Genomic DNA, 51,365 nt, shown 5'->3' on the forward strand with positions numbered 1-51,365 from the left:
ATATTGTATTATATATTTTATAGGTATCATTTTGTGGTTTTTTCATTACTGTTTGGGGTTTTGTTGTTTTACTCACTTGGTCTCAACGTCTCCTCACAACACCGCGCTGTGTAAAGAGTGCTATAACATATTTTAAAGGTTAGAAAGCGTGCTATGTATAGAGTGCTATAGCACACTTCGAGGGTTAAAAAGTAGAAATATTTCTGGACCCCATCATTTCATCATATTTCTGAATGGATACCACCAGCCTGTCCTGTCAAGGTGAAAGAATAAATCGTTGTCCGCCCTTTCGGTTGCGGTCGCCACCCCATAAATGATCATGTCTCTGAACGAATGGGCCCAGTGGCAAGCTTCTGAGACAGCCAGCAGGATTCAAACCCCCCACTACTACAAAAACTGTTTGTAGGTGTGTTCTTTTTTTTACTCTAGACTGGACTGACTTTTCACCTACTCCTACAACCTAAAGCTAGCAGTTACTGTAGCTTCCGGTCCATCCCTGAAAATGCATGGGGCGAGCTGCCCCTGTAAATGCTCTACAGAACTCCAGCTGAGCTCTTCTTCCTCCTCCCGACAACAAGGGTGGAGGGGAAGGTTCTAACTTTATTTCCTTGGCGTTAGTGGCTATAAAAGATAAGTTTATGCTAACCTTATGTCTATTTTGAAGCTTGTTGCTCAATTAGGGTTTGATTTAACCTTTAGGTAGATCTTAGATCCATGGTGTGGTTTAACACAAACGAGCTACCCGTGCCACAAGCAACCAGCCGGTACTGTGCATTGTGGTTATTACGTGTACGAATTCACCAGGATGCTCGGAAAGTTACACATTGTGGTTATTACGTGTACGAATTCACCAGGATGCTCGGAAAGTTACACAATGGATCCCGAACGCGTAAGCCGATCTCGAAAAACTGTTTGATAGGGATGTATGTGTGTGCATTGCTTTTGCATCTATCTAATACTTGCTTATTTTTTCCATGATTTCATTGCAGAATAGGGGCCCACTCCATAGCGGAGCACTCCATGAGAAACAACTTCTAAAGATTGTCAGTGGACTATGTCGTTTCATTATGCATGAAGTGGTCAGCATCAACAAGTTTTTTCACCCTAAAAATGAAAGGAATTAGTAAAGGGAGAAAAATACCTCCTTTTTGTGAGTGGGAGCTGCAGAGGTATAGACTCGTGTAGTTAGTGGGACATATATGTTTGGCTAATGTAATGTAGCTAATATGTACTCTCATGATGTATACGTTAATTTTTCTAGTAGTTTCTATCAAAATAATGTATGCCTAATTTATATTTATATTATATGTTCCATGCTGATAAATTTGATATTCAATTGCACACTAGCTTGATAGGTTAAAATTATTGGTGGGAACCAAAATTTTGAACAAATCTAGTGAGACATATTTTCTGAAAACTCAGAAAAAGTGGCCGAAAGAATAGGCCAGAAGGGTATTTCCAGGGGCGAGCCATGCTGTGACCCACATCTAGAAATTCATTTGCGGAGGTGGGTTATGACATTGGCCGTGCCTGCTAATGCCATTTCCAGGGGTGTGCTCCCTGAATGAGTACGGTGTAGGCTTTGGAGGGAAATCAATCACGAGATGACGTATAATCTAGGTGAGAAAAAAGCTGAGGCTTGCTGTCGCTGAAATTTTTTACTAAGGGCATGTTTGGTAAGGCTCCACCTGATTTTGATTCTCTATGGGAGCTGATTGCCCGAGGGAAGTGATTCTATGGGTTAAAGTTATTCTCTATGATTCTCTATGATAAACTTTATGGATAAAGAGTTTTTGTGCGAGAAGTGAATCAGAAGAATCTAGTTTTTCCAGCTCCCAGCACCTTGGTTCATGGATAAAGCTTTATGGATGTTTTGAAATTTATCAATACTAAAAGCTTTATGGATAAAAGCCCCTTGGTTCATGGATAAAGTTTTTCCAGCTCCCAACCCCAGTAAAACTTGATGGATGTTTTGAAATTTATCAATAATAAAAGCTTTTGACTTTTAAGAGCATTTCATCAATAAATCTATTGATAATTGATTTCAGTAAGTTCAACGCATAAACTTCCTCACCATAAGGGTATTATCACTAACCAACCGTACCGAGTTTAACTTATATGCTACACAGATAAGTTCAGGGGAGGGATGTTGAAGCCTAAAAAAATAGAAAGAACAAGCACTGACTCGTTTAGTCGTCATTTGGCATGACACTTTACCCGGGCTTGAACTAGGGTGTGTGCCCACTCCAGAAAACTTTTATGTAATGAACAACCCTCATGAAAATTTTTATTTTTTTGAAGGTGACAGAAAAACTCTCATGAAAATTTATTTTTGTTAAGGTATTCCATAGACCGCCGTGAAAATGATTGTTTTCGTTAAGGTGTTAAAAAAAACTCTCATGAAGATTTTGCATATTTCATGAATGTGTGCTCCAAACTCTCATGGAAATTGTGCAGATTTCATGAAGGTTCCCTAAACTCTCACGAAATAGGTGGATGCGCTTCAACCTTTTCCATTCTACGTGCTATTTTTCATTCTCCCAAGCTTATTTTTTTGCAAAAAAGCAAGCTTGCGGACTTATTTTTCGGTTTTAAGACACAGACACGCCAACTAAACTGACCCCATCAAGCTTTGTTCTTTCCCTCTAACCCTAACAGGAGCCTCCTCTGCCCCTTACTCCCTCACTCCCACCCTCCCATGCCACCGCAGTCCCTCCCTTGTGCCACCCCACCTCGCTCGCCTCTATCTCCCTCTCTCGCTGTCCCCGCTCGAGCTCCCTTCCTGGGTGCGCCTCATCTAGCAAGTTTGGAAACTTAAGGTCAGAACATATATGCCCAAACTATATTCACTGGCAGTCTAGATCTCCAAGGTAGTATTACGCTAGATTGAAATTCAGTCATGTCACCGGTGGAAATAAAAGATGTGTAACTGGTTCACCAATTTAGTGTCTGGCATTTTTTTGCGCAATTTAGAAAACCTTGGGAAAGATTGCAGAAATGAGAGAAGCTCATCCTATTCATATCAAATTAGATTGGTCTTATTTTTTTTTACATAGAGAGAATCAATAGAAATTAAATTGGTCTTTCCAACATGTATGTGTCTTCTTTTTGCAGGTTATCCGTTCACCACGCCTAAGCTCTTGCCACGAAGATGACATGCAGACCGACAGCGACAACGGCGACTACAATATCATGGACGAGGAGAGCTGCGATGAGATAGATGATGAGGAGAGCTGTGTGATGACATGGATGATGAGAAGGGTTTGTGACAGCATGGATGATGATGAGGGCTGCCATGACAATTAACACTATAGGAAAATTGAGCATTGGTCCTAGCACATAGTACCGGTTGGTTTTTGACCTGGTACTAATATGAGCATTAGTACTGGGTCTATCCAGGAGCCTTCCGTGACCCCCTTCAGTATCGGGTGAGAGCTCCACCCGGTACTAATGTGCTTGAGGGTCTTTAGTACCGGTTGGAAGCTCCAACCGTCTTATCCGTCCACTCCCCCGGCCCATACCCACTTCCCTCTCTCCTTATCCGCTCCCCCTTCCTCCTTCCTCCCTCTCTCACTCTTGGCCCGCCGGTCTCCCTCCTCTCCCCCTCCCTCTCTCACTCCCTCCCTCCCTCTCTCACTCTGGGCTGGCGAGCGAGCCCCGCACTCAGCGGCCCGAAGGCAAGGCACCTATCTGCGCGTGCGAGGAGGCGAGGCACCGGTGGCCGAAGGCGCCGTGGCTGGCCCCGACTGCGCGTCGATAGGATAGCGGTGGCGGGGGTTGGGCGGCGGTGGTGGGATGGCGGCGGCCGGGCGGGAGGTGCGGCAGGCTTCGGGAAGGCGGGTGGCGGGGCCGGCTCGGGCCGGCGGGGCTCGGGCTCGGGCAGGGTGATTTTTTTTATTTTTTAATACCCTTTTAGTACCGGTTATTTCACCCGGTATTAAAGGCCCCCCTTTAGTACGAAGTAGCAATACCGATTGCACAACCGGTATTAAAGGGAGGTTAGGAATCGGTACTGAAGGGGCTTTCCCCAGTAGTGTAATGTTGATTCAGAGAATGCTGGTGGTGAAGACCTTGACACCAATTGATTGGAGGGAGCAGAACCAACGCATGATGACCATACTTTTGAGATCTTTTGGTTCAACGTGAAATGATGCAACACTACTTTTGGTTGAAACATAGTTGTTGCTAACCTTTTGGGTGATATAATGGCTGTAGCATCTATGGACTTGTATGCAAGACTATAGCATCTATGGACTTGTAGAATCTGTATGCTCTGGTAGGATCTGTATGCTCTGGTGCATCTACCATCTATGGACTTGTAGAATATAATCGAATGGCGGTAGCATATATGGACTCTTGTAGGATCTAATGGCTATAGCATACTAGCATCTATGGACTTGCATTGATGTCAGCTGTATTAATAATTGGATCACATATATGCACACAATGTGCTGGAGTGATATATGGATAATATAGTATGATAGAATGGGGTCTGATGTTTGTGTATATTTTCCTAGAATAAACTCTCATGAAAATGATCATTTTCATAGAGGCATGAATGAACTCTCACGAATATAAAATCTCCCCTTTGGCCCGGCAGTTTTCTCATGTCGTCTTGCATATATTTCATGGCGGTTCCACATTGTCATGAAAAAGAATTTTCATGAGACTTGTAGGCCTACAGGGAAAACATTCATGGCGGTTTTTCCGTCACATTTGGATCTCACAAAAACAATTTTGGAGACCTCGTTGCTTAAATATATTTTGTAGAGGTCGCCACGAATTAACACCATGAGAAAAAAAATCCTGATAGTTGAGTCCCACGAATGGTACGTGGAGTCTGAGTTGAGAGGATTTTCGTGAGAGGCAAACATCATGGACTATTTTCGTGATGTTTTTTGCTATTTTTCGTGAGTGCTTTTGGCTTTTACGAATTTTTTGTTGTAGTGCATCAACAAAGCAAGTTCAATAAATTAAATAGCAAGCAATAATAGGTATTGTAATCTGAGTGACAGCTTATGATCAAGTGGGGTCTATACGGAGGTATCCTGCAAGCATCGTCAACGTTAAATTAGAAACAAACCTGAAAACGACTTGATGCACATTAATTCGGGAGTACAAACAAAAGAAGAAGACCAAATGTTATTATCAGGAATTGCAACATATACAATATCAGCTGGGATTGTAAAATCTATATAGCTTAGTGAGTAGGGGCACTGCCATCTTGCCTGTCCGTGTCCCACAAATAATCATCCTCCATAAAACAGAAAATGGCAGTGTCCTTCCAAAGAACACAAAGTGTAACGATGCTTGTACTGGACAAGTAACTGTCTGAAGGAGATAAATACATCGGATTATTTGATGCTATGTCTGAGATTAACACATCATGAGTGTGCAAAGAAAGATGACAAGGACGAAAGATTATGTGAAAATCATATAAGATCTAATGGAATTAATGCTCAAGACACAATTGGACCAAAATTTTGATGCCAATTTACATTGAAAAAAACAAGTAACTATAGTACATAAATACTCCTTCCGTCCTAAATTATTAGTCGTTTTAGATTTTCTAGATTCATACTTTTTTACTTATACATCTAGGTATAATATATAGTAATGACGGAGGGAGTACAAGTAATGCATAAGTGCAATCACCTTGATATAATTTGAGACAGAATTTCCCTGGGCTGGGAAGTCTCCGAATGCAAAACTACTTTTAGTTTGTTTCTTTTCTGAAGATTGTGGAGAGTATATTACCTTGTCAGGTAAATTTGTATATAGTTCCAATAAAAAAGTTTCCACGGATTTTTTTGAATAAAATACAGATTTATTTTTGGCGGGTCGATCAACATGAGCAAAGCAACTAGCTGCTACTGTCCACATGCAAGAATTTGTCTTGCATAACCCAGTTGCGCATTTTTCTGACACTCTCTCTGCATCACTGTAACGAGATTCTCGAGCATTGTCATCACGGAATTTGTCTGACAAAAGCCCCAGCTACCGGCAGCGCCCAGTGCGCCTGAATTCAAGCTTAGCTGCATGGCTGCATCCAGGTACCAAATTAAGGGGCACGAACACAATCATCACAAGAGATCAAAAACAAATACATTGAGCTTGACTGCTCGTCGAAAATGAGCTTGACTGCTTGAACCGGCCTGTAGTGAATCGATCGATCTTCTCCAAGTCTCCATCGTCTAAGGATTAGTGCAAGTACAAGTTCCAGTGCAATTTGCAGCAAAAGACATGGGGCATCTATCAACTTGCAAATATTCCTGATGGCTTTGCCTCAAGCAGTGGGAAGAAGGACGATGCATGCATGAGTATGTCGCATTGCTTCATGGATGCATGTTTCAAGTTGGGCAACTTGGTGTCCCCCAAGATCACATGAGGCTGGCCATTGCGACTACAAGCACCTCGGAGAAATCTTGGAAATTTTACCTAGCCAATATGGAGCATTTTGGCTGGGGTGACTGGGTCCAGTGTTCGTTCCTCTAGAGTCGAGCTGGAAATTGATTAGGAGAGGGGGAACCTCGAAATTCAGGGTTCAGGAGGGTTTTCTAAGACAGGAGAAGGGTGCTTCTTCTTAAATGAATAAAAACTGTGGAGCGGCTTACTCTGCCTTTTCTTTTTTCCCCCTCTGTTAGCCCATCGGATCCACTCGCTAGCCTGGTTCAAACGACCACTTGCAGGCCCATCGAAGCAAAACTCTGAGCCCATGAAGCCCAACTAGCATGTTCCACGCACTCACTTGTACAGTGCGATAAGCTACCTAAAAAGGAAAGGAGAGAAAAAAAAGAGAGAATGATTCGGCTCAGTCACTGAGCTCAGCCGAACAACCATGGCGACCATGCCGCCGCCGCCGTCCCGGTTCCCGCCCACTTCCCCGCGTGCCATCTTCTCCCCTCGCAGCACCGCCCTGCAGACCCCATCCACCCACGCGCAGCACCGCCACCTGCTCGACGGCGCGCTGCAGAGCCAGGGGCATGTATCGCCGCGCCACGCGCACGCGCGGCCCCCGCAGGAGCGGGAGCGGGACCTGGCCGCGCCCTACGCGCGGGAGATCGGCGCCTGCGTCCGCGCGCGGCGGTGGGGCGCGGCGTGCGAGGCGTTCGCGTCCATGCGCGCCGCGGGGGCCGCGCCGGACAGGTTCCTCCTCCCGCAGGTGCTCCGCGCCTGCGCCGGGCTGGGCGCCCCTCGCCTCGCGGCCGCCGCGCACGCGCTCGCCGCCAAGGGTGGGGCCGCGCTCGCGGGAGACCCCGTCGTCGGGAACGCGATCGTCGCCATGTACGCGGCGCTGGGGGACGTGGCCTCCGCGCGCGCCGCGTTCGCGTCGATGCCCGACCGCGACGTCGTGGCGTGGACCGCGCTCATCGGCGCGCACGCCGACGCTGGGGAGCTGGACGAGGCCTTCGACTTGTTTGAAGAGATGCAAGAGAGCGGCGTGCGGCCGGACGTGATTTCTTGGAACACGCTGGTGTCCGGATTTGCAAGAAATGGTGACCTCGGTGCTGCGCTGCATCTGTTTGACGAAATGCGGCTTAGAGGTGTCGAGCCGGGGGTCAATTCGTGGAACTGCATCATCTCGGGTTGTGTGCAGAATGCACTGTATGACGAAGCGCTGAGGATTTTTCAGGAGATGTGTGAGAGCAAGAGGCCTGATTCGGTGACTGTGGCTAGTATTCTCCCTGCTTGCGCTGGCTTGCAGGCACTAAGAATTGGAAAGCAACTGCATTCTTATGTTTTGCGGTATGGAATCAAGCTCAATGTTTACATTGGAGCATCCTTGATTAGCATGTACTCTGAATGCGGAGAATTTAATTATGCAAGAGTCGTCTTTTCCACCATTGAAGAAGAGAAGAATGCCACCGTATGGAATGAGTTAATTCAATTGTATATCAGAGAAGGGAGGATGGACAAGGCGTGGGAAGCTTTTAACTTGATGAAGGAGGATGGATTGGAGCCTGACATTGTCACATATAACAGTTTCATTGCTGAATATGCTAGAGCAGGTCAGAAAGAACAAGCTTATGAACTGTTCTCAGGCATGGTTGACATGGGCCTGAAGCCTAATGTGGTCTCAATGAATGCGTTAATATGTGGTTTGTACCAACATGGCCTTTACACTGATGCACTGGAAGCTTTCAGGTACATGCAGTGTTCCGATGATGAAAAAGCAAAGGCTTGGAGGTTTCTTGATAATAGCATCCCAATTCAACCAACTGGCACAACCATTACTGGTGTCCTCTCATTATTGACAGACCTCAAGTTAGATCGTCTTGGGAAGGAAGTACACTGCTATGCTTTAAAGAATGGTTTGACATCAAACATCTTTGTTTCAAGCAAACTTGTTGACCTTTACGGTAAGACCGGTGATATGACATCTGCTGCTAATGTCTTCCAGAAAATCGGGAACAAGAATGTTGTCACATGGAACAGCCTGTTGGCAGCTTACAAGCATAACAGGAAGCCAGAAGTTGCATTGAAGCTGTTTGGTGAAATGCTCGGGTCCAATTGTCATCCAAATTTGGTTACAGTACAGATAGCTCTTTTGTCATGTGGTATGACAATGGCATTGGGATATGGCAGAGAACTGCACAGCTACATCACGAAATGCTGGCCTGGTGGTTACCCAGTGATTCTTGCATGTGCTTTGATGGATATGTATGGGAAATGTGGTAATATTGGGGATGCTAGGTTGGTTTTCGAGTGCACTGTTCCAAAGGAGATAACAATGTGGAACACAATGATGAGTTGCTACTTGCTTCATATGATGCCTAGGGGTGTTATAGATTTGTTTGATTGTTTGGAACAATCTAACATTCAACCAGACCCCATTACTTTCATTTTACTTCTTTCAGCGTGTAAGCAAGAAGGCCTGTTGGAGGAAGCTCAGAACTATTTCTACAACATGGAAGATGTATACGGCATAAAACCAACTTTAAAACACTATACTTGCATGGTTGACATCATGGGATCAGCTGGGCTACTGGTGGAGTCACTAACACTTATTGAGAAGATGCCGTTTGAACCAGATGCATGCCTATGGTCTACTGTTCTTAAAGCTTGTAAGCTGCACTCAAATCTAGAGGTCGGAGAGAAGGCAGCAAAAGCTCTTTTTGAGCTTGAACCAAATAATACATCAAACTACATGGTGCTTTCGAATATATATGCAGACACAGGCTTGTGGGATTCCACTGAGGCTGTGAGGGATGCCATGACAGAACAAGGTTTAGATGTTGAGAGACAATGCAGCTGGTTATACCATGGTACAGCTGTGCACTCTTTCGAGGCTGGAGATCTGTCGCATCCTGCAATCGATGCAATTTTGAGTACATGGAAAGACTTAACTACAAGGATGGAGCAGTCTGGGTACTCCCCTCGAGATATTGAGCCCTACTGCAATATAGAAGCTGATCCATTCTCATGCCACCACACAGAGAAGATTGCGGTGTGTTATGGGTTAATTTCCACAAACGATAACGAACCAATACGCATCTCAAAGAATTTTAGAATGTGCCTGGAGTGTCATTCATCGATCAAATTTATCTCAAGGGACAAGAACCGGCAAATACTTGTTTCAGATGGTTGCGCCTACCACCATTTTAAGGATGGAACTTGCAGCTGCGGAGATGCATGGTAAAAGAAGAGGACTATCTAAAAGGGCAATCTTGTATGCCATGAAAATTGTGTTTATGGACAGTAATATCGGATGATGATGGCATTTGCAGAATTGCACTATTATCAGTAATGGCTGATATCAACGGTCCCATGCCACCATCTTGAAGCATACAACACACTTCTGTCTATATCCAGTTTGCGCTCCTTGGAGATAGGGCAGGAAATATGATCAGCTTCATCTGTGAAGCTGGAGCTCTTTGCTGCAAATGGAAGAGCTAGAAGGACTGGCTATGGTTCTGCAGATCCCCAGTTGATACCAACTCAGGAAGGAAGACTTTAAGTTTTACTCAGGCTTCCTATGAAGGCATGTGCATGCATCATACGAACTATGGATGGTTCATACTTGGTACTGTTAGATATCATCATAGTTGATACTTGAGGCAGTCTCACTCTTCAGTTGCTCATCTACAGGTAGCAAGAAGTCTGGATTTGCTTATAGGCTATAGCTGTTTTTATTCAGCTAGTCGGCCTTCTGTTACACAGTGCTTACATCATAAGCATTGACATTCCGATACACAGTGATACTTTGAACACCTGTCTTCGTTAACAAAAGATGCTCTAGGCGTCTTAGTGTCTTACCTGAGTTATGTGTTAAGAAAAACATGAACTAGTACAAAATAGACCACGCCTAAAGAGAAAATTACAATCAAATCAACAAAGTCTTCCTTCACCACCACATCCATCGCAACTATGGTCTGCCGTCAATGAAATAGAAAACAAACCGAGAACCAAACATCTAGACAAATTCCAGCCACATAGTGGATTTCCGCCGTAAACCTGTCCCACCAAAACGCCATGAACACCAATCCTATAACCAAAAGCGCCAACGTAGAAGAATTAACGAAAACGCCGTGGACATCAAGGCTATAGCCAAAAGCGCCTACGTGAAAGAAACGGTTCTACTCCATAGTACGCTACGGTACAAATGTCAGATTCTTGTGTCACTGTTGTTGTAGAAACCGAACAAACTTCCGTCAAAATCAATTTGCATGGACACACATCCTGAGTTTGCAAAAATTCATAATCAATGTACAACGATTCATGCGCTAACTTATTTCATGACTTTTATCATCCTCCTTTCATCACCTCCTCCCGTCACCTGTTACTAGCTTTATCCATGAACGTCACACATGGAAGATTGGAAGCAGACACTTCCGATTGAAATTTGTACACGAGTAGTTTCGATTTGGCGACCGGCAGCCTTGAGGCTCCTGGGCAAAGCTCATAACCCAAAATGTGTGTACAGTCGAAGTTCCTTACAGTAAACACCAAATCTGTTTGGGGGTACTGCAGCAGACTCCAATAGATGGTTGAAATACCTAAACGAAGCTCAAGATTTAAATTAAAAAGAATGTTTATTTCCTAATCAGACTAGAGAACAAACATCAATTGCAGTATATGTTGAGACAAAAATAGGCCTTTTTTTTTATCCAAGCCTGCTACATATTTGCCATATCCTGATAAACAATCTATCTTCACGTGGGAGGTAGGGCTAGAAATCAAGAACCGGTCCCTATCTCATCTCGGAGGGTGCAGCTGAGCCTCGCTTCTCGGCTTCTGAGCTGCAGATGCTGGGAGCGCAAAAGGGAGTCGAACAAAAGAATTACGTGCTGGAATCCTGTGGGCCTGCTTCTGGTAGCCACAACTTCTTCCGGATTATCAAGATCATTTCATTCTCTTCTGACTCCGGGCTGGGTTCAGCATCTACAACAGTTATTACTTCCCAGTGAAGTGCATGGAGGTACTTCTTGATGAACTCAATGACAGCACTCTTGTCCCTCACAATGATAAACCCAGTCGGTCTGAGGATACGGTCCATTTCAAGGAGCAGGTCTTCAGCACTGCAACCTCTTTTGTCGAGGTCAGAGAAGACTGTCCATGCATGGAGAAGATCATATGTTCGAGGATAGGTTGAAAAGGCTTCACACCTGCAGACACATCATTGTATTTGAGTAAATTATAACAGTGGGAACACAATCTTCCTACTTGTAGGAAAGCTTGCCAGTAATGATCTTGACTGAAAACAACAAGATCCAACAAATCTTGATGTAACCAATGATGGCCTGATGATTAACATTGGCAATGGCAATGCTACAAAAGCTTCACGCAAACCAGAAAATAGTGAATATAACTCAATTATCCTCAGTTGCCCATAACTCTGGAGCTATTTCTGGAGTGCTTAAAGAGAGGCTCCAAGCTTGAGTTCATGGTCATATAGCTAAACTTAGTAAGTTCATGTGCCACAACAAATAGTAGAACAAATACGGGGCACTCAACATTTGAGAAGCTAAAAAATAGACAGACAACAGAACTCTGCTCTTAGATGGACTTATCAATAGACAAAACATATTAGCATTATTAGCCAAATATCATTGCAGCAATCAAAACAGATTCCTTTAACACAAACCACCCAATAGTTTCAGACAGATCAGGGCTAGAATGGTGGCAGAATGGTTCTAATGAGCTCCATCCTAAAGGAAATTCTGATATCACACAATACCAAGAATAAATTCTAACAAGGAAACACTATTTACAAAGTACTGAAGGAATTCATCTCTTAAGTTCTAGTTCCACAGGTCAGTACAGTCAATGACAAAAAATAAAGCATAACAGGTTCAACAGTGTTTCACCATAAAACTTAATCCGTGCTCTTGAAAGTTGCAATCTAAAATCTGATAAGACTATAGCCGCAAGAGGGTGCACATGCCATGGATATTTTACAAAGGTTGTAATTTCTAGTTTTCCACAATTATTATCAAAACATATTGCACAGCAAAGTGGCACCATGCTGATATCTGTTAGCTGTACAGAATTCAATTATAAGAAAGCCAACACTTATTGGTGATTGACACATACCAGTCATGATTGCTGCCTATCAGCCCTCTATCGTAGATTATCTTCAGGGTGCTTGGTCCATCATGTGGCACAACATTCATCACCCATACATCTTTATCCTTGAGTGCAGCAGCAAATGACCCAAAGTTTGCTTTCATGTCCATAATGTTTCTAATAGTGTCTGGTTTTACCTTTGGGCCCAACAAATTCCAATAATTTTCTACTCTTTGCTGCCACATTTCCTGCACAGCAAGAATTATATAAGCAACCTCTATGCAGTTCTTAAGACTCAAATAAGAAAATTCTGAATGTAAGTGGTATGTCATATGCATAAAGAAATAGTTAGGTCAACTAACCGTATCCTTTTCAAATGTGTCAGCAGTAACATACAAATCAGCAAGACGGGGAGGCGGGGTTGTTAATCGAGCAGGCCAAGGAGCCAGCCCAGTTCCCCCATCTCTGTGCATTTCTGAAAACATAAAATCGATTACTCACTTTTTTCTTCATGCATCCCAAGATTAGTTGGAAAGTAGAGTGACAAAATAATAGAAACAGAGGTACTATCTACCCTATGGCTAACTATTACCGACAAACATAACAATTATAATAGAAAAACAGAAGGATAAAATTATTTCAGCATTGAATATCTATAGAAAAGGAATCATTATTACTCAATGTATGCAAAAACACCATAGGACCATGAACTAACACAGAAACTACTTTATTGCTAAATTTACCTCCTGAATTCCAAAATTGTCATGCATGAGAAATGAGAGAAGCAAAAATGTCACAAATATGAAGTTTTTTTCAAGTAAAAAGGAGGGTACACCCTTAGCATCAAATGATTACAGTGGTAACAGGATAAGCACTCACGTTCTGGATAAGGAGTAATGCAAGCTTCCATTGGCACTCCCCACACTGAATCTGGATCATCACCACTTTTGCATAGAGGTGGCTTTGTACCATGAGCTCGTCTCCTGTAACAATCATTGTTCAGAGGCTTGACCCAAATAACAGTTTGGTTTCTTTTCTCCGCAATTTTCCAGCACATCCTTTCTACAAGGGCACTCATTTCTTTCCAGATCCGGAGATCTTCCTCATCCTGTGCATACGCTTCAGGAGAGGAGTAAGCAAAATAACCTCCAGGCCTGAGCAATCTGTCTAGTTCAAGCAGAAGAATCCCATCTCTTTGAAGCCAGTCGATCCTACAACGTGAACAATGGGCTAATTCAAACGATCTACTTGGGTATGGAAGCCTTTTTGTTCCCAAAACACCAAGATATGCAGGGATCCCTCTTTCAAGTGCAAATTGAATCTGATTCTGATGCACATCATTTGGTGCCAAAGACATTGCTATCACATTAGAAGAAAGAAGGTATCCTCCAAAACTAGCAACTCCACAACCAACATCAAGCACTGTGCGAAGCATTCCCTCATTGTTTATATTGTTATCTTTGAAATTTAGCATCTGTCAAATAGTAGAGATGGATCAGATAATAAAGTTTTGAAATACACAATGCTTACAATGCAAAGATGTTTTGTTCGAGAAAAATGCACATATGTTTAGTTCCAGGGCAACTTTTTCTCGAACACGCAGGAGAGCTGTTCCAGGGCAACTTTACAGAGGAGTTAAGACAACAGCTTACATTTGCAATATTTGATATATATTTGTCAGCTCCATGATGAAAATGGGTTCCACCACCTGGAAACTTGATCTTTTCACCTGCTTCAACCATCCAGTTCTGGTCTGACTTCTCTTTAGCAAGGTGAGTGTGTGGAATATTTGCTTTCCACACTACATCGCGGCTTTTCGGCCATTTTATAGGAACCTGAAAACACAAGTTTTGAGGGTGTCATACAGCTCAGGATCTATTCTCAGAGAAGTTGATTGAAAAGGTCAGTGCACATGTTATTAAGGGAAAACATCTAACCGCTTCCTGCGACCAAATCATCTTAGTCTACATGCAACCAAATCATCTAAGTCTACATGCAAAAGAGCTTATATTCTTGATTACATGAAGCACGTATTATCCTATATACAAGATACAGTTTCTGCAGTCACATTAAAAGGTTTGGTTGAAAACTTAGAATGGTCAGTCTATAAACTCAAGTCAAGTAAGCTATAACTCAGGCACGATCTAGAAAACTTTGATAGAAGAGTTAGGTAAGTAGTGACCTTATATCCGTGTGGTGGAGGAATCAAGCAATTAAAGCGTCTTTCAGGAGGAGGGCAATGCCTCTCATAGTGCTCCATCAGGTTTAAATCCAGCTTCAGCCTCATTTGATATATCAAGTTCCTATCCAAGCAGGGGATCAGCTCTGAGTGCCGGTCATCACACACCTTAACACCGAAGAAAACATACAATTAAAATCATGAACCAACAATCCACAAAAGAAAAAAAAGACTGATCACTCGCTGGAAACTTACAGGAAAGCTCTTGGGCTTAACATCATCTGCATCCCCAGTCCCAAAAATGGATTCTTCAGAGCCATCCTCACCATCATCACTGCCCCATCCAAGTGTCCGCGAGAATTTGGTTCCATACTCGAAAGCGGCGCTCTTAGCCTGCCCGTTGGAGCCCGAGAAATACAGGAAGAGAAGGCATAGGCACACGATCATCATGCAGCACAGCACAATGGGCCTCTTGCTCTGCCCTGCGTCGTTTCTGCCCCTCATCTCGGATTCCAACTTGCCTTGCCCCCCCTCTAGCAAGCAGAGCCTTCGGAATTCATAAAGCACCAAATAAATTCCTGACCTCTGTCACACGGATCTGCAAAGACAAACACCAGTCAATAGACACAACACACTGAAGCCATCACCAAGCAGGAAGCTAAAAATAAAAGACAATTCAAGAAGCCCAACCAAAATCACACAGCCTGCAGAACTGAAACCAAGATGGAAGCCTCCCAAGAACGGAAATCGTTGGGGGGAATTAAATGCTCCAACCAAACGCCCCCAAAGACTTGTACAGTATGCAATTAAATGGGGAATTACCCGTCCAGCCAAAGGTGAAAAAGAAATAGCAGGAGCAGTGAAGTGAAGTGGGGGACAGATCACAAAGAGGAAAGACCGTCCCCCACTTTAAATAAAGCACCCTTTTCCGGGCTATTTTACTCGCGGATTCCGATCTGGGGGACCTCCCGTTCAACGAGGCGCCCTGGAATTCGGTTCCCTGGCACGGAAGCTAACAAAATTGGATTAGGCGCCCAAGCATACACGCAAGAAACGAAAAGAAGATTTGGAACAATTTTAGATTAGGCAGCCAAACGCACGCGCAGAAAAAAAAAAAGCTTTGAATTTGACGCGGTTCAAATGCAGGACAGCGACGGGCACCAGTGCGGCAGAGTGCGGTAGCGCGACGCGAGATGGGAGCGGGGAGTGCGTCCGGCGCGAGAGCAGAAGCAGATTAAAAATCGCAAACCAACAAACTAAACGGGCGGCCTAATCCCAAAACTGACGAAACCAACCGAATCCTAACAGACCAGGAAAACAGAACCAAAGCAATCGCGGCACGGGATAGTCATCCGCCGCGGGAGCACGCGCGCGCGCCAAGGAGGGGCGAACCCCGTCGGCGGCGAGGGCGCGCAGGGTCGAGCGAACGGCGGCGGCAGATCGAGCAGGAGCGCCCCCCGCCGCCGCCGCCGCCGAGGCCGAGGCCGCATTGCGGTCCGGGACGAGAGGAGGGGGGAGCGGGACGGGGAGGGAGGGAGCAACGCACCGTCGCAGCCGCAGATCCGTGGCGCGGGTCGCAGTGCCGCCGCGGGGCGCGGTCGCCTCCGGTCGCAGGGCGCGGGGGCGGAGCGGGGAGGCAGCCGGCCAGGGAGCGCGAGCGAGAGCTAGCGGAAGGCCTCGACTTGCGGGGGTAAAGCGAGCGAGCCAACGCGCAAAGAGAGGCCGGGTGTTGTTGGCCTATTGGGTGAAAGCCTGGGCTCCTCCCTCCGGTGAGAAGAAGCTGGCAGGATGATGAGTTGATGACGACGCGGTGGATTATTATAATTACCGAGCCCAGTAGATTTTACTGCTGATTAAACTAAAGTAGGGCTGGGCGGGCCGTGATTAGGGATGCGATGCCGCCCGCCACTGTGAGTGCAGCGCGTGCTCCCGACCGTGCCGTGCGCGAGGGGAGGAAGGGAACGAATCCTAGATTAGCATCAGATTTAGCGGCGTTGGTTGTGGAATTAGAGGGGGATCTCTGTCGGCGTCCGTCCAGTGGGGGTGGCCCTTAGAATAGTGTCGCTACTGTTCGCCGGGTGTCATCCCGTGTCGCTGCCGTGGCTTTGTCACGTGACTCTCCGATTCCATCCTGTTCCCAAGTATAGAAGGAGATTTGTTTTACCATTTCGACAAGCTGGTATCAAATCGCAGGAAGTAGTGGGGAGCGGACGCCCAAGCAAATTCGAATGATTGTGGAGAAATGGACCTACGAGAGGAAACTGCCGACCGGGCCATACGCAGGCATGCGAATGGGCAGGGGCGGCCAACCAATCGGATTCAAAGCGGTGTCGGTTCACATGAAGGGATTGGCCCCCGTGCCTGCTTGCACACCGAATGTTCGATCCCAGATCTGGCTACAGCTCGTGCACGCGGGCACCGACGCACGAGCCGCGCAGTTGGGAGCGGCGGACTGGAGTGCCGCTGAAGCCTAGAGATTCTCACACTAGGGGCGCAGGGCCACAGACGCCAGTGCCCCCACGGCCCCAGCGAGACACATGGTGCCCGCCCAGTTTTGGCATGACTGGACCTGCAAGCAGTGCCATCATAAGTGCAGGCCAAATTTGGTACGAAACGGTGAAGACCTCTCGCCATCATACTGTTCATCATAGGCTGGAAGTGTGCAGGCAAAGCCTCCTTTGCGGATCCTAAGATTCCTCGGCCACGGGAAAGAGTAATCAACCCATCAGGTTACAGCAACCCGTGACGCTCTAACCTTTTGAAAATACAAGGCATGTTTTAAGTCGAGCAGTATTACAGGCACAATTTACACCGACCGGCCATCTCGTGGCCACCAGCTAAAACCAATTCTACCCTCTCCTACCTGTGGGAAACTGCCGGATCGAGCCAATATAATTGTCGCAACAAAACTCCCACCGCTTCTAACAAAACCATTTACACGACGACCGCATGGATGGGGACGTCTGTATCTTTTCCAGCAAACGCAGCTACGAATGAATGCCGACCCTAAGACTAGCACATCTCCCTATCCTTTCTGGTGACACTACCCCTTCAAGATCTACTGGCCAAACCACCAAAGCCGGCCTCATGGTAGTGTCCTCGCTCATCACTCCGCCAGCGCGATGCCCACATGCACTCCCCTGTCACAATGGTGACAGACCTCCGAGTTTAACTGACTGACGAAACATCACTGGGTCCATGACATCATACCATCTACTTGATCTGCATGAAACTTGAGATGTCCACCAAGAAGTTGAGGAGGTTTTTCCTGAATCTCTGCCTGTTTGGCCGGTCAAGCGCGCTTGAGAGATTGTTTGAGCTTGTGAGATTATGGAACGCAGTTGCCAGCCTTGATTTCATGGTCGGATTCTGCTGTTTCTCAAGCACCTCATGGACCAGTCCCTGCAGATGGAAGCGAGGTGAGAATATGGCAAAATAACAAAATCATTACCATTTTAATGCTTGATTTGATAACAATTAATCTACTTAATACCAATAGGCATTGGATAGTTCAATATATACATTATTAATTTATCCTTGAAAGGTATTTTATCCTGTAAGATCAGAAACGCACAATAAATTTCAAAAGGAAAATATGTTTGTCATGAGATTATAAATAACTCCATGATACGATACTTATCTCTACGGAAGAGACAGACCTGATATAGCTCCTGTTCGCAGAACAATAAAGGAAGCAAAGCATCTGCAGCATGACCTGCTAATTCCAATCTGCAACAGTAGCGTGAGGGCTGAGAAGTATACCTTACATACAAATGGAGCTACTAAAGAAAAGATTGACAAATTTTGCCAAATAAAGTTTTGCCTCACTTAAGATTCTGAAGCTACTCAAAATCAAATTGTTGCTACCAAACAGATCACCTGAAATCTTCAAAAAGAAGTATTTGCAGGAGAAGCCTCAAGAAGTGACTTGATATGCTTTCCTGAACTTTGCCATTTGATCCTTCAGATTCCATAAGCTGTGAGTTCAGTCCTCCTCTGCCTCCCAACCTTTCTTTGAAATGGTATGAAGCAAGAGCATTTACTGCTGCCAGGCACCTCTCAACAACATCGCTATCCTGCAACAGACCAAAAAAAAAAGAGCTATATCACCTTGAAGAATACAAATTCGCACTTCAGTGTAAATGGTGTAAGACTGCAAATAATTCACATACAACAGAGATACAGGGAATTCAATTTGTAAGGGACACCAGAAGTGAATGGGGTGAGTTTCATTTGACGCGGAGAATTCAATTTGTAAAGGACATCATTTGACTGATGACGTGGAAAGCACAGAATCATGACTTCGCACTAATTCCATAATTTTCCTGAAGGTGGACTTGGACCTACCTGTGAAGTGTGACAATATACTATAGCTGTCATTGGAACATGGTTCCCATCAAGAACCTATTGAATCACCGAATATAAACCAGGGTTTTTGCCTATTGGTCCAAAAATGACTTGGGTGTGACATTATTAGTGGAAGTCCTTTCTATCAGATTTCCACGTTCTCCATGATAGACTGTCACCGTGATGTATCAACAAGAGCAACATCAAGCATCTGTTCTGCACAGATCCCTATAAATAATACCCAAAGTTATCATGTGACTCGGTCATTAGACTCCAATCTAAGCTTGCAGATACACTTCGTTCCACAGCCCACAAATTAATTGTCTGGCCTTTGCTATGCCCAAAAGTTAGGTTCTGAAGCAAAACAAAGGATCCAGCGCTACCAACTTTCCAGTAGCTCCAATCAACTTGCAGAAACTATACAATGATTACTGTAAACTATGCCCCTTCAATTCGGAACTTTTTAGCAAATATATGGACTAATTTTTGTTTTGTTCAGCAATTCCCAAACTTAACCCAAAATCAACTTGTGACACAAAAACAGAATAGAATAAATGCAGCTCTATAGAGTGCGCTTGCCTGATTACGGAGCCCAAAGTCAAGACTTCCAATAATCCTTGCAAAAGCATCCCTATTTAAGTGAGCAACCTTTTCCGGGTACACTTCCAACAAGTGCGACATGAGCACAAAATACTGCAAAAGAAACCAGACTTGCTATTAGCATTTAACTGCCACTGTCCTCTATTACAAACAAAAGGAGAACTCAAAAGGACTTACATCACGACTGAGTTTAGGGTATTTCAGAAGGTCCAAAGATATCAAGGGAGTCACAATATCAAGACCAACATAGATAACCTGTGAAAGTAACATCTCAGTTACTGAGTCTCAAACTAATTGCAATTAGCTCTTCATCTGAAGAAATATCAGTGCACTTGGTTAAATAAATAAATAAATTATTTGACCTCATTAAGCTTCTTCCCTGGCTGGAAAATACAACCAGCTAGCAGAATGCAGCAACTTAGGATTTTAAAACAAGGAGAAGCTCCAAAGTCCAAAGCCAAGGCTAACAGACATATATACATACTGAACAAACTTTGTGTGTTGACATATATGGTAATATAAGAGTTTGACCCTTGCATTGATTGATAGATCTATATCCTCATGGTTTTGTGATTTTTAAAAAAGTACAGAAGAGTTGGCTAAAGATGACACGAACATTCAAAGCTCCGGAGTTTGCAGTTGTTAATTCCAAGTCCTAACAATATGAAACTCAACAGGAAAGATACAGAGGTCCAGCTACTACATTCGATCCCCTCTCCCTCTCCCTTTTCTTTTATTCTTTTTTTTTGCAAGAAACAATATTGCAGAAACATCAGCTGTGTACCTCTGCAATATCTGGTGAACCATCACCATCGCAATCAGACAGAAAGCCAACCTGCACTTGTCAATAATGTCTATTAGTTATGTGGGAACTTTATTCAGACAACACACGACAGGGTGTAAGAGAACAAAAGTTACCAAATCCTTTGAGCATATATTTGTAAGAAGACGAAGCAAAGCACGCAGATCCTTATATTTTTCTGCTTGCGACTCACTACGCAGACTCGAAGAAAGTGAGAGCATTACCTACAAAATAGAGATAGGGTCAGGCCGCAAAAAAAATTACCTGTGAATTCCCCAAAAATGGGAACTTTATTGTTGGGAGATCAGTCCTGCAAACTGCAGGTAACATTTAAACTTTTTTACAATATTGCACCACTCATGTTAATTTCTTTAACTGCCCATTTAAGTTATCAACATTTAACGATTATCTAAACCTGCACTAGTGTCACTTGAACATCTCCTATTAGATCCTTTCTATGAACAGAGTCTTTAATGTGAAGCTGTCAATAGTGAAGTAGGGGTAAAACCAGAAAAGGGAAGCGAAAAATAATTACTATCATTAAGTTATATAATCGCTGTTGGACAGCTGACAAGCTCGCTAGACATGGTCTCCCCCATCCTAAACATTGCCCCTTCTGTGATCAAGAGGATGAGACAATTCAGCACATCATGTGTGCTTGTGTTTTCTCCCGGCAATTCTGGCTTCAGCTGCTGCGCCATTTCAGACTCCCTGATCTTGCTCCTCAATCAATCTCGGCTGGATTTTTTGAATGGTGGCAGCATCCAGGTGATAGATTAAACATGGAAGTTCGGTGAGGATTTAACTCGCTGGTCGTTTTAGGGGCTTGGACTCTTTGGAAGATGAGGAATGATATAGTGTTTAATGGTGCCTCGCCCAGGTTAGATCGAACGCTTCTCCTGGCACAGGATGAGGCTGATCACTGGATGATGGCAGGCGCCAACGGACTTAGTGGTCTGGTTGCTGCTCGACCTGGGGGTTAGCAGTGTGTGTTGTTTAGGTGGTGGTCGCTTCATTCTAAGGACGGGTGATAGAATGATAAGTAGGATGTAATTTAAGACCCTAAGTGTGGGTGGTGTGTGGTTGTATGGCTATCTGAGCCTTTTCTTCTATCTTAATGCAATGATACGCAGCTCTCCTGTGTATTCGAGAAAAACTATCATGAAGTTACTACTATTGGCTTTAGTAAAATGACTGACAATGTTTCTTTGAGAATCATTCTAGCTCCCAGTTCATCAAAAATCATAAGATGCCTAAAGCTCACTAGTAACCAAATTCAGTAATTTAATTCATCCACAATCAGAGCCTGGAACTTGCAGCAGTACATGATACCCTTTAACAATGGAGCTCCTGAACTGCCTTTCTTAAGCAAAAGTCCACTGCACCATCAGTTGATATTGGAGAAAATTTAGATATGGAACAAAAAATAGTAGGAACTCATATTCTTACCTTCCCAATGTTATGAGAGGAGTATATCTGGAGCAGTCGCAGGCAAAAGCTCACCAAAGCTGATGTTTCTTTAGCATCCAGGAATACAGCTTGACCATCAACAAAGTCAACCACAAACTTGAGTATCATGTATATGACTGTAGACTAAAGAACAGGAAACACAATTAATTGCATGATCTTCAAGGTTTGCTTGCATAGTGATAGCAGGATGCTTGAAAAATAACTGTACCTGGTTTTTGTAGACCTCCAGAAGAGTCAAGAGTGGGTTCATCACAGTACGACCCATCTCAAATAGAACTTTTTGAGTGCGAGGTTGAGCAGCTCTTGCAGCTCCTCTTAGTCGTTCCAATAGACAACAGACCTACAGTCATTGACTTATTTCCTTTATTCTTGTCTAAAGGAGCACAAAGCAAAGATCATGAGACTTACCATGTAGACAACATCTGCTTGATGTGCCACAGATTTCAGATCACTCCTACTAGCATTTTCCACAAGGCACCCTGCAACTGGTCCCATGAGATCCCTCAGGTACCTTTAAAGGAATCAATACAGGCACTGTTAAACCTCTCCTATTTGTTTCTTAGAATAAGAGCCAGAAGTAAACAATAATCTTACTGTGCAGATGCTTCAGGATCTTTGATGCAGGAAGCTGCACAGGCAAGTGTTTCCGCTAGAGATCTCTGAGAAAGAATGGCAATAAAAGGATAAGATCTTCACAAATATGAAGCCATAGGGTAGAACAGAATGATGTGTACACGCTACATCACTTACTTGTAAACGTCCACTCAATGAAAGCAAAGAGCGTCCACTTGCAAAAGCTCTTGTAAGATCACGCCATGAATCCTAAAAGGGTAGAGTACCGCAAACATTAGGAAAACACAAAGTTTTAATATGTCAACACAGTACATTTGATTGGACAAGAATTTTTGGTCAAGTGGAAAAGAGAAGTAGGCACCAAGATATCCAAGATATTCTAGATAGCACTTCTAATGCAGGGCATGTGAAAACTAAAAGTCACAGCTTCATGAAACCAGCATAACTTTTTTTACAATTATCTTCTTGGTCATTAATGTTTCAATCTTTCAATTAGCAATTAGGATAAGAATCAATAATACGAACCAGTGTGTGGTTGCTGAAACAACACATGATATGAATGCTAGAAAAAATTTTAGCATGCACAAACTAATGTGCATGGTAATATACGAAAAATGCAAATATCAGTAAGATGTCATTGGTTATAGCAGCAGATTTGGGCTTACCAATTGAACAAGATAAGCACATGTGTGTTTCCGGCGAACAACCGTAGCAAGTAGCTTCTGGCATGTCAGTGTCTGACAACAGGAACCAAAGCAATAGATAAGGGATAACTAGTAAACAGAAACAGAACGAATCTTGTTGAATGCCAACAAAAATACTCTCTTGAAGATGTGGGGAATGCAAACGCACACTTTTGATATTGTCAAGTTATACAATATTTGGTATTTTGGATAAACCACATAGTGTGATAGAATGATAAGGCTAAAGTTGCATCCCAGAGATCATGAAGTCAAAAGATAAAAATGTTGTACTAGATGGACTAGCAGTTTTTTGCACACTGGGCACTGCAAAATGAGCATAGGCAAGGTCTAGGCACATACTCTGCATAATTACAGATTAGTAAGTAAAAGCAAAGCTTACCTGCAACTCATTTTCTCCCTGATATGTAGTAAGTGCTAACATTGAAATGAGAACAACAAAATCAAGAACGAGCTCTCCTTGGTTATTCTCCCAAGCAAAACTGTTTAGCAGCTTTCTAGAATGCTGGGATCCATTTGTACCAATACTATCAATTTCTCCTCTGCTTACTTGCCCTCTACTCACATCAAGTGGTACTAAATAGGTTGCAACCCATCTGGCCAGGAACCAAATTACAGCCTGGCAACACCAATAAAGAATTTAGGACAATATTTAAAGAAGAAATTAAGTATAAAACAAAGAACTGTGCACAGCGGAAAAACAATTGGTGAAAAAAAAACAAAGAACTGTGCACATGTTCTTATATGTAAAGAAAATGAAGAAGACAAATAACAGTACAGAAAAGTACCTCCATTAGTCGTGGACTGAAGTATTTTGCCCTAATCCCTGGATCTAGACACTGCCTGGAAAAATTTATTATTGACCTGCAATATAAAGAGAACTATTCAACTTATATTGCCATAAAGTATTTATTAACACTGTCCATCGGTCAAATGGGTCTTCACAGCTGGAACCGGCCCAAAAACTGTAGGTCAACGGGTTCTGTTTATTCGCTCAAAAAACAGCTCCTAACACAGCTGGTTTCCTGGTTTTCAAGGAAATGGAGGGGGTGCGATCAGAATGAGGAAAGATTTCTCACCAGGAGAGTGTAACAACAGGATGCTGTGCTGCTTCAATCACATTGGAGAATCCAGCCTGTAATGCGTCAGGTATCTGTTCAAAATTAATCAAAAGCAGCAGCAACTTTGAGCATTAAGACATGTAATTTAGCTTATAGAAGTTATAAATATGACACAAAGCATACAAGAATACAGTGTCTATATTCTTTGCAAAATTAAACGGTGGTGCACCAATCCATGTGAAATAATTCAAACTGAGCCGCAGAAATATGAAGAGATGATATGGAGCATGATGAGGACATTCATGATATGCTAGAGAAGAAAGAAATACATGACAATACCATGGCAAGGCTTTATAAATCCTAGTAAGGAAAGAGCAGCTTTAGAGTACTTACAAGCAGTGTTTCTCCTTCACCTGAATCAGTTAGGACATGACTGGTAACCAACAGCAGCCAATAGAGCTCTTCCAGTGTTTGAGTAGGATCACTTTCACCATTTCTCTGCTAGCAAAAATCTATTAAACATTAGTTACAAAAGTACCACAACTTTACAACAGTAGAATCCATAAGGCTATAGTAGCACAGAAGCATAATAGCTAACAAGAAGACCTGATTTAGCCGTGCGAATCGTTCTGAAAACAATTGTGCAAGAAATGGAATAGTAGTGTCTGGAGCAGCACGTGCAATCAGAGCATACAAGGCCAACTGCTCATCACGCTCTGGAACAAGCAGTAACTCATTAGTATGCTGAACACAAAAGAGGTGGGGATACTGGAACAGAAGAACTCTCTGTGAAATTTAAGCATACTTGAAACAGAAACATGAAAGTATTCAGTGTCATCGGTATCCTCGAATGCAGAATCAGCAGCAGCTATGTCAAAGAAAATAAGGGTAATCAGTATGCTGCACGAGAACAAAAAAAAAATTATACACATGAATGACATCAAGTACAACATTCCTTCAAGTCTGAGGGTGCGTATAAATGAGAACACAATGAGATTTGTACCCTTCAAATGTGACTCAACAATGATCTTAAACAAACTTGAAGCTGCAAGTGCTCCATCAACTGCGATAGGACTTTTATCGGCATCGACATCCTGAAAAAAAAGAACAGGAAATATCAGGCTTTAGTTAATGGCTATGTAATAAACAAAAGAATTGAATGAGCTTTACAAACCAATTTAAGTAGCCTAAGATGGCTTTCCCAATGGACAAAGTGCAATATAAACTACTTCCTCCGTTTCAAAATGAGGTCGTTTTAGTTTTGTCCTAAACATAACTTCTCTAACTTTGACAATGTTAATAGAACAATGCACCATCATCTATAACATCAGATTAGTTTCATTAAATCCACCATGAAATATGTCTTGAGAGTGCATTTATTTGGTATTATAGTTGTTAGTATATTATTCTATAAACTAGGTCAATGTTAAAGAAGTTTGGCTAAAATATTAAATGACCTACATTTTGGTATGGAGGGAGTACTTGACAGTGAATTGCGCTTTTCCATGTATAAATATTAAATAAAATATTTCCTTTATCCACAAGCAAACTGAATAAAACATTTTCAGACTCATACGGGTCAAGAAGTCAGTAATTAGACAAACTTTCTCCTTTTTTGTGCAGCATTGATGAAATGGATGTTTTATCTTGTATGTTCTCAGGCACATTTTCTACAAACTACTACAAAGTGAGGCAAATGTTCAAACATATAGTCGTTATGAACAGGCGTTATATTGAATAACAGCCCCATGGGAACTAAGGACTCTACTCCTAATAATAGTTATTGAAATATTTTGAAGGTGTTGGTGCCATAGTTGTAATTGTAATGGAATAAAGGATGCACATATAACCATGTAAATGATGTAGTTAGCATGAGAGAATGCATATGCAAAGAGAAATTAATCCATGTAAGCTCAATATTGTTACAATGGTTTTATATTAAAATTAGCCGTAGAGGTAAATCCTCCTTAAATGACACTTGAGCAACTGTTTACATTAAAATTAAGCACATATAATTTTCTTCTAAATACTTTTGAGGGAAAAAAAACTTTCTTCAACTTAATGAGACAAAGGGAAAAATAGTGTTAGGACAGTCAAAATATCTAGTGCAATCCAAGAAAAGAGCACAAAAATGTAGCCTAAAGTTATCATGTATTAATTACTACCAAGTCTAAGAGGACAAAGCAAAGGCAACAACCATATCACACTTAAATTTTGAACTATTCATTGTAAATAAGCATTTGAGTAAGCTACGTAAAAAGGAAAGCGCACAAACATATATTGAAATTTGCACAAAAGATCAAGGGTAGTACCCCCAGAATAACATTCCATGTCTCTAACAAAATATCAAGAGAATCTATGCCCCAGGTTTCCTCTTCACTCTGGTTAACCAGAACAGACTTGACAGCTTCTGAAGTCAAAGCTGAAAGCAGATTAATTGTGCCATAATGCCTGCAAGCATGTGTGTTAAACACTTAAACAAAAGAGCAAATTGTTGCAAGAACAAATGGCACGAATTGTACAACATATTCTGAATGTACTCACAACAATGGCCTTTTCCCAATTTGTCATTATATATTTTTTTTTACTATTACAAACAAAAGGACCAGATACGTTAAGGAAAACAGAGGAATAGCTACAGGGTCTTGGCAATGATAACATCTTACAAATTGGACACACTAGTATTGTATTGAGGCCCAATTGACTAATATGCAAGAGTACAAGGAACTAGTTACCTAAGTTGCAATGTGGAACTAGACACTATACCACAGTCTACAAAACTGACCTTATTGACTTTAGGAGGTTGTCAAAAAGTGAGCCAGTAGTCAAAGAAGCCATTGAAAGCAGGGCATGGCAACCATCTATAAACTCACTGCAAAACAGGTGAATCTCAGTCATCAGCATTTCTCAACTTTTTCCTTAGATCAAATAAAGATTGCAAACATGGATCCTGAGAGGACCTTTCACTTCCTCCATTTCGGATTGATGCTGCAATTACATCAGGAGGTTCAATCCACAGAACAACAGCAGATAATATCGTAATAAGGTGTTTAATCTGTGCATCTCCATTATCTGATAACAGAAAGAAAAGTGAAAAGGTTAGATAAAAGAGACCACATATGAAATCATTAATATGTTCTCCAGGTATACATCGAACTTGTAACTTATTGAATGGAAAGATTCAGCTTTCAACCTTGAACACTAGCCTCAATTCTTCAAACCCGAACCCAAAAACCGTCCAGTTTGCAACCTCGAACTATAAGAACAGTTCACTCCCTTCCAAGGTGTTTTTGTCTGACGTAGAACCAAAATGGGATGTTTTAGTTCTACGTCAGACAAAATATTACTATAAGAACAGTTCACTCCCTTCCTTATACAATGGGAAAATACAAATAAAAACATGCTAAATATGCAAGTGTGGTTCCTTATTTAGCATGTTTTTATTTGTATTTTCCCATTGTATAAGGAACCACACTTGCATATTTCTATATATACTCCCCAAGAACGTCACAATGTATACAGGTGCTACCCATAACAGTGGTCTAACTTGATGCCATCTGTCATCAAACATCACCAAGATTTATGATTGGGATTGTGTCTCATAGTAGTTTGAGGTTATCAACAGTTTCATTGTATAGCATCAGGTCAGAAATCAAACTAATGCCAGAGTTCAAGGTTGAAAAGGACACCTTTTCCAAATTTTGAAAAAAAAATGACTGTTTGAAATAAGCATATACCATTTGGAAACACAGAGCCTGCCAAGGAGCATAACTGCACTATAAGCTGTCTGCAAGAGACAGCAATGGGAGAATCACCCCATAGAGTATCATACGAGTACTTTTGGCGCAAGGTGGTATAGAAGTTCAGAACCCAGGTAGTGTGTCCGCTTGATATTAGAACATCTCTCCACATAGACCCTGGCTACAATAGAAAATGCAACCATTTATAAGCTGAAACGGAGCAAAAACAAAAGTAGCTCTTAGTGTATACCTTCACCAAAGAACGTTCAAACTTCTTCAGATTTATGGTATCAATCCTCAAGCCAGAATTTATCTTCGCATCTGAACTCTCAGGCTCAACAGTATGCTTGAAATTCCAGCTTAATATCTGAAACATCAGGCGCAATCCCGCAGAACATGCTCTCTCCTCAGGTATAGTTTCATTTGAATTCAAGATTTTGTCCGCAGTATTGAATACAGCAGATTGTGCCCAGCAATAGAAATCCTTGTGAAAGGCAACAGTAGCATGTCAAGATGACAATAAAATACAAGGTTTAAGTGATTGGCATAGCTGTAGTTTTTTTGTATAAGAATGACTGCCAAAATTCTATATATTTGGGAAGGAGGTCAACCACCTTCAAAAAGTGCAGTTCAAGTGAACATTCACATTGCTCATGGAATTCCTTAGGCAGGCCCATAGCAGAAGCAGTTGAAGGCGAAAATTCTGAAACCTAGGTCAGACGTGAAATAATCGAGATCAGTTGGAAAAGGATAGAAAAATAGAAGAATCAATCGCATTGGCCTCAAGAGAATTTGCATACCAAGTTTTCCAAGAAATTGATAGCAGCAAACTGTCGATTAGGGCCATGGATACCCCGGATGGATTGCTCAACCTGAAAAGTGTGTCAAGCATACACATACAAAAGTGTTTTACAAGAATTTCATGTGCAACTTGATTGATTGAAATTCAGATCTCAAAGACTCAACAAAAAAAATAAACCCAGTTATGAGGTTGAAGGTTTCTATGTTTGCTCAAAGGGTGCAAGGGTCCCAGAAATTTACAAAAAAAAAAAGGGAAAAAATCATCATATCCATCTAGTTGATCCACTTGAAATTAGCTTCGGTGTCTCCATGCTAAATATTTTTTGTTGTTCAGTGTTGCCAATAAGAAAAAAGATGGAGTACAGCATAGTTGTGCAAAGATCCACAACCACAAAAATCTTAGGCTAATCCTGATTTGTAAGGCTGTAGCTGTCAACTTCCAGAGAAGTAGGTACCTCAAAGAAGATAGCTGCTTTCTCTTGGTTTGAAAATTCAACCCTGCAGACATATTCCGTGTCAAAACAAATATATCTGAATATCAAAAAATCCTTGACAGTCAAAGTACAAGACCAAACAATCGCCTTCCAGTGCACTGAATGAAACACAAATAGTTCATTTAAAAGACTACAACCAAAATATTGGTGAGTCTGGGTTCAGAAGAAGATGTTTCCTATTGCATATAATCATCTTGGACAACCATGTGCCTTCGTCCAGCCTGAAGTGAGCAGGATAAGCTAAGATAACAAACCAGCCCATTACTGTGTGAAGTTATCTTAAGGAAGGATATGCATGAATTTTAAGACACCCCTTGAATGAAATCACATCAACCTCAGCAACCCAATCAATGAAAAAATATGCAAATATGAATATGAATGAAGCACACCCAACATTCTTATACCTAATTGATAAAAAAATTAACAGGGAGCAAAAAGGAAATAAAAATTATCTGAGTACGAAGCTAACAAACATTTCATGACACGACACAGTGCCAGACACAAGAGATCCATTTGACATTACCCTGCTAAAGTGGATAGAAACATCTAAACTAACCAGCCTCTTTTCAGCAATCTAGCTGCCACGGCAGAAACTTTGGATTGCACATAGCCATCAGGGGAACTTGCATGCTCCATAACGTAGTTCAAGCAATATCTACAATGATATGAAAATTATAGTAGTCACTAAAAACGTGATAATCTCACATTAATTGAAAGCTTTCAAGCCAAAAAAGGAAAACTCACAGTATTAGGCTTCTTTTGTTGTCATCTGTAAGGATTCCCCACTCCCTTACTGCAGCATCACCAATTGCACCAGCAGCTTGGAATCTTGCATTAGGCATTTGGGATGTCTCTGGGAGAATACAATGTTTTTCAGCTCTTTCAAGTATCTTGGCTTTAGAGAAGAGCAAGGCTTAGCTATTTTTATGAGAAATGAACATAAAAGTTATTTTGCTTAAAATGGCACAAAATCCCCCAAAATACAAATAACAAAAAACATAAATAATTATTATTTGCAGTCTGCAGAACAACAACGCAGACAAACAAATAAAAAAATGTATTTCTCTTTGAAAGGGAAGAAACTGTCATCAGAGAGAATAAACTGTACAGCAGAGTACAAAGGTTATACAGAAAGAACATAGCTAATACATATTGGCACCTGTTTCTGGTAGTAAGTGATAAATCTTACTCAGAAGTCAGAGCAGAAATGGAGATATCTCCTCTATTTACTAATAATTCCAGTTCATCATAGGGGCATAGCTATAAAACAGCATACCAAGAATGAATCTGCATGCTTGATAAGGCATCAGAGACGAATGTAGTGAACTTATCACTTTTTCCGCTTCAGATGGATTCATGTGCAGCTGCAAAATTACCAAGTGTCAAAAGGATAGCTGGTAAATCAGCAATGATGCAATAGATGGCATTCTACCATTAAAATTGCAAGTTCATTAATACCACGACAGTTCCATATTAAGCTGAACAAGGATACCAGGGAGACACTATTGTAACAAAATTTCACAAAATTTGGACAACTTGGTTGATGCTAGGGAATAAACACGCACACGAGAAGCAACAGTTTAGAAAGGCTAATGATCAGATTAATGCAGTTCAGCGAATGCTATTCTGACAGTGTCTTTCTCTACACAGCACAGTTCTAATACGCGCTCCTAACAGCTACCTCAATTGCTACATGCAGATTCTATCAAATCTGAAATGCGGAGCTTCAGGTCATCCAATGAACAACTGTGTCACAAAAATCACGAAAGCCACCGCATAGTACCAGAATTCCCTAGCAAAGAGATCACATGCTTGAGAAAACACAATGTCAGATTAACTTTTTTTAAACTAATGACCAGTCTAGTGTGGGATTCATAACCAATTCAGATGTGTTAAAAATTCATTGAAGTACCAACATAAAATGTGTTGCAACGCATTAAGGTACTAGCATCTCACTCTAAAGCAACAAATCGAGGCCCCCAAAACAACCTAAATTAAGCAAGCAATTCAAAGTTTCAAATGCCCAACAAAACAACCAATCCGTCGCTAAACCTCATCTGACCCACACATGGGGATCCCATCATCAAACGCGCACATAAGCACCGATCAACAGCGCACGCGACGCACAACCAATCCGTTCCCCAACCGATGGGTCGAAACAACGAAGTGCGGTAAGATCGACACAATCCAAGCACCCCATCGACGGCGTCAGAGCACAATCGAACCGAGCAGAAGTCCACGCGAGGGCTCTGAATCTAATACCGCGCCACCGAAGAGCACAGCGCTAAAGCACGGAGCTCGCGGAATTTAAGCTCGTCGACGAAGGTGTGGGCTGCGGAACTTGACCTGGATGAGAGAGCAGGCCTGCTCGATGGCGAGCATAGTGGCCTGGAGCTGCTGCGGATCGGGGGTGCCGCCGGGGAAGCCCTGCATGGCGGCGGCAGCCGATCGCGGCCGAAGCGTGGTTGGTTCTCCGCGATCGCCTAGGGTTTGGCCGCCGGCGAGCGGCCGCTCAGCCGCTCGTGGAGCAGTTGCCGAGGCGAGGCGGCGGAGGTGGAACAGCAGGAGAGAGAGAGGGGTGGATGGGTGGCTTGGCTGGATGGTCTTGCGGTTTCGGCCTTTGGGCCTGGGTGCGGAGGTGGAAGTGGAACAGAGGCGACGCAGCCGGCGTGCTTTGCTGGCGCTGTGAGCTCTGTGTAATCATCGACTGAAGAGCTAGCGATTTTCCTTAGTTATTTATTTTGCCATCTTCGGGGTTTGTGAAATTGTGTTTTTTCTTCTTACTGATTGCTTTTACTCTAACCTCCGCGTAACTTAAATATATGTAAATCTAAACTTATACCTATACGCATAAACTTACTATTTATACATTTCACAGTTCTAAAAGTAAAAACTCCATGTGTGTGTGACATGAATCGAACACGAAAAAGGAAAAACTAAGAGGAACACCAAAGAACAGCTCGAGAATAAGAGGAACCAAGAGAAATTCAGCCAAAGAGCAGCTGTAATTAACCAAATCGGAATTGATGCAAAGGATTCACCGATAGCAAGTTATATATGGGTCAGGCTCATTGATATTGTGCGGATCAAACTTGGTGGCAACGCTAGTAAGTAGGAGGCAATTTCTACGAGCCAGTAAAAGAGTTCTCAATTCCATGTGTACTGTAAAAAAAATTCAAGCATCCCTGACACCATCAAGTCAATTTTCATTGGATCTCAGTGCCACTTCCATCAGGTTTTAGAGTTAAAGTCTCCGTTACATGCTCGTTCTTTTCACAAATGACTATAATACCCTTCCTCTCCAATTCATTTTACTGCTGCTCCATTGTTGCCGCTGCCGGCCTTTACCAACCATTGCCCCACACCCTCCTAACCCTGCGCTAACGCCATGATGGTCGCGGCCGCCCAACGCTCGAGGATCTGGTGGCTGCGCCTGGGCGTGGGCTCGCTCGCGGAGGCGGAGGTGGCGAACATGGAGGAGGGCTCACTCACGGAGGCGGAGGCGACGGGCATGGAGGAGGGCAAGAACGTGGTGCGGACAACATCCGGGGAGGAGGAGGAGGAGGATAAGGAGGATGCGAGCTGCGGCAGGGGGATAAGGATGTTGAAGAAGTCCCTGGATGGGATGGGCGGGAGGGGTCCCTCCAATGCGCAGTCTCGTGGAGCATGGCGGCCACCGATAAGGCCACAGCTGTGGCCTCGAAGGCCAAAAGGGAACGACCAGAGGAGAGGAGAGATGAGAAATGGAAGGAAGTAGAAGGGCAAAATGGTTATTTCATCTTGTTGTTAGCTTCCGTTTTACCAAAACTAGACGGTGGTGTCATTGAGGTACAATAAAAAATGATCCAATGGTACGAGAGGCACTAGAATTTTTTTAATGGTACATATGGAATTGAGAATGTTTTTAGTGGCTTGTAGGGAATTGCCTCCATGAGTAACCTTCTTCGATTTAGATGTAGCTTAGACACTGAATTTTTTTTTAATGGTACATATGGAAGTGAGAATTTTTTAGTGGCTTGTAAGGAATTGCCTCTTTAAGTAATCTTCTTGGATTTTGATGTAGCTTCTTTATGAATAGCAAAATAGTGCATAAAAGATAGATACTTCTAGCTGTTTTAATCTTTAAGAAAAAACCGTCCAATCAATCATCTGTGATCGACTCCGAGGCAATGCAAGTTTTTGCTTGAGTTAGGAACGAGTTGAACGCTCGATCCCATGAGTAGGAAAGGGCACTCCAAGAATTATGGTTTTATTATATTCCCTCTCCAAACCTGACAAATGGCAGTTCACATATCTTCTCCAAGAAAGAGTCGTCCCAAGAGCAAGCAAAGCTACCAGAAAAGAAAGCGGAAAAAGGTGAAGCCAAAACTTTCATGTTTCAAGGGGAAAAAAAGGCAAAGGACCAGCGCCCCAAAGCTGGAGCTGCAGGGTGCGGCTCAAAAGCCGGGAAAGACCAAGCGCGGTGGCAATCTGTCGGGCCATGGGTCCCATGCTCCCCGCACCCCCAAGTGGGCCCCCTTCACTCGCCCGGGCCGACGACCACAACAACACGACGAGCCGCGGCCCGCCCCTCTCTCCTCTCTCTCCTTTGTCCAACGCTCGCTCACGGGCCGAATACGTAACCACCCCGGCCCGAGCGCGCACATGCCATGGCCTGGCGCTCGCAGGCCGGCCCACCGCCTCCCGGCCTCCCCGATATTACACGCCGCTTCCACTTGGTGGGCGACGCACTGCGCCCCGGGCCCACCAGCCAGGCCGCCAACCGCCTCTCCGCCGCTACTCTGTCGCTCCCCGGCGTCCCCGCAGAGCCCGCAGTTCCCAGACAAAAGCCTCGCTTGTCGCTTCGTTCGCTTGCTTCCCGGCCGCAAGGGTCTACCTCGCCTCGCCGTCTTCCGCCGCCCGCGCCGCCATCTCTCCTACTCGGGAGTCCGTCTCGCCCGTAGAAGCGCGGATCTTCGGGGTGGCCTCCGCTCGCGGCTCCATTCCGGGCCTTGTGCGCCAGCGCCGCAGGTAATCCCGGTGCAATCCGCTACAGCTCGTAAGCATCTGCGGAGGCTGTCTTTTACCTTCTCTTCCCCACATTAGTTCGTGCAAACCCTAGTTAGTGGCCCTCTGTTAAGAAATCGCTAAGCAAGAGCTCTAACACGCTTGCCCGAGCGAAATTAGTTGGGTTTATTTTCTGCTCGATTGAGCTTAGTGCGTGTTTTCCTTGTTTTTGCGCTGATGTCGCCCTTTCTAATGTGCGCAGGGAGGAACTTGAGGGCGGTACTTGGGGAGTTCCTGTAGTTCCACGCAAGATATCTGAAGAGTGGAATGCGTTGTTTAAATTCCGTAGAACTAGATCTTGCCATGGTTGTTCCATAAGGAAATTGGTGATATAATCTACTGCGGATGCGGTATGTGGTCATATGTTTCTTCTCCAGTAATCATAAACGCGTCTACACGGTCTTTGCGGATTAGGGGGCATGCCGTCTCTTTGGATTATCCCACTAGGACTGAGCAGAAGAATGAAGCTAATCTAGTGGTGGTACGACCAGACCGAAGATGCAGGATGATTTTGTCGATGCAGGTGCAGACCATGGAAATGGCAGAACAACTGCAGAGTTCAAGAAGGCTGTACCATCTCTGGAAGCTAATCTGAGAAAGCAGAAAGAGCAACAAAAACCAAGAAGGCCCTTGAATCATAACTCGGACAAGGTGGCAAATGGGGTATATTTTTCAAAGTATAAAGCTGAGTGCTATGCCGACAGCCTCCGCAGGTACTGCAACAATGGAAAGCTCATTCAAGCTTGCCGTGTGATCGATGAGATGGTGTTACATGGCCTAGTTCCAGATTCAAAGTGCTGTATTAGACTAATCCGTGGGCTTGTGAGAACTGGTAAGGCAAACAAAGCTAGGCATGTTCTTGAGGTCATGGTGCTTTCAGGTGGTGTTCCCGACACGATCACCTGCAACATGTTGATTGCGCGACTTTGCTGCGAAGGGCAGCTGAGTTCTGCGATGAAAGTATTGGAGGATATGAGGTTTACCGGTTGCTCTCCAAGTGGCATCACTTTTAACACTTTGATTAGGTGCATGTGCAGCCAGCATATGTATGACAGGGCAGTCTCCTTTTGGAAAGAACAGCTAAGAATAGGTTGGCCACCATATGAGATGACGAGCACCTTGCTTGTTGATCTTGTTTGCAAACAATGCGGTCCCATGCGGGCTCTTAAAGTATTAGATGAACTTGGTTTGGAGGGATGCCAACCAGATGTTGTCACCTACAATGCTCTCATCAACGCATCATGCAAAGCAGGCTGTTTGAAGGATGCAAAGATGATCTTAACTCGTCTTGCAGCTGAAGGCATCGAGCCAAATAGTGCAACCTATTGCATCTTGCTTCATTCCCTTTGTGACAAGAAATTGTGGTCTGAAGTAGGTGATTTGCTTTCACACATGAAGCAGGCAAATCATGAGCCTGATGTTACTGCCTACAATATATTTATCAACTACTTCTGTAAGTATGGACATCTGGATCAGGCAATTGATGTTTTAGAGATGATGGTGAGTGAGAAATGCTTTCCTGATATAGTGACATACAACACACTTCTGAATGCCATCTCTAAAAGGGGGATGGTTGAAGAAGCTCTCGGGATTTTTCATTCTATCAGAGAAAATGGATGCCAGGTGGTTCGTATCACATACAACACCCTCATAGATGCTTTAGCGAAGAAGGGTGAGGTTATTAATGCTATGACTCTGTTTGATGAAATGATTGGTGATGGGATCAGTCCTGATGATGTCACTTATGGTTCACTTGTTATGGGATTCTGTAAGAAGAACATGGCCAAGGAAGCACTGGAGTTTTTGAATCAGATGCTTGCTCTTGGTTTTGAGGTTAAAGCAACTACATTTTCCATGATGATCCAAGCATTGTGCAGAGAGTGTAAAGCTGAAGCTGCTGCTGAAATACTAAGAGTAATGGTATCAAAAAATATTAACCACAGGAGTGCATTTTACTTATCTATAGTGACAAGAGTTGCCAAATCAGGTCGAGTTAAAGAGGCCCAAATGCTACACCAGGAGTTAGTAGAGTGCAAGGTCCTTAAAGAAGATTCTCAATTTGTTTTAAGTAGCTAGTTGCTGGATTGTAAGATCCTCAAGTCACTCAATAGTTATGAAAGTGGTAGAAAATTCAAGTCAGCTACAGCAGATAATTTCTGGATGTTTTGCAGTGTGCATGATGGCTTCGATGAGGTACCTATCTCCTGTTGTTTATTTTCGTCGTTGCTTATATTGCAGATTTAGTGGGTATGGATGGAATGGTACTTATAACTTGGTTCCTGCCTTTCCAGTCTCGTATAGATTTTTTAGTATTCCTTTATAAACATTTTCTAGAACCTCATGTGCAATCAATGGTTTGGCTCAGACACTCGTGTCAAATATATGCACACGCCAATCACTGTTCTGTGCCATAGCATGTCTTCCTTTCGTTGGCATCATTAGCACATGACTTATTTTGTATTCACTATTAGAACATGTGAGGTGGAGGTATCATTCTTTGCAACTATATTTATTTCTCAACCATATTGTGTATTTGTGTTCAGTGTTAGTAGCGTTCAGTTATTATATTTTATTAATCTAAGCTGTTGCCAATTTACCATACATTGTGTAAGTCTATTGCATTTTGGGTGCAGCACTGTATTCTTTCCATAGATGGCTCCATTTGTCGCTGTATTTTGAGTTACATGTGATTGTCTATGTGAAACATCAAATTCTTAGTCTCTCAGGTCTCAAAGTAGTAAGGATGCCAGTTTTTTTCTCTCTCTTAAAGTAGAATTAGCTAGGATCACGTTTCAGAAAGAACAAGCTGCATTTCTGAAATTTAGCGAAAAAGGGTACGCTTAAGCAACTCTCCTGGTAGCTTTCACATCTCCTCGCATAACAGTTCTGTTTCTAAATACATGGTTAATGATGTATAGGCTTCTGTTACCGTACTGTTTCTCTTTGAAGAAAAGTTGCAAGTGTAATATCCCTTAACTGTCTTTACCCAGCGTCACATTACCGTGCTGCTGTCTTCAGGTCACACTTGTTTGCGGAAGAGGACTGTTTGCCAGTACCACACCATGATGCTTGGCATAGAATGGACACAGTGGGGTCGTGCTATGCATTTCATCTTTAAGCCTCACATCACAAAGCAGCAGAGAGCAGCATTGTTCAGAGACCGTGGTTCTGTGCCATGCTTCGCGCACATTACCTCAATAAGCATGGTTATCGGCTGATGATTGATTATGTGTTCACGTGTTGTGCTCCTGGAGCAATTGTCTTTGTTCATGTAGCCGCCTCAACTGAACCTTAACTCCTTAAGATCAAAATGGATTACTCCAAATGGATTATGTGTTCACCATGAATTGTCTTAGCAGCTCATTCAACGGACCACTCCAAATGGACAGATCAAAAGCTGACGATGACACCGCCTGTTGTGCTACTAATGCATCTTCTCCAGACATGTGGGATGGGGATAAGAGAATTGTCCATGGAGACTTGGGATCCGGAATATCACTGCCACAAACGTCGTCTCTTCTAATTTCACTTCTTGACATAAAAATTATCAGTCATTTTAGTTTTGTTCTAAATCAAACTTTTACTTTTAACCAAATTTATAGAAAAATACATAAATGTTATACTAGATAGACTATGAAATATGTTTTCACAGTGTATTTATTTGATACATTTTTCTATAACCGTTAAAGATAGACACAAGTTTGACTTACAACGAATGAAAGGAGTAAATTGCTTCTTTTGGTATGCACTTATCTTCTAAAATTGGAGTTCCTTGAGTTTTTTACTATACATTATACTACTCAGTGGTATATAGTACCATCGTTAAATATAATTTAGTAATTATTATCTACCTATTAATTGACTCGATTATAGGGGTCATCATTAGTGTAAAAAATATATTATAGTGGTGTCATTTGTCTTCTTTCCCCGCAAAATACCCTTGAAAGTACCGTGACACTCCAAGAAGAGGCGAGTTAGGTGTTCTAAAAAAATAAGGCATATAAAATTCTATTTTAAAATCTTTCTAGATGTGCACTAAGATTTTCTATCCGTTGCAACCCTAGGTTTCAAGTCTTACCCATGTCAATTTTAGGAAAGATAAATTCGGAATGTTCAAAGTGCAATAAATAATAGGGAAGCTAAATAAGATAGAAAATGTAAACTCTCAGCACGATGACTTTTTACCGAGGTGTCGAAAAGCTCTCTTTTCCCTAATCCTCGTTGAAGCCCCTCACAAGGGAGTGCCCTATGCAAGGGTCAAGCTCCCAGTCAAGTAGCTCCGGGGATCGATGATGAGTCTTCCCTATTGGGTCTCCATCTTGACTCTCCTGAATGCTCTCCACCGTCTTCACCAAGTAGAGCTTCCACAAATTGTTAAGGACATCTCCTTCCTCTCACAACCACTAGTGGTCACTCCAGAAATGCGGTTAGAGGATCTCGCAAAACTTACAAGTCCCAGATTTACAATACTTGATGTGCGCAAGCACAGATAAGACAATAATAAAGAGGTGTGCAAAACTCACCTAACTCTAACCTAACCCCTAAAGCCACCATTAAGTAGTCTAAACTAACACTAATCAAGAGATACGTCTTCTACTAATCACCTTAATCTCCGAGCTCTAACACACCTCAAATAGCTAGGTTAAGAGGGTATTTATAGACCTCAAGTCCAAAAACTATCAATTGCTCCAATGGCCACAAACACTAAAAATACTAGATGGTCCGGTGCTACACCGATGTGAATCACCGGATGAATCGACGATCATTTCGTGCGCTGGACATTGAGCCACTGAATATTGGGCCCCATTGACACTGCCCATCCTTCGACATCACCGAATTGTCCAGTGACTTTCAGAGCCGTTCTTCCTCTCTGCCACTAAACATTCTTTGATCCGGCGAACGTCCATTGAACGTCCTCACTATTGACACCGAGTTGGTGTCGCACGCTTCGCTTCCATAGACACTGAGCTTCATCGCCACGGGCACGCGACTGATCCAATGCATCACAAATGCATATCACCGGATGGTTTGGTGTGTACGTATAGTTGCACTTGCCTTGGTCCTATTGCTGATCTTCATGCACCGATTGACCTGGTGCAATGGATTGGTGATTCACCGACTCAGCCGTTGATCCTTTTCAGTAGGATTTCCTTCGCGTCTTCACGTGTCCCTGATAGAGTCATTATCAATTCGGCCTTGTGTCTTCACGTGTCTTGTTTGGAGCAAGGCTTGATTCTAAGGTAGTTTGGTTATCTAATTTCATGGTGCTACAAAGAGATACTACTCCTATTGTCCTTGTGATGGAAAGTGGGGGTGAGAGTACTAGGGTTTGCTGTTCTTTCTAGGTTGAGAATGATGATGAGTAAATTGTGAGCGACAGTGGCTCATCAAGTAAGATCAAGCACAATATAAGCAAGGGCACAAGTTGGTGTAGCGGGGTATCCTTGTGCATACTCCATCCATGGTGCCTGATGAAGATGAAGATGTGAAGATAATATTGATGGAGCTCCTTGGTTCTGATCATGATTCCTTGAGCTAGCAGATGAGGGAACGTGGAGAAACTCTAAGGTTCATGTTGCATGACTTGTTCTTTGGCTTGGAGAGGAAGAAATAAAAGAATGTTTCACCCGGTGAAGTCGAGTTTATGACTTCGGCTCACACGTGGGCCCAAGAGGTGTGAAGATGTCAAGCCTCCTATACATGTGGTCGAACCAACCTCATCAAACCACCATTTAGCCCAACAGTTCGACTACCAGGGTAGAAGGCTCGGGTTTAAACTCTATTTAAGGCTTTGGAAGTGAGATTTTTAGGTACCTCACCATCAGGAGAGCCGAGCTCAAGCGGCATCATCATAGACAAGGCAAGCAACCGATCTTGCGGATCTGCACGGGCAAAGGAGCTACCGCGCTCAGTGCTCCAATCTAGGGGCAGCAAGGCAATGGAGGGTTGAGGGCTGACGACGTTTTAGGATGAGACTGGAAGAAGCAGCCCATTTATTTAGGGACGAACTGTTTTGGTAGCAGCACCGTACATGCTATAAGTCTGTAGTACTGTAATAGGGTATAGACAGACGAGCTGCTGGATATGCTCTTAATCATGACAATGACAAAAAATGGCCGACAAAAAGATAAGGAAATATTGCAAGAAAACATCTTTTCTATAAAAGAAAGTGACAGCAAATAGTACACATGCACATTGGTATAAAGTTCCAACACAGCAAGGTAGCTCGAAATGCAAACGGCAAATAATTGCCAAGAAAACGAACCAACCTGACAGACAGTACTGCAATCTCGAACATTCTCCAAATTTACACCTTAAAAAATTGGATTGCCAATGTTATCTACCTTTTCGTTAAAAAAATACTATGCACCCAAATCCACGGCTTCTCGGTAATGTTACAAATGACAACAGTATCCAAGCCCTGAGGTCTCTGAGCTTTCTCCCAAAATGTTCGAACGGCAATAAACCAAGAACTACAAAACAACATGCTGATGAGAAAGCAGAACCTGAAAGCTACATACCACGATCGAAGTCACTGATGGAATTGCTAGCTCGCGCTTCCAAAGATTAATAAAGAAAATGGCAGCCAAACATTAACAGTTCAGCTCCAAAATTTGCGCACAGCAATTGAATTAACATACACCCCCCCTTAAGGACCAATCAGAACACAAATGGAACTAGTCGACCAGGAAGGGTCCTTCCTTTTAGTATCATTTGCGACTGTTGAGGTTGTTGCCTTGACACTGCAGGACGCGCCTATCAACCTCCCTCCCCACTTTTCCAGCCAAGCAAAAATGTTTGCACAACAGGACAACTGACAAATATTGAATCAGACCTGCACAGTAAAACCTGTAAGTAGTTTTTGGTGTTACTGAATCTGCTGTGAGCCTCCAATGGCATCCACAGGGTAGCCACCAACTTTACAATTCTTCTGCTGTTCAACCAAATTCACCCATGTTCAACCAAATTCCAGCAGCAAGACCTGTTAATCGGAAAATTGAAATTATAAAAGCTAGTACGACCATGACCGCAAGTATCAGCAGAGAGGTTCAACTTTGCTATCATAGTTTGAAAAAAACGAAACACCAGAAACCAAGGTGTCAGCCAGTCATTGGGTGTCAGTTCTGGTTTTAAACTGCCAAATTTCTTTTGTCAGTCGTGATCTTAAAGTTGATAGTATGTGATGTCTAAAGCGTACTTTCATGCCACGTGGAGGAAATGAACAGGTCAAGCAAGGTTTAATCGTAGAGAAAAATAAGATAACATTCCCTCCATTCAGCGTGTTCGTTTCAGCTACTGCTGCGGCTGTTGCTGCCACTTTTAGTTCAATGCTACAGTACTTTTGTATAGGTAGGATGCAGCTGCAGCCGCAGCAATAGCTCAAGCGAGCAGAGCCTAGAAATCTTGCCCACATCTTGTATGCATGAGACAAGGGTGTATCCTACTTTTTTTAAAAATTCATGGTCTCTTCCACAATTCATATAGCTATCTTATCAAACTATCATGTTGTGTTACTGAATTGATCAAACAATATCAAGTAGAAACACTTACGCAATTCAGAATGGAGCTTCAAGTGATTCATCCCACACATCCCCACTTCCATTTGAAGCATCTTCACCATCTTCTTCCATGGACAACCTAATATACTCTCTATGGGCGAACCGATCCCACTCGGTTAGAGTTGGGTTTTCACGTTCCTGCAATTAATCAGTATCCAATTATTTAAGTTGATATTTGAGCAGTGAATCTAAAACTTTATGAAGGGTTATAATCACCTGGCGAATGAGGAACGGATCACGAGTTTCAAATGCCATGAACTTGTTCAGATTGAAAAGAATATTGAATATATTTCCTGAGAGTTTACACCGTTTTAAGTCCCGTAGTGTAAAATAGCTCTCATTCTGTACAAAGGGAAAGCTTTATCAAATCCCGTTAAAATGCTTTATGATTATGTGTGAGAATCTACCTCTGGTCCAATCATGTCAATCATCTGGCATAATATGTCCTCAAAAAGCACAGGCTCCTGTGCCATGCACTCCATACGGTGCAATTGCTCCTCATAGAAAAATTGCATTTCATTGGAAGTTAAAATACCATTACCATCAAGATCAATGCACTTAAACCTGTAAAAATTGTTTCACATATTTCAATAAACATACAACTAAAATCTGAGTAATACACTACACTACAGCAAAGATACAAAGGTTGCAACTTAAAAGTCTATGCGGTATGAACATATAATGCCCTCGTCCAGAAGTTAAAAGATACAATAACTTCCATTGTTGCCTTTACTACATTTGTCAAGATTATGAAAAAAAGCAGGGGTCCATCAGATCAACATCAATTATGAAGTTTTAATAGGCCCTTGACATGAAAATATGAAATATGTTTGGTGTCCTGGCTTTGGTAAACAGGGTGCACGCACCTCCACCACACATTAAGACTTAAGTTGAAATGACCTTATATCACAACTAAGGCAATAGGAACAATTCCCAAAATGCACATACAAGTCTATTCAGAACACAGTTACCAGTATTCAAGGCTAGGCTCAGATGATTTGTCTTCCTCTGATAATATAAAGTAAACAAAGTCTTCATAACCCATCTTTCCTTCTGTCATGCTTGTGAATTTCCTTGGGATCTAAGTAGCAGTAAAATAGCCAAATATAAGTACACAAAGCATAACACTTTGGTAAACAATGGCTAAATTCTGAATGCAACAACAGGATGGACTAACCTGTGTAAAAATTCTATCAACTATTCTATAGGTCAATGAATGATTTCCATATCTGATAAGGTTTTCCTTATCAATCAAGAAATCATGATCTGTATCCAGCTCCCAAAATTTGCAGTAGATCACATAGAAGTGCTCATATGAGAAGTATCTGCGTAAAAACATAACCCAACATTATCACCATTGGGAAACGTCATGCAAGAATATTATTGTACTATGTGAAGAGCATCAACAATTGTAATCCACACAATAACTAATAGAAGTACATGTAAGGTACAAAAATGCATGGAAGAAACTGGATCGTGAGTGCAACGAAAACCTCTGCTCTTCTCAGAACTCATGGGCGTACACATACAAATGGACACTAGCAATTTGTTAACGACTCATAGATTAATTACCTCAACACTTTGTTGATATCTTCTTCCTCATCTAATTGCTGAAGGGCGGCAATTAAATTTCCACGTTTGAGCTCTCTCAGAGTCAGATGGCCATTTCCAGATCTATTGATGGAGTAAAAGATTCTGTATATTACAGTCTCCGCTGAAGAAAACATCAAGAAATGGTTATAAATGAACATGATACAGCAAACATTAGCAACAGTTCAAAATATTCAGAAAATCTTATGTTATCATAATGGGTATCAAGTTGTTTTTAGTAACGATTGGTAATACTCCAGACTTCAAGCAACCAACACTTTTTTTCCTACCAGCATTTTCCAATCGTTAAGGGAAAGAATTTAAATCAGGAGTGCTATCATTGCCCATAATCTCTATGGCAAGAAGGTTATCAGGCTGAACTTATTGAATTAAAAAGGCATCATATTATTAGTGTTGACGAGAAGTGCCAATGCTGTTTATTCAAAAAAGGAGAAGAAGCGTCAATGTTTTCATGACATAACAAGCTTGTTGCAAAAACATATGCGCAGCCACAAAATCATATTTATTAAGCATAACAAAAGGCCGATCAGTTTTGAACACCTAACAATGCAACTATGCAAGGATGCCATTATACCATCAGGTACAGGGCTTGCCTGTTACTAATTTTCACATGTGCATTTATCAAGGAACAGAAAAAAAAAAGCAATGGAAAGCAGCACGTCTATGACCCTCCGTTTTCTTTTACCAGGACACGTTTTTTGTTTAGCTGTTCAGGAAAGCGAGTGCCAGCAGGCCCGCGTTGTAAAACTCTTTTCTTCTTAATACAAAGATACGTAGCTCTCCTGCGTGTTCTCGAAAAAAATGTTTAGCCGTACAGGAATAGAGGGTGCATGCTTTCCCTGGTGCAGAAATGTACAGGAATACCCTAGTTAAGTCCATGCATGTGTGACCCATTAACATGTTGCTATTCCCAGGCAGTCATGAGTAAGCAGGCATGCAGTTCTAACTCAAGCCACAATTGGTGCCCAGCCATGCACACTTCCATGCAAGCTGCATTAACTACGATAGAAACCAGGAGTCAACAAAGGCTATCAGGGCATGCCCACTTAACACTAGGCAAGGGCAAATACAGTAAATCATGACATGCTATTTGTCTGAGCAAAAAAAAAATGGCACCCTCTAATTCCAAATGGAAGGAGTATAAATTGGAGTAAATAATTAATTCTGCAGCTCCCTCGGATAGAAGGAATTACCATATCTCTCCTGAAACTCTGGGGTCCCTTGTAAGAACTCTAAGCCAGGGTGAGTTGCCAGGAGTTCTTTTAGGACAGGCTTGAAGTCATCCTGCACATATTAGAGAACATAATTTTTCCCATCAGTATAAAAGAAGTCATACAGAACTAAATCTCTTCAGCTAGAGTCATCTATTCCTGTGTTAACACTGAGAACAGTCGGAGGAAAACAATGCTGACCTGAGTGAGATAGTTGTAACCTGGCTTTCTTAATATTTCAAATATTTGGCTAGCCATATCCATTGTAATCTTATTATCATTGATCCAGTATTCAACAAATGCATCCCTGCGTTCAGAAATGGAGTCAGATTACCAAATTTAAATCTGAAATGCAATTACCAATGTTAAGCAGAATAACCAGTATGAGGGATAAAACAGGAAGCCATTTACATAGAATCACTAATAGAAACCATCGCGTGTAGACATGTAAGTTTGATGAAAATCAACTCAAACCCCACCCTTTCCTATTAAACTCTGCATCCTCCTAATAGCTATTTCTCCTTTTCCCCCCCTTTTTGCTTGAATCTATAGATCAAATGAACTCGTGGGTTAATTGAACCATTTGCATCCCTAATCACATGTTCTAGCATGGTAAAGAGAACATTACTAAACATGACATCACATTCCCTGCTAGTAATTAAAAAACTATGAAACAATGCAGAAGCTGAGTGATGTCAAATCTTACTATCAGAGCAATGGTGCATGTTACAAGATCTGACACACTAGTAGAGGAAAGGCAAGCTAGAAGCTACAACACTTCTTTTACAGCGTGAATGCTGAATCAAGAAGCCTCCAAGCCAAAAGCTTCCAAATCAGTGCCTAAGGTATGATCTACCACTACAGGTATGGACGAACTCAAGAAAAACTAGCATCAGTGGTTCCCAGCAAAATCAGGATAGCAAAACCACTTTAGCAGATTCTAATTTCTTAGTCCGCCTGATCTACTGTTCTCACTTTCTTTGCATTTCTCAATGTTTTGTGTTGGCAACTTTGCTAGACCTTGTAACCTAGCCTATATAATTCCTTTGCTGCCAAATATGCATATGGATGCATCCTTCAACCAAAAGGCAGCCAGGTTCCAAAGTCATTAATGTGACCTATCACAGAACCTTGAAGTCTCATGCTCAGCAGTCCAGGTACTAGCCAAACAGGATAGAAGACTTCAACTTAAAGCACTTGCATCTACAAAAGACTTAACTGACCAAAAAATGTTAAATGTTGGTTTCATCGCAAGATAGCAACATTGTTATCTTAAAAATGAAATGTCCAACTAAAATGCTGAAGAACAATGAAGAGTTATAGCATAAGCTAAGAATAATATATGTCCTGAAGTGACAGAAGAGGTAAAAGGCACCAACATACATGATTGTAATCAAGTAGAAGTCAGCATGTTTACAAGCTTCAAGGACAGGGAAAAGGAACCAAGACGCCAAAGAAGAAAGAACTGAAATAACATAAAGGGACACTGTCCTGACATCTGAAAGAAACTACAATTCCCCAACTGGATCTTTAGACGGGCATCACTAAAGACCTTGTGTTCAGATGTCGAACATCATACCTTGAGACGGTTCCAGTGCACGCAACATCAATTTTCTTGAAAAGAACACTGGAGAAGAATGAAGGGAGTTTGCATATGTCCTTTGTGACCGATCTGAATTCTGGTGTGGACAAATAAGGCATATGAGCTTCAGAATTCATTTCAATGCCAAAAACCAAGCTGTGATACCATATTCACCTTGAATCTGAAGCCCCTCCCCACCAAAAAACAGGTGATCTATTCTAGATAAGCACTGCTCCTTCAAGTCTTTCGGAGGAGGACGCCCGTGCTTGAAGTAAAACTACAAAACATATTGATCCAACAAAATTTGACGCTTTAAACAATGAATGTAGAAACAAAAACTTCAATTACTTCAAGGCAAGTGCAAAGTACCTGAGGTATAACTTCTCTCACTGGTTCACTAACTAATTTTAATGGAGAACCCAAGGACGATGGTCCAGCACCAGATCCTCGTCTCATAACACGGGGAGAACCAGAAGTGCTCCTAGGAGAAAGTGGAGGAGCACTACCAGCAGGAAACATTGATGGTAGAGAACTACTTGAAGCAGCATTTGTGCTAGCAGAGGTTCCAGCAACATTAAGCGTAGCACCAGCTTTTGCATCCTCAATCAAAGACTTTACCTAGTGGTACATGGAACGGATAAGAAACAATGGATCATTCACATAAAAATAAAGAAAAACTCAAAAATATACAATAATATAAGTTTACAGAAGATCAAGCGGTTGCTGGAGAAGATATCTTGACAATCACATAAGAAAATGCAATAGATGTGCAAGTACAGCACTAACATTGGCAGTGCTCACAATGAAAACAGAACATTATAGCATCATCGAACAAAGATGTAACACTATCCACATAAAGTCTAAAGCTGTAGACAACGCCATAAGGCTTTTCATTTTCACCCCTAGGTAGGGTACATTTATTAAATCCATTCAAGCTTAAACCCCCATCCACTTCAATCCGCAATTGGCCATCATTGGTTCCTCATGGAAAAGATCTTATGGGTAAACAGAATTATTGAAGGACAAAGAACATGCTAGGCCACAGAAATTGTTATAACTTGCAATATATCTATATTTACAGCTTCCATAACAGGAAATGCTATTGCATAAAGAAATTACTGTAGTGGTAGCACCAGTGCTTGATGTATGGTCTACCAGCACGGTGCCAATAGACACTACTATGAAATGAAACAATAATAAGGTACACAGGCATTCATAAACTAAGCTACTAAGGAGGACTTGAGGACAATCGAAGCGACAGTGTAAACTATCAACTAGAAAACCATTACACTCAGCATCAAATATAAATAAATGCAGTTATTCACTGAAAGGTACTGACACAGACCAGAAATGAGCTAAGAATCAAAACCAGCATCACTGTTGAAAAGTCAAAATACAGCACACCAAACTTGAAATTTTCTGTATGCCCCTACCATAATGCTATTGCAAAGAGAAACCCTCAAGTCCAAAACTCCAAGTCCATGAAAAATTCAAATCCATGCATCGGAGGACCCACCATAAGTCCCTTGCAAAACTGATGGACAGCACAACCTTACTCAAACTGAAGACAGGCATAGCTGCCATCCTGAGCTTGTAGCACCTCAGGTATGGCATCAAGAGCGTACACATTTGCATAACACATATAATTTGCTCATAAATCTTACACTCACCAGTATCAACCATAAACCGTCAACCAGACACTCGTTCAAACCCATCAACTAATACAGCAATGAAAATAACATAAGGAGACAGACTAGAACCAGCTTTGAGTGCACCATGCTAGTTCCAATATCAGTGTTGTGACATGAAACACAGCTTCAGCAACACTAAGGTCACTGTATATGCCACATATCTCCTACAAACATGGTACATGCTATCGGCATCAAGTTATGATCAAATTCAAAAAGTAACAGTAGTGTAGAAAAACAATAAAATAATTCACTAAGGCTAAAGATCACTACCAGAATCCTAGCCATGGGTTGCCCAAATAATTCAATGTGGCATTAAAAGCTCCTTATTAGGAAAAAAATGGATAAAACAGATATGCATCCAGCAAACTAAAGGTTTGAGACTTGGACTCCAATGGAATCATAGAACTATCGGGCATGTTATGCATATGAGGCAGGCTTCTACAGTTGTCATCAAACTGACAAAATAACTAATTCAGATAAAATATGATACTAAGAAAGGGCACCTCCCACGCTCACTATAATACAGATCCAACATCTGCAGAGTGCTAAGTTTACAACAACCAAAGCCAACCTGTTGGCACAGAGACTACCAGATGAAGACTCACGGATATGTACATTAGGCACAGACAAATGCTATATCCATGCTGCTCAGCTAGACTGCAATTCACCTTGGTGAGTTGAAGAACAAGACCATAGACGTACAGAATTATCTAGGAACAAAGACAAACCGAGCCAATAAACAGACCATACACTTTGATCTACCAAACTCCATCATCATACTTGAATCGAAGACACAAGCTCATAAATACGATTCGAAGTACTAATCTAACCAGTACGCGCCGCAGCACCAAGGATGCCAACCAAAGCATCACGAACGACATTTCTAATGAGTCTGAGCCCAAGATCACGTAGTCCACGCGAAATTTAAGCACAAACCAAGCCAATCAAGCATCAAACCCAAAACAGCGAGCGAGGAAGGCAATAGGGCGCGTAGAAGGGATACCAGCTTGGCCGTCTCGGGTAGCACGAGCCACTGCGAGTAGAGCGCATCAGCTATGATGGAATTCTCACGGAGCGCGCCCGGCGCAAGCTCCGGGAGCTGCAGCAGCTCCGGGTCCAGCGCCGCCGCGTCCCTCCTCGCAGGCTCCACCTCCATTACTCCCAAACCCTAGCGGCCTTCTCATGCACCAAGCGGACCACCAAAACCCAGATCTGCCCCCGCGCGTCCGGACGCTGTTCCGGCGGGGAGGGAGGGCGCGAATCGGAGCTCGGCGGGATCGGCGGTAAGCGACGGAGGAGGATCGGGTGCCAGCGGCGGTGGGATCTGAGGTGGCGGCCGGAGGCGAGGGCGGGAGCAGGCGAAACCCTAGGCAAGAAGCAGCCGAGCGAGAGGAGGTGAAGATGGGGGGAGACGGGAAGACGGTGGCGTGGTAATGGTGGGCGTCGATATAACAGCGGAGGGCAAAATAGAATTGTCTTTCGGATGGCACTTTAAGATAGCACTTTCGGTTTGGGCTAACCGGCTACTGCCTAATGGCTAATAGTCCCGTTTGTTTGGGCTTACCTGAGAATCGATTGTGTGAGAATCTAAATTTATTTGAGAATTTAAAATCTGCTGGTGAGATAAGCTATAAGTTTGGCAACCCTAATTATTTATAGATGATTATCTGTTCTGGGTGTAAAATGACCCGTATGCTCATGTGGGTGATGATAACTCATTTGATTCATGAGTATGAGCAGAAGATGATTTTGACAATATTTTTGAAATTTGTAAAATACAAATTTTGATAAAATATTAGTAATACATTCCAAGTCATTGAACTAGCCAAAACAATCAGTAGTAGTGTTTTACACCACTTCAAATACTACCCGTTAGTTCATCCTAAAATAGACTACAGCAATTAATCACCCATACAAAACAGAGGCAATTGCATCAAATAACCTCACAAGCAAATTGTATTTGCTGCATCTTCCTTCCCACGTAGCCGCTGCTGTCTCTGCTCTGCTGCTTGTTATGCTCTATTGCTCTGCTTTAATTTGCTCTAGTCGGCCGCCCACTTCCTTTGCTCTGTTGCTGCTCTGGCCGGCCGCCGGCCTCCTTTGCTCTGCACCACACCGCCCGCCCACCTGCAGTGGCACGCCTACTTCATGTAGGCCGTGCCGCGCCGCCGCCCCCCACTTGACCCGCCGTGCCGCGCCGCCGCCCACCACGAACGTTGCACGCCTGGATCTACGGTGGGGGAGCCGTTTGGCCTCGGAGAGGACGACGGCATGAGAGGGGTGGTGCGGAACCCTAGCGTGAGGAAGAGGTTGATGGAAGGAAGAGGAAGAGTAGCAGTGGAAACGCAGGGCTGATTTCTCGTACCGCAGGAGGAATAATGCGTTTTGATGCCAGACAAGCTGCGGTGGGAGAGAGTCTCTCGTGGGGCAACGCCGCAAAGTTGCCGCGACCCGTTTGGCGGGATTCTCCGCGTTCTCCCGTCGCACCACGCTGCGACCACGGTTCCAAACGGGGTCAATGGCATCCAAGGTGTTGCTTATTTCAATTTGCAAGCAAACCCCCGCCAAATGCCGGTGTCAAAATGAATCAAGAGATGGTTATAAGTATATTGAGAAACCGAGTCCCATGACACTTGATATATGTATTTATTTGAGGCTATTAAGTTGTGTTATTAAGTTTCGAGGATATGTATAATATTGCTTTGTGAATATGTATGATATTGGTGACGATCATTTTTACATCTTTGTATCACGACTAAATCAAAAGCGGCTAGTACATAGTTGTATTGGCTTTTTCATGTGTTGTTGTGTGTTGTTAGCATTTAAATGTTTTTGCTTGTTGTTCTATGTTGTCAAGGATAACTTTAATATGTTACTGAATAAGACTATTGTAACATATTTCTTAAGTTATTAAGAGGGAAAAGAATGTTACATAATACTTATTTATACCATTTTAGTGAAAGCAGGGTTAAGATAAAGATAAGTCAGAACAAGTTTGATATTACTTTATTCTACATTTTGTCAAATTTTGATTATTACTTCCTTAGTTACAATTTACAAATTAGTGGTAACTCTAGCTTTGTTTTAAGTCAAACTCATCTAATTTTGATCACATTTGTATAAGAATATGTTAATATCTACAATACCAATAAATATACTATCAAGATATATTTCATAGTGACCGATAATTTGGAACCAAAGGAGTGACTCTTTTTACACGCTATTGTGTTATGCGCGTAAGCATAAATATAAAATGATTAGTGGATTTAAAAGGGAGCAACATACAATATTAATGTCATTCTTCTAGTTTATCATTGAAATTCCATATAATATCTTATGGGGGTAGAGCCAGTACAATATAGATATAAATTCAAATAATTAAGATAGTAA

At 42.5% G+C, this 51,365-nt stretch overlaps 5 protein-coding genes across 9 annotated transcripts; 2 read left to right on the forward strand and 3 right to left on the reverse strand.

Moving 5' to 3' along the window:
* The first annotated feature begins 6,792 nt into the window (after positions 1 to 6,792).
* Positions 6,793 to 10,213, forward strand: LOC101760707 (pentatricopeptide repeat-containing protein At5g04780, mitochondrial). The gene has a single exon (XM_004986445.4). The coding sequence runs from the start codon at positions 6,839 to 6,841 to the stop codon at positions 9,638 to 9,640; it is 2,802 nt and encodes a 933-aa protein (XP_004986502.3). The 5' UTR covers positions 6,793 to 6,838; the 3' UTR covers positions 9,641 to 10,213.
* Positions 10,214 to 10,854: 641 nt separating this feature from the next.
* LOC101761869 (probable methyltransferase PMT3) lies at positions 10,855 to 16,445 on the reverse strand. 4 transcript variants are annotated; one of them, XM_004982812.4, is made up of 9 exons: positions 16,233 to 16,445; positions 15,509 to 15,686; positions 14,942 to 15,284; positions 14,690 to 14,854; positions 14,160 to 14,342; positions 13,387 to 13,981; positions 12,870 to 12,982; positions 12,535 to 12,755; positions 10,855 to 11,606 (listed from the first exon to the last, which is right to left on the reverse strand). In XM_004982812.4, exons 3-9 carry the CDS (start codon positions 15,188 to 15,190, stop codon positions 11,282 to 11,284), a joined length of 1,851 nt encoding a protein of 616 aa, XP_004982869.1. In that variant the 5' UTR covers positions 15,191 to 15,284; positions 15,509 to 15,686; positions 16,233 to 16,445; the 3' UTR covers positions 10,855 to 11,281. The 4 variants fall into 4 exon arrangements, with proteins under 4 accessions (XP_004982869.1, XP_004982868.1, XP_004982870.1 ...); XM_004982811.4 differs by having other exon boundaries at positions 15,377 to 15,686; XM_004982813.4 differs by lacking the exon at positions 15,509 to 15,686.
* Positions 16,446 to 17,345: 900 nt separating this feature from the next.
* Positions 17,346 to 31,952, reverse strand: LOC101763099 (exportin-4). Of its 2 annotated transcripts, XM_004982814.3 has the most exons (32): positions 31,622 to 31,952; positions 30,552 to 30,639; positions 30,020 to 30,128; positions 29,832 to 29,930; positions 29,237 to 29,279; positions 28,781 to 28,852; positions 28,595 to 28,690; positions 28,231 to 28,464; positions 27,978 to 28,161; positions 27,201 to 27,312; positions 27,026 to 27,112; positions 26,553 to 26,691; positions 25,244 to 25,334; positions 25,046 to 25,108; positions 24,847 to 24,956; positions 24,634 to 24,738; positions 24,259 to 24,332; positions 23,968 to 24,043; positions 23,562 to 23,798; positions 23,144 to 23,215; positions 22,656 to 22,727; positions 22,500 to 22,564; positions 22,314 to 22,416; positions 22,114 to 22,245; positions 21,885 to 22,028; positions 20,552 to 20,659; positions 20,418 to 20,468; positions 19,811 to 19,888; positions 19,613 to 19,726; positions 18,566 to 18,762; positions 18,346 to 18,415; positions 17,346 to 18,088 (listed from the first exon to the last, which is right to left on the reverse strand). In XM_004982814.3, exons 1-32 carry the CDS (start codon positions 31,706 to 31,708, stop codon positions 17,900 to 17,902), a joined length of 3,501 nt encoding a protein of 1,166 aa, XP_004982871.1. In that variant the 5' UTR covers positions 31,709 to 31,952; the 3' UTR covers positions 17,346 to 17,899. The 2 variants fall into 2 exon arrangements, with proteins under 2 accessions (XP_004982871.1, XP_014660039.1); XM_014804553.2 differs by lacking the exons at positions 29,237 to 29,279; positions 29,832 to 29,930; positions 30,020 to 30,128; positions 30,552 to 30,639; positions 31,622 to 31,952 and having other exon boundaries at positions 28,595 to 28,683.
* Positions 31,953 to 34,074: 2,122 nt separating this feature from the next.
* On the forward strand, positions 34,075 to 38,030 carry LOC101761108 (pentatricopeptide repeat-containing protein At1g08610). Its single transcript, XM_014804585.2, has 3 exons — positions 34,075 to 34,285; positions 34,524 to 36,514; positions 37,340 to 38,030. Exon 2 carries the CDS (start codon positions 34,820 to 34,822, stop codon positions 36,395 to 36,397), a length of 1,578 nt encoding a protein of 525 aa, XP_014660071.1. The 5' UTR covers positions 34,075 to 34,285; positions 34,524 to 34,819; the 3' UTR covers positions 36,398 to 36,514; positions 37,340 to 38,030.
* Positions 38,031 to 40,489: 2,459 nt separating this feature from the next.
* LOC101763779 (probable serine/threonine protein phosphatase 2A regulatory subunit B''delta) lies at positions 40,490 to 49,437 on the reverse strand. Its single transcript, XM_004982816.4, has 13 exons — positions 48,979 to 49,437; positions 46,654 to 46,902; positions 46,459 to 46,561; positions 46,282 to 46,381; positions 44,904 to 45,009; positions 44,685 to 44,775; positions 43,453 to 43,594; positions 43,058 to 43,205; positions 42,852 to 42,961; positions 42,288 to 42,444; positions 42,097 to 42,222; positions 41,873 to 42,018; positions 40,490 to 41,303 (listed from the first exon to the last, which is right to left on the reverse strand). The coding sequence occupies exons 1-12, from the start codon at positions 49,129 to 49,131 to the stop codon at positions 41,878 to 41,880; spliced, it is 1,626 nt and encodes a 541-aa protein (XP_004982873.1). The 5' UTR covers positions 49,132 to 49,437; the 3' UTR covers positions 40,490 to 41,303; positions 41,873 to 41,877.
* Positions 49,438 to 51,365: the final 1,928 nt, after the last annotated feature.

Source organism: Setaria italica, chromosome IX (assembly GCF_000263155.2).
Source record: "Setaria italica strain Yugu1 chromosome IX, Setaria_italica_v2.0, whole genome shotgun sequence".
Lineage (NCBI taxonomy): Eukaryota > Viridiplantae > Streptophyta > Magnoliopsida > Poales > Poaceae > Setaria > Setaria italica.

Bases quoted from the DNA above. Each gene is read 5' to 3' on its own strand.
- LOC101760707 (XM_004986445.4), top strand. From the start codon at position 6,839: ATGGCGACCATGCCGCCGCCGCCGTCCCGGTTCCCGCCCACTTCCCCG.
- LOC101761869 (XM_004982813.4), bottom strand. From the start codon at position 15,190: ATGAGGGGCAGAAACGACGCAGGGCAGAGCAAGAGGCCCATTGTGCTG. The intron at 13,982-14,159 runs GTAAGCTGTTGT...ACTATTTGACAG, and splicing joins ATATATCAAATATTGCAAAT to ATGCTAAATTTCAAAGATAA. The intron at 11,607-12,534 runs GTATGTGTCAAT...ATGTGTCTGCAG, and splicing joins ATAGGCAGCAATCATGACTG to GTGTGAAGCCTTTTCAACCT.
- LOC101763099 (XM_004982814.3), bottom strand. From the start codon at position 31,708: ATGCAGGGCTTCCCCGGCGGCACCCCCGATCCGCAGCAGCTCCAGGCC. The intron at 30,129-30,551 runs GTATGCTGTTTT...GTATTCTCCCAG, and splicing joins AGCATGCAGATTCATTCTTG to AGACATCCCAAATGCCTAAT. The intron at 23,799-23,967 runs GTACTTTTCTGT...TGGTGTTGCCAG, and splicing joins TCAGTCCACGACTAATGGAG to GCTGTAATTTGGTTCCTGGC.
- LOC101761108 (XM_014804585.2), top strand. From the start codon at position 34,820: ATGCAGGATGATTTTGTCGATGCAGGTGCAGACCATGGAAATGGCAGA.
- LOC101763779 (XM_004982816.4), bottom strand. From the start codon at position 49,131: ATGGAGGTGGAGCCTGCGAGGAGGGACGCGGCGGCGCTGGACCCGGAG. The intron at 45,010-46,281 runs GTATGATGTTCG...TTCTGAACGCAG, and splicing joins TGCACTGGAACCGTCTCAAG to GGATGCATTTGTTGAATACT. The intron at 43,206-43,452 runs GTAATTAATCTA...GTTTTTACGCAG, and splicing joins GATATCAACAAAGTGTTGAG to ATACTTCTCATATGAGCACT.